Source organism: Plecotus auritus, assembly GCF_963455305.1.
Source record: "Plecotus auritus genome assembly, chromosome: 13".
Classification (NCBI taxonomy): domain Eukaryota; kingdom Metazoa; phylum Chordata; class Mammalia; order Chiroptera; family Vespertilionidae; genus Plecotus; species Plecotus auritus.
The window spans coordinates 27,858,573-27,926,548 of record NC_137779.1 but is presented as its reverse complement, the minus strand read 5'-3'; the positions used below and the strand labels follow the sequence as shown (position 1 = coordinate 27,926,548).

The 67,976-nt window shown below is 55.8% G+C and overlaps 4 protein-coding genes across 11 annotated transcripts; 2 read left to right on the top strand and 2 right to left on the bottom strand.

Moving 5' to 3' along the window:
* The first annotated feature begins 4,023 nt into the window (after positions 1 to 4,023).
* LOC308238087 (SEC14-like protein 4) lies at positions 4,024 to 16,215 on the top strand. The gene is made up of 12 exons (XM_080649682.1): positions 4,024 to 4,118; positions 5,800 to 5,875; positions 9,263 to 9,306; positions 9,597 to 9,656; positions 9,804 to 9,992; positions 10,807 to 10,902; positions 11,208 to 11,268; positions 12,746 to 12,829; positions 13,357 to 13,463; positions 13,538 to 13,677; positions 13,771 to 13,940; positions 14,929 to 16,215. The coding sequence occupies exons 1-12, from the start codon at positions 4,065 to 4,067 to the stop codon at positions 15,066 to 15,068; spliced, it is 1,221 nt and encodes a 406-aa protein (XP_080505808.1). The 5' UTR covers positions 4,024 to 4,064; the 3' UTR covers positions 15,069 to 16,215.
* A 5,963-nt stretch (positions 16,216 to 22,178) lies between these two features.
* LOC308238090 (SEC14-like protein 3) lies at positions 22,179 to 31,975 on the top strand (the record flags this gene model as incomplete). The annotated part of the gene is made up of 12 exons (XM_080649686.1): positions 22,179 to 22,232; positions 24,267 to 24,342; positions 24,609 to 24,652; positions 24,775 to 24,834; positions 25,786 to 25,974; positions 27,174 to 27,269; positions 27,864 to 27,924; positions 28,807 to 28,890; positions 29,648 to 29,754; positions 30,128 to 30,267; positions 30,368 to 30,537; positions 31,854 to 31,975. The coding sequence occupies 12 exons, from the start codon at positions 22,179 to 22,181 to the stop codon at positions 31,973 to 31,975; spliced, it is 1,203 nt and encodes a 400-aa protein (XP_080505812.1).
* A 5,204-nt stretch (positions 31,976 to 37,179) lies between these two features.
* MTFP1 (mitochondrial fission process 1) lies at positions 37,180 to 40,693 on the bottom strand. Of its 3 annotated transcripts, none has more exons than XM_080649689.1 (4): positions 40,277 to 40,693; positions 39,357 to 39,484; positions 38,726 to 38,958; positions 37,180 to 37,795 (listed from the first exon to the last, which is right to left on the bottom strand). In XM_080649689.1, the coding sequence occupies exons 1-4, from the start codon at positions 40,341 to 40,343 to the stop codon at positions 37,723 to 37,725; spliced, it is 501 nt and encodes a 166-aa protein (XP_080505815.1). In that variant the 5' UTR covers positions 40,344 to 40,693; the 3' UTR covers positions 37,180 to 37,722. The 3 variants fall into 3 exon arrangements, with proteins under 3 accessions (XP_080505815.1, XP_080505814.1, XP_080505816.1); XM_080649688.1 differs by having other exon boundaries at positions 39,357 to 39,619; positions 40,277 to 40,605; XM_080649690.1 differs by having other exon boundaries at positions 40,322 to 40,496.
* Positions 40,694 to 42,467: 1,774 nt separating this feature from the next.
* SEC14L2 (SEC14 like lipid binding 2) lies at positions 42,468 to 65,816 on the bottom strand. 6 transcript variants are annotated; one of them, XR_013959520.1, is made up of 13 exons: positions 65,615 to 65,816; positions 62,947 to 63,022; positions 57,232 to 57,275; positions 56,553 to 56,612; positions 56,100 to 56,288; positions 54,398 to 54,493; positions 54,151 to 54,211; positions 53,704 to 53,787; positions 50,190 to 50,296; positions 49,967 to 50,106; positions 49,646 to 49,815; positions 43,472 to 44,032; positions 42,470 to 43,296 (listed from the first exon to the last, which is right to left on the bottom strand). XR_013959520.1 is itself a non-coding variant. In XM_080649677.1 (12 exons), the coding sequence occupies exons 1-12, from the start codon at positions 65,666 to 65,668 to the stop codon at positions 43,902 to 43,904; spliced, it is 1,212 nt and encodes a 403-aa protein (XP_080505803.1). In that variant the 5' UTR covers positions 65,669 to 65,816; the 3' UTR covers positions 42,468 to 43,901. The 6 variants fall into 6 exon arrangements, 5 of the variants coding, with proteins under 5 accessions (XP_080505803.1, XP_080505806.1, XP_080505805.1 ...); XM_080649677.1 differs by having other exon boundaries at positions 42,468 to 44,032; XM_080649679.1 differs by lacking the exons at positions 42,470 to 43,296; positions 43,472 to 44,032 and adding an exon at positions 48,973 to 49,225 and having other exon boundaries at positions 65,615 to 65,790.
* Positions 65,817 to 67,976: the final 2,160 nt, after the last annotated feature.

Sequence of the window (67,976 nt, the reverse complement as noted above, 5' to 3'; positions counted from 1 at the left end):
CTGCCACTGTCGTCCCACTCAGAGCATCCGCGCCGGGCTCACCCTCCCCTCCCCCAAACAGAGGCGCAGCACAGGGGGAGAGAGCGTCCCCCACACGGCCCGCCTGTGGTTCCGTGGCTTGGGAAGGCCGGGGGCCTCCTGGATTTTGTAGGGAAAGAAACCCAAGGTGGCCCCAGATCCCTAACCCACCTTCCCCTCTTGTGCATCAGGTGTTTGGGTCAAGCTCCCCTAGCCCCTCCCTCTCTCTCTCCCAGGCCCTTGTGGGAGCAAAGGGTATGGGGGATGTGGCCATATCAGACCCCGTCTTTCCCTGGAGTCACCCTGAGTTGGTGGGGAGCCAAGGAAACCCTCCCGCAGCTGCCCTGGGGCCTAATCTCCACCTCCCAGGCGGGCCCAGGCAGGAGACCACCGCTGCCCCGGCAACTGGGTCAGGCAGACACTCCCTCCCAAGGTCACCCAGGCCTACGTACTCGGAGGAGCATCCAGGGGCATCTGTCCAGGTGGATGTCCACAGGGTGGGCGCCATTTAGCCATGATGTGGGGCAGAGCGGGCAGGACTCCTGCCAAGCCTGATTGCACCCCAAAAATGGAGATGCCCTTCACCCAGCAGGCTTTCCTTCCGTTGGCAGGTTACATACAGGCTTCCATGAGGACTGCAATTAGGGCATCTGTGGCCAGCGAGAGATGCCAGCTGTTTTCCGAGCCTCCGGAAGGTGGGAGGAGGAGGGACTGCCGTGAGGGGGCAGGTGTGATGTCAGCGTTACATCCCATGACAACACCCTCATTGCAGTCCAACTTCTCAGCCCACACACCACGGAAGATGGGGAGTTGTCCGTCTCCCAAGACACGGGCACCCAGATGGTGAGAGCAAAAGTCCTCCACGCCCAGCACGATCTGTGTTAGGAAAACAGGGACTGGAGGGTGGAGCCGAGCAGACGGAGGCACGTGGCATGGTCCCAGTCCTGGCTTTGCTGCTGGCTGGTGTGACACCTGGGGAGACGCCTTCAATGGCGCTTCCCTCGCCCGGCCAGCGTGGCTCAGTGGTTGAGCATCGACCCATGAACCAGGTTCGATTCACAGTCAGGGCACATGCCCGGGTTGCGGGCTCAATCCTCAGTGTGGGGGCGTACAGAAGGCAGCAGATCCTTGATTCTCTCTCATCATTGAGGTTTCTCTCTCTCCCCCCCCCCTCTTCCTCTCTAAAATCAATAAAAATATAACAAAAAAGATGAAGGGATTAAGAAGTACAAATTGGCAGTTGCAAAATAGTCACGGGGGATGTCAATAAAGTATAGCGTAGGAAATTGAGACAAGAATGTGGTAGAAACCGCCCTAACTGGTTTGGCTCAGTGGATAGAGCGTCGGCCTGCGGACTGAAAGGTCCCAGGTTCGATTCTGGTCAAGGGCAGGTACCTTGGTTGCGGGCACATCCCCAGTGGGAGGTGTGTAGGAGGCAGCTGATCGATGTTTCTCTCTCATCGATGTTTCTAACTCTCTATCCCTCTCCCTTCCTCTCTGTAAAAAAATCAATAAAATATATTAAAAAAAAAAAAAGAATGTGGTAGAAACTATATATGGAACCAGGTACCGGAGATATCGGGGGCGGGGGGGGGGGGGGGACACACACACCTTGTAAAGTGTGTGATTGTCTAACCACGAGGCCGTACTCCTGAAACTAATTCACAATGATGTTGCACGTAGACGGCAATGGAAAAAGAAAATTGTGAAAACATAGCTAAGTGACCTGTGTGACTCCCACTACCTGAGCTAATATTTACAAAGCCCTTAGAACAGGGCCTGGCCAATAAGGACTGCTCTTTGGAGGTGACCTGTTACCTGTGGCATTTTAGAAATATGGCTTCCTACTCCTCAGGAACTGGGGAACGTTGGGGAGATATTTCTTTTCTTGTCTGGCCCTCCTTCAATCAGCGGACTTTTGTTTTACATGCCAAAAGCATTCGGCATATACACTGAGTGGCCAGATGATGATGATCTCTGAATGCATAATAATCTGGCCACTGTGTGTGTGTGTGTGTGTGTGTGTGTGTGTGTGTGTATATATATATATATATATATATATATATATATATATATATACACATATATATATATTAGAGGCCCCGGTGTGTGAATTTGTGCATGGGTGGGGTCCGGCCACCCTGGCCAGGGGGAGGGGACACGGGCGGTTGGCCGGCCTGCCTGCTGGTCGAACTCCTGGTCGAGGGGACAATTTGCATATTAGCCTTTTATTATATAGGATAGACACTGAGTGGCCAGATTATTATGCATTCAGAAATCATCATCATCTGGCCACTCGGTGTATAATGTGATCCTGTCTCTTCCCAATTGTTCTGTGGGTTGTTTTTTTTTTTCTATGTCGTTATAAACTTTCCGTCAGCCACATTAAGCACCAGGCTCGTCTGAGAAATTGTTTCTACTAACAAGGCACAAACAACTTTAAACTGAAGATATTTTCCGTTACTGAGGGCTATTCGTCGGCAAACTATCGAAGGACCCTAATGCGTATTGTCAAGTGGCTATCTAGAAAAGCGGAACCGATTTCCAGTCCTGCCAGCAACGTATGGATGTCTCCTCTTCACCAACGTGGTTGCTGTGAATCCTCACCAGAGGATATCTTTCCCATCGCTTTTCAGAGAGGAAGGGAGAGGGAGAGAGAGAGAGAGAAGCATCCATGATGAGAGAGAATCATGGATCAGTGGCCTCCTGCACGCCCCCTACTGGGGACCGAGCACACAACCTGGGCACGTGCCCTCGACCAGAATCGAACCCAGGACCCTTCAGTCCACAGGCCCACGCACTATCCACGGAGCCAAACTGGCTAGGGCAAAATAAAAGTTTATTAATTTATAAACTTCTAAATTACAAAAAGGTAAAAGAAACAGGTAAAACTCATTTTTAACAATATATCATATTGACCCAATATATCAGGCTATATGGTCATTTCCACATGTAATCAATATAAGAAATCAAATAAGGAAATATTAAATTTTTTGGATACCAGGTCTCCAAAGTGGGGTGTCTGTTTCACACGGACATCTCCATCCCCACTAGTGGCAAGCCACACTCCCCAACCTCAACTGCCGCCCGTGGCTTGAAAGCCCAGATTGGTGGACGAAAGCCTAAGACGCGGTTTGACCCCAAGGGAGAGCAGAGGGCAAAGGTCTGGTAGCCTGGTTCCCCACCCCTTTACCTCCACCTCCCACCTGCTCCTCTCCCTGGGAAATGTCTGCTCAGCCAACTTGAACTTCTCACCTTCCCCAGTGACCTTTGTTTGCCTCTCAGGTGCCATCCCGGACACCTGTGTCAACAGCCTCCCACCCTCTGGCCTCCCAACCCCTCTATCACCCGCCTCTGCCGCCCCCCCCCCCCCCGCAGGCTTTTATCTGATCACAGCCACCCCTCCCCCCACCCCCCACCCCTGGCCTTGGGCTACAGATCCTCCCCAGGAGCTCACGTGGGATCCATCCCCAGATCTCACCCCAGCAGCTCGCGGCTCTGCTGACAGAGGAAACAATGCTCCTGCCAGCCAACATGTACTGGATGCCAGGCAAGCCCCTGGCGGGCCATCTTGGTTAATCCTCCAGGCCATCTTGAAGGCTGCAACCATTTGCACACAAGGGCTCTCCTATCAGCTGGTGAGCACTGCCAGGGTGTAGCCTGTCAGGGGAAGGGGGTGGGGGGCCCCTTGGGAAGAAAGGCCTGGGGGCCACCTCGAGGGTTGAACCACATTCATAAAAGCGCCCCGTTTTGCTGGAAGGGGATCCCTAAAACTGGCTCGTGTCCTTGGTGCCCTCCCCCTTCCCTGCCCTGTGGGAACCTGTGGGAGCTCCTGGGAAGAGGAGGCCTGGAGGTGGGGGGTTATCTCCTGGCCCCGCTAGGGTGCATCTTGGGGACAGATGATGGCAAACACCCCAGAGGGGAGGAGAAACCAGCGGCGGGACGGGCTGGGCCGGGGCAAGACGGGGCGGGGCGGGGCCAGCTCTCCCGTCGGGGGCGGGACCAGGATCTGACCTGAGGGGCAAAAGCAGGCGTCCTCAGGCACCATGAGCGGCCGAGTCGGGGACCTGAGCCCCCAGCAGCAGGAGGCCCTGGCCAGGGTGAGGTTCTTCGGGGGCCCAGGGCCGGGAGGCTGGCCCCTCCCCCCCAGCAGCATGTGCCCCTATTGTACGGAGGGGAAAGGGGACCCTGGAGAGCGCCCCTGTCCAGCCCTGGGCACCTGTGCCCCGTTGCTCGGGCCGCTGTGGACAGGACATGGGACAGGAGCCCTTCTCTGGGCGACACTGGGGCCGGATCCAGCTCCCCACTCCTGCCGCTCCGGGCCACAGAGCCCCCTGGCGCCTGTTCCCTGCTGGGGGTGGGGAGTGGGAAGGGGTGGGAGGGGAAGGGGCCCCCTCCCTCCTCTCCCCCCTCTGCCGTCCTGCTTCTGGACAGTTTAGGGCAGACAGACTCCCAGATCTCCCGCCCAGATAGCAACCTGTGTTTGGTTTCTCTGGGTGGCATTCTGACTCACCAGGGAGGTTGCCAATGTTTTCATTAAAGGGGAATGGAGGAGTTGGGGTGATCTCAAGAGAGTCCGTGGGGCGGCCACACCTGGGAGTGTCCTGGCCGTGGGGAAGGGAGAGCTCGTCCAGGTCTTAGGTGCCACAGCAGGAATGGGGTTTGCAGGTGACCAGGGACTGGAAGCTGTGCCCCAGGGTGGGGGGAGGGGGGAGGGGGAAGGGGAGAGGGGGAGGGGGAGGGCCCAGCCCTGGCTGGCACTTGGGCAGTGAAGGGCAGCCTCGGGCTTGTGGGGAAGGATTTCCGTTGCGGCTCCTCCCCTCCCCGCAGAGCCGCATGAGGGCCTCTGGTGAAGGAGGGGCCTGAGTGAATTCCTACTAGAGGAGAGATGGGTCGGGGGGGGGGGGGGGGGGTGAACGATGGGGGCCCTGGGGGAGTCCCCAGGTGAGTGAGGAGGTTCCAGGAGCAGAGGGTCCCAGATGAAGGCAGGGTCCTCACGTGAAAGAAAGCGGGTCCCCCGGTGAACCCTCTCCCGCCCCCATTGGCCATGGCCTCAGAGAAGCTAGGCACTAGGCCCCTAGGAGGGACTGGACACCGGCCTTTGGGGGTGAATCCGGTGGTGATGCTTTAAACAATGTCAGGAGAGTTTATTCTGAGTTTTATCGTTATTTAAAATTAGGGGAAAAGAACCCAGCTGGCAGGGCTCAGTGGTTGAGCATCGACCTGTGAACCAGGAGGTCACGGTTCAATTCCCGGTCAGGGCACATGCCTGGGTTGCGGACTCCATCCCCAGTAGGGGGCGTGCAGGAGGCAGCCTATCCATGGTTCTCTCTCATCATCGATAAGTCTCTCTCTCTCTCTCCCTCTCCCTTCCTCTCTGAAATCGATGAAAACGTATTTCAAATCATAGATGCAGTATCAGGGGCAACGTTCCTAAAATGTTCTGGGTGGCCTGCATCACAGTCACCAGGGATCTTTGCAGAAATAGGGATGGCAGGGCCCCACCTCAGACTTATAGAGTGAGGGTCTTGGGGGACAGAGATCCCCCAAGTTTGAGAAGGACACAAGTCTTCCTGCCACGTGGGGCTGGAGGGGTGGGTGTGCTCCATTCCCAGGTGGCGAAATGATATAGGTAGCTGCTGCGGACTGAGCAGTCCCTGGGCAGGGTCCCTGGGCAGGGCTGACTGGCTGACTGAGGGTGGGCAGGGTCGGGGATGGGGACGGGGTTGGGGGGCCCTGGGGATCATGGCAGTCCCTCTGACAATCATATCCCCCCCTCAGTTCCGGGACAACCTCCAGGACCTGCTGCCCACCATGCCCAAGGCTGATGACCACTTCCTTCTGCGCTGGCTGCGAGGTGAGGGCCTCAGGAGAGGGTGTGTGAGACTTTGGGGGACAGAGCGGTAAAGAACACGGGCTCTGAGTCCGGCCGGCGTGGCTCTGTGGTTGAGCATCGGCCTATGAACCAGGAGGTGAGGGTGTCATTCCCGGTCAGGGCACATGCCCGGGTTACGGGCTCAATCCCCAGTAGGGGATGTGCAGGAGGCAGCCGATCCATGATTCTCTCTCATCATTGATGTTTCTCTCTCTCTCCCCCTCTCCCTTCTTCTCTGAAATCAATAAAAATATACACTGAGTGGCCTGATTATTATGATCTCTGAACACATAATAATCTGGCCACTCAGTGTGTGTGTGTGTGTGTGTGTGTGTGTGTGTGTGTGTGTGTGTATATATGTTAGAGGCCTGGTGCACCCTGGCGCATGGGTGGGGTCTGGCCAGCCTGGCCAGGGGGAGGGGACATAGGTGGTTGGCCGGCCTGCCTGCTGGTCGAACTCCTGGTCGAGGGGACAATTTGCATATTAGCCTTTTATTATATAGAATATACACTGAATGGCCAGATTATTATGCGTTCAGAGATCATCATCATCTGGCCACTCAGTGTATTTATTTATTTATTCATTTATTTATTTATTTATTTTTAATATATTTTAATTGATTTTTTTTACAGACAGGAAGGGAGAGGGATAGAGAGTTAGAAACATCGATGGGAGAGAAACATTGATCAGCTGCCTCCTGCACACCCCCTACTGGGGTTGTGCCCGTAACCAAGGTACATGCCCTTGACTGGAATTGAACCTGGGATGAGTCCGCAGGCCGATGCTCTATTGAACCAGGGGTCCTCAAACTACGGCCCGCGGGCCACATGCGGCCCGCCGAGGACTTTTATCCTGCCCGCCGGGTGCCGCTGCTTGTCCTGCTTAGCAGCCGACTCGTCCCGGGCCCGCAGTGCGCCTAGGAATTTGTTCATAGTTTTTTTTTTAAACTATAGTCCGGCCTTCCAACGGTCTGAGGGACAGTGAACTGGCCCCCTGTTTAAAAAGTTTGAGGACTGCGCCAAACCGGTCAGGGCCACTCAGTGTATTTAAAAAAGAAAAAAAGAACCCGGGCTCTGGAACCAGCCCACTTTGGGCTAGAATCTGAGCTCCCCTTCCGCCTGGCATGGCACACAAAACCCCACAGAGCCTCAGTTTCTTCATCTGCAAATTTGGGGTGAGGCCACCTCCCATGGGCGGTGGTGAGTGTTAAATAAATGAGAGGGTGTAGAGCCTGGCACCGGGTGGGCACGGGGTCGAGGTGAGGTCACAGTTAGCACCTCCCTCGGAAGTTCTCGGGATGACAGGCCTGGTCAGGCCTGGAGTCAGATGTCGCTGAACATGGTCTCGGGGAGCTGAACACGGTCTCGGGGCGCTGAACACGGTCTCGGGGTACCTGCGTTTGGGCCTGTCTCCAGGTCCCTGAAGACAAGGCTATGTGTCCCCGTAGGGAACCTGGCACCAAGCAGACGCCCCGCACACACGCCAGGACGTGGATGTAATGAAAGGTGGGGGAGTTTCTTCCAGGAATGGCTGAGCCAGTGTAAAATGATTAGAATAACAGAAACAGTGATTTCGACTCAGCACAGCCCAGGGGACGGATTTTGAACTTGATCATCAAGACAGAGCTGGTGGCCTTGGTGGGTTTTCTCTGGAGGTGGGTCCTGGTCAGGGCAGAGGAGGCCTCGTGGTATCTCAGGCCCCTGCCACTGGAAAACCTCTGTGTCTCCCTGAAGGCCCATCACAGGGCGAATTCCCCCATGAACCAGTGGTCTCAGAGCAACAGGCACGGCCTTTTCAAAACAGAGCAAGCGTTAGGTTTTCAGTTGAGGTGCATTTATTCAAAACCAGTAACCACAACAATATCTGCCGGGTAGTGAGAACTAACTGTGAGCCAGGTCACGTGGCAAGCACTTTGTCTCTTGCCACCCCTTGAATAACTCTGAAAAAGATATTATTCCCGCCCTGGTCGGTGGCTCAGTGGTCAGAGCGTCGGCCTGCGCATCAGAGGTTGTGGGTTCGATTCCTGGTCAAGGGCATGTACCTAGCCCTAACCGGTTTGGCTCAGTGGATAGAGCGTCGGCCTGCAGACTGAAGGGTCCCAGGTTCGATTCCGGTCAAGGGCATGTACCTTGGTTGCAGGCACATCCCCAGTAGGGGGCGTGCAGGAGGCAGCTGATCGATGTTTCTCTCTCATTGATGTTTCTAACTCTCTATCCCTCTCCATTCCTCTCTGTAAAAATCAATAAAATATATTTTTTTAAAAAAAAGGGCATGTACCTAGGTTGCAGATTTGATTATTGGCCCTGATCAGGGTGCGTGTGGTAGGCAACCAATCAATGCATCTCTCTCACATCCATGTTTCTCTCTCTTTCTCTCTCTCTCTCCCCCGCTTCCCTTCCTGCCTTCCATTCTCTAAAAAAGCAATGGGAAAAATATCCTTGGGTGAGGATTAACAACAACAAAGATATTATTCCCATTTAACAGATTAAAAAACTAAGGCTCAGAGAAGTTAAGCGATTTGCTTAAGGTTGCACAGCAAATAAAAGGACAAAACTAGCCCTAACCGGTTTGGCTCAGTGGATAGAGTGTCGGCCTGGGGACTCAAGGGTCTCAGGTTCAATTCCCGTCAAGGGCACGTACCTTGGTTGTGGGCACATCCCCAGTAGGGAGTGTGCAGGAGGCAGCTGGTCGATGTTTCTCCCTCATCGATGTTCCTAACTCTATCCCTCTCCCTTCCTCTCTGTAAAAAAATCAATAAAAAATATATATTTTTTAAAAAAGAACAAAACTAGACTTCTAGCCCAAATCATCCTGACTCCAAAACCCAAGCTCTTCACCAGGGGATCGAACCCACAGCCCTGGCATATCGGAACGATGCTCTAACCCCCGTGGTCGGCAAATTGCGGCTCGCGAGCCACATGCGGCTCTTTGGCCCCTTGAGTGTGGCTCTTCCACAAAATACCACGGCCTGGGCGAGTCTATTTTGAAGAAGTGGCGTTAGAAGAAGTTTAAGTTTAAAAAATGTGGCTCTCAAAAGAAATTTCAATCGTTGTACTGTTGATATTTGGCTCTGTTGACTAATGAGTTTGCTGACCACTGCTCTAACCAACTGAGCTACCGGTTCAGGGCGAGGCCAACCTTTAGAACGAAGAGTTTAAAAAGTCCTGCAAACCAAAATCAAGACTTTCTCCAAAGCCCTCTAGAGAATTAAAGATCCTCCCATTTTCACAGACTTTCCAGACCCCCCGTGTATCCTTGGGGTGTCAGGAACAGACAGGGGGCCCCCCACATTGTCCTCATGAGTTTTCAGAGAAAAGTTTGTTCTAGATCCGGCCCCAAGCGTCCTCTGACCTCGACTCTTCCCACAGCTCAGAACTTTGACCTGAAGAAATCCGAGGACATGCTCCGGAAGGTAGGGCCCCGTTCTCACATGCTTGCCGCCTCCCGCACGCTGCACCCCAGGGATCGGCCACAAAGGGTGGGGACCCTCGCCCTGTCCTGTTGTCACGTTTCTTCTACCCCCCTCCTTGGATCCCTTTTGGCATCGGACCCAGGCCCCCCACGGTCCTGCTCCTGGTGTCCCCGCCCCCCATTCAGTGTCAGTGTCGGCAGAGCCCGGGGACCCTGTGGCAGGGCCTTGGTGGCTTCGAGCGGAGGGACCTTTGGGGCACGCAGCCTCCAGGTCCTGCCCTGTCTCCACAGCACATCGAGTTCCGGAAGCATCAGGACCTGGACCACATCCTCACGTGGCAGCCCTCAGAGGTGAGCCCCACCCCATCCCCAGGCCATGTGGTCACCCCACCTCACTCTCCCCCTCTCCCCCGCCCTGCCCATGTCCAGCTACCTGATGGAACAGGGACATGGCCGGCGGGGGAAAGGGGGCTGATCTGAGCGAGGACCTCACCCCAGGTGATCCAGCGGTATGACTCGGGCGGTCTGTGTGGCTACGACTACGAAGGCTGCCCCGTGTGGTTCGACATCATCGGGAACCTGGACCCCAAGGGTCTCCTCCTGTCCGCCTCCAAGCAGGAGCTGATCCGGAAACGCATCAAGGTCTGTGAGCGGCTTTTGCAGGAGTGTGAGCTGCAGAGTCAGAAGGTGAGGGACCGGGGCCGGGGGTTGGGGAGCGTTGTGGGGGGAAGGGGTGGGGAAGGGGGTCATGTTAGGCCCACTCTGTCTAAAAGGTGGCACCAGGCCCAGCTGGTGTGGCTCAGTGGTTGAGGGTCGACCTGTGAACTCAAGGCCACACAGCCTGCCAACAGCATAGCGCTGGCTTGGACACAGCTGTGGGACTGCAGACACTGGTCAACGCAGTATATGCTGTTATCTCTAAAGGTGCCCGATGAATAAGGAGCGATGATTTTTAATTCCACGGCTAACTCATTGCAGGGCTTAAATGCAGCTTCAATCTTCTCAGAGCCCAGGCAGGTGCATCTGCTTGGAAAACACTGCAGGCAGCCAGGGGTGGGGGTGGCAGGAAGGTAGGAGCCGGCCCAGGTCTCTGTGGCCTGCATCTCCTGTCCGACCTATACTGAGTGGCCAGATGATGGTGATCTCTGAACGCATAGTAATCTGGCCACTCAGTGTCTATCCTATAGAATAAAAGGCTAATATGCAAATTGTCCCCTCGACCAGGAGTTCGACCAGCAGGCAGGCCGGCCAATTGCCCATGTCCCCTCCCCCTGGCCAGGCTGGCTGGACCCCACCCATGCACGAATTCATGCACTGGGCCTCTAATATATATATATATATATATATATATATATATATATATATATATATACACACACACACACACACACACATATATATATATATATGTATGTATATGTATTGAGTGGCCAGATTATTATGCATTCAGAGATCATCATCATCTGGCCACTCAGTGTATATACCTGCTCCGTCCATGCAGCTGGGCAGGAAGATCGAGACGGTGCTGATGGTGTTTGACATGGAGGGGCTGAGCCTGAAACACCTGTGGAAGCCAGCTGTGGAGGTCTACCAGCAGGTAAGGTAAGCAGCTGGCTCGAGGCCCATAGGGAGCCACTGCCCACACCCGCTTCAGTCCATGGAGGAGGGGACCCCCGCCCCCGAGGGGTCCCACAGAGCAGTCAGTGACGCCGACCTGAGGCACCTCCTGCAAGGAGAAAGGGGAGCAGGAGTAGCACAGAGGATGGAGTGGATGCTCATGGGAAGGCGGGGTGGGCCAGGGACTAGGGGGGTGGGGGCTCTTGTCTCCTCAGCCTTGGAGGCCACCCATCCAGGCAGGAATGTTGGGGTGTGGCCTCAACCAGACTCTTCTGGACTTCACAGTTTTTCTCCATCATGGAAGCAAATTATCCTGAGACACTGAAGAATTTAATTATTGTTCGAGGTGAGGGTTAATGGGGCAGCGGGGAAGGAGTGGAGCATGGGGGGTGAGCTGTGGGTACACCACCACGTTCAGGGCTTCTGAAACCACCCTTTGGGAAGCACGGTTTGTTGTTGCTGCTGTTGGTTTGTTTTGTTGGTGTGTGGGTGTTTCAGCTCAGCGCTTCCCCGACTGATGGTTTGGGGATGTACAAAAGCCTGTGCGGCAATGTCAAATAGGTTGTAAGTTTCTAAATGTTTGCTGTTGTTTTCTTTTTTTTTTTTTTTTAATATATTTTATTGATTTTTTACAGAGAGGAGGAGAGAGGGATAGAGAGTTAGAAACATCGATGAGAGAGAGACATCGATCAGCTGCCTCCTGCACGCCCCCTACTGGGGATGTGCCCGCAACCCAGGTACATGCCCTTGACCGGAATCGAACCTGGGACCCTTGAGTCCGCAGGCCGACGCTCTATCCACTGAGCCAAACCGGTTAGGGCTGCTGTTGTTTTCTTTACTTACCTGGGTGTGCGCCGGTAACAGATGGTCTATGGGCCACACGGGTTGGTGGACACACTTTGGGTGGGAATGGTCCCTGTCTGTGACAACCGTATAGAGAGGGGGTGGGGGGGTCACCGTATGGGCTCTGGGTCAGATGATTTGGCTTCCAATCTAGCTAGCTCTGTGGCTTTGAGCAAGCCTGGTGAACCTCATGAGCCTCAGTTTTCCCATTCTGTAAAATGGGGATGCGATGGCACCTTCCCCACGAGACAGCTGTGAGGTTAAATGAGTCAGTCTGTGGAGAAGGCGTAGTACAGAGCCTGACCCACAGAAAGGTCCTAGTAAGTGTGAGTGATGCAGGTGGGACATGAGGCCTAAGGCAGATGCCCCGCCTACTTGCACCCAAGAGGATCCCCAAGGCAACCTGGGAACCCCTTGGGTGTGAAAAAGAAGAGGCGACCGCTGGGGAATCAACCCTCCTGAAGCCCTGCAGCTGAACAGGGAAGCCAGCCATTGACTGAGAGCCAGGCACTGTGCCAAGGGTTATGCACACACTCTTTTTTTTTTTTTTTTAATATATTTTATTGATATTTTTACAGAGAGGGAGGGAGAGGGATAGAGAGCCAGAAACATCGATGAGAGAGAAACATCGATCAGCTGCCTCCCGCACACCTCCTACTGGGGATGTGCCCGCAACCAAGGTACATGCCCTAGACCGGAACCGAACCTGGGACCCTTCAGTCCGCAGGCCGACTCTATCCACTGAGCCAAACCGGTTTCGGCTACGCACACACTCTTAAGCGGAATCTCCGTTTTATGTAGCTACAGTTAACAGCACTAACACTCAGAGAGGGTGGGTAACCCGCTGAAGGTCACACAGCACAAAGAGTCAGAACCTAGATCAGTCTAATTCCTGTCCGGCCCACGCCCTCACGTGGGACTTTACATCTATCCCAAGTCCTCTCTGGGTCAGTGTCCCAAGGGAGTGCCCTGTGTTTCAGCCCCCAAGCTGTTCCCTGTGGCCTTCAACTTGGTCAAGTCGTTCATGAGTGAGGAGACTCGAAGGAAGATAGTGATTCTGGGAGGTGAGTGACGTGGCCCCCATCTCCCCATCTGCCCAGGAAGCAGAGGTCAGTGCTGGGTTCTCCATCCCCCTCAGCACCCCATTTCTCTCTGGCTCATCCTCTTTTTTTTTTTTTTTTAAATATATTTTATTGATATTTCACAGAGAGGAAGGGAGAGGGATAGAGAGCTAGAAACATCGATGAGAGAGAAACATCGATCAGCTGCCTCCTGCACACCTCCCACTGGGGATGTGCCCGCAACCAAGGTACATGCCCTTGACCGGAATCGAACCCGGGACCCTTCAGTCCGCAGGCCGACGCTCTATCCACTGAGCCAAACCGGTTTTGGCTCTGGCTCATCCTCTTAACCCAGGCATTCACCTGGGCCTGACTCCAGTGGCCTTTGCACACTCAGACAAGGCGTTGGGTCACGCTCTCGGGTGCTCTCATGAGTAGGCACCCAGGGGAGCAAGCCAAGGGCACATCAGGGTCCCTCCCAGGGCTTGGCCCCCTCTGCCTTCTGTCAAGCCCCCCTCTTGCTCCCTCAGGCAACTGGAAGCAAGAGCTGCCAAAGTTCATCAGCCCCGACCAGCTACCTGTGGAATTTGGGGGGACACTGACCGACCCCGATGGCAACCCCAAGTGCCTGACCAAGGTCTGGGGGTGCCCAGAGGATGGGGAGGAGTGAGGGTAAGGGTTGCGATCCCCCTCACCCACCCTCACCCTCAGATCAACTACGGAGGCGAAGTGCCCAAGAGCTACTACCTGCACAACCAGGTGAGGGTGCAGTACGAGCACACGGCGACCGTGGGCCGCGGCTCCTCCCTGCAGGTGGAGCTGGAGATTCTGTTCCCGGGCTGCGTGCTCAGGTAGGGACGGTGGCCGCTCACACCTGGGCACGGCTGGGAGGAACCTGGAGCCCTGGCATCCGGTGGCCAGCAGCGGGGCCCTGTCCCCTGCAGGTGGCAGTTTGAATCAGACGGGGCGGACATCGGCTTCGGAGTTTTCCTGAAGACCAAGATGGGGGAGCGGCAGCGGGCAGGGGAGATGGAGGAGGTGCTCCCCACCCAGCGCTACAACGCCCACATGGTGCCCGAGGACGGGAGTCTCACCTGCCTCCAGGCCGGCGTCTGTAAGAGCCGTGGGGGTCACCAGGGTGGTTTCCTTCCTCCTGGCGAAGGGCTGGGCTGACATGTGTGGCCAGTCTGGCTTCTCTCTTTGCCTTTTTTTTTTTTTTTAAATATTTTTATTGATTTCAGAGAGGAAAGGAGAGGGAGAGAGAGATGGAAACATGGAAACATCAATGAGGAGCGAATCATGGATCAGCCACCTCTTGCACACCCCCCACTGGGGATCGAGCCTGCAACCCGGGCCTGTGCCCTGACGGGGAATTGAACCGTGACCTCCTGGTTCATAGGTCGCCACTCAACCACTGAGCCACACCGGCCGGGCGGCTCTTAATTCTTTTTTTTTTTTTTTTTTAAACATATTTTATTGATATTTTACAGAGAGGAAGGGAGAGGGATAGAGAGCTAGAAACATCGATGAGAGAGAAACATCGATCAGCTGCCTCCTGCACACCCCCCACTGGGGATGTGCCCGCAACCCAGGTACATGCCCTTGACCGGAATCGAACCCGGGACCCCTCAGTCCGCAGGCCGACGCTCTATCCACTGAGCCAAACCGGTTTTGGCTTAATTCTTTTTTTTTTTTTTAAATATATTTTATTGATTTTTCACAGAGAGGAAGGGAGAGGGATAGAGAGTTAGAAACATCGATGAGAGAGAGACATCGATCAGCTGCCTCCTGCACACCCCCGACTGGGGATGTGCCCGCAACCAAGGTACATGCCCTTGACTGGAATCGAACCCGGGACCCCTCAGTCCCCAGGCCGACGCTCTAGCCACTGAGCCAAACCGGTTAGGGCGGCTCTTAATTCTTTAATGAGCACAAGCATCATCCAAAGAGATGGATGGCTCTGAGCAAGGGGGCGGGGGGCTGGGCAGTGGCTGACCCGCCAGCCCCATCCATAGTCCTGGGCGGCCAGTTCCCCAGGGCAGCGGGTCTGCACCCTAACCCTAACCCTAGCCCTGACCCTGATGACTTCTCTGTCCTTGCAGATGTCCTGCGCTTTGACAACACCTACAGCCTGGTGCATGCCAAGAAGGTCAGCTACACGGTGGAGGTTCTGCTCCCAGACAGGGCCTCCCAGGAGAAAATCCAGGGTCTCGAGGCGACAAAACCATCCCCGGCACAATGAAGACCCTGCCGCCTCTGCGCCTGGGTTCTCCATCCCCTTCAGCACCCCACGCCCTGTCCCCTGCCCCCCCAGGCAGGGTGGTGCTGGAGGTGACCCAGAGGGTACTCACCTCACCTCACCTCTCCTCACCCTCTCCCCTCCTCCTGGCACCGCTGGCACCATGGCCAAGCAGAAAGGGGACACCCAGTGTGGAGACCACCCTGAGGATTCCGACGGGCGTCTTATCTCCTGTCTGCAAAGGATGGGCATGAGAACCCGAGGATGAACCAGCATCCACTGAGGAAGGATTTGCCCGCAGAGCTGCCCCGAGGCCCTCCTGACAACGCCCACCTGGCCCGGGATCACGCACACCTGGCGCCCGGGCTGGGCGGCCTGCGCCCCAGGCCTCGCAGGGAGCACAGCTTCAGGCCCTAAGAGCAGGGAGGCCGCGTTCTCTGCAGGAAGGGGCTCCGCGGGGACGGGCAGGGCCAGCTGGAGGCTTGGGAGTCTGCACAGGAGCTCTGACGCTCTGAGAAGCAAACCGGCTAAAAGAAACCAAATGCCAGCGCCGGTGCGTGAGGCGCTCCCCGTCTGCCAGGGCGTGTGAGTAGTTTGGTGAGAAAAGTGACTGCTGTGCCAGCGTCGGGGAGATGGCCCGGGGCTGGCTGTCGGGCGGAAACCACAGGGCAGCGTGTCCCGGGGCTGCTCCCACATCTCAGAGCAGGCTTTCCCACCCCCTGGTGGCCCTGCGGGGTCACCCTCCTTACAGCCTCCCAGATGCAGCCACATCTGGAGAACCCCGGGCCCTCGGGCATCCCAGAGCCATTCCCACTGCCCCTGGCAGGCTAGGGAGGGCCCCCTGACAGGGGTTGGAGGGACCCTTTGCCAGGTTTTGCTGGGCCCACCTGTTGCTATGACAGAGGCTCACAATAGGTGACTTCCACCTTCACAATCCCCCGCCTAAAAGCAAGGGGTTTAGCCTTAAGCGGTGTGGCTCAGTGGATAGAGCGTCGGCCTGCGGACTCAAGGGTCTCGGGTTCGATTCCGGTCAAGGGCATGTACCTTGGTTGCGGGCACATCCCCAGTGGGGAGTGTGCAGAAGGCAGCTGGTCAATGTTTCTCTCTCATCGATGTTTCTAACTCTCTATCCCTCTCCCTTCCTCTCTGTAAAAAATTAATAAAATATATAAAAAATAAAAAATAAAATAAATAAAAGTAAGGGGTTTAGCCCGGCTGCGGTGGCTCAGTGGTTGAGCGTTGACTTATGAACCAGGAGGTCACGGTTCGATTCCCGGTCAGGGCACATGCCTGGGTTGGGGGCTCGATCCCCAGTGTGGGGCATGCAGGAGGCAGCCCATCGATGATTCTCATCATTGATGTTTCTGTCCCTCTCCCTTCTTCTTGGAAATCAATTAAAAATATATGTTTTTTCAAAAAATTAAGTAGCTCTGAGAGGCACTGGCTGGCCCAAGTTTGTTTCCTTGTTCATCCGTTTATTCATCAACGTTTATTGAGCGTCTGTCCAGCGCCAGGCACTGCAGGCCCCGGGGGCACCAGGCTACTGGGCTGGCCGGAGCCCACTGGCAGGAAAGGTGCCTGTGTTCAAAGAGGAAGAAGTGACTGACGATCCGTCCCCGAGTGAGCATGTCATCCCAGGTGTGCAGGGAGGGGCAGGAGCCAAATTCTGGGGGAGCATCCAGCAAAGAAACCCAATGGGGGATCGGATGTGCTTTGCCCACGGGAGGGACCCCCGAAGGGAGAGCTGAAGCATGTGAGCTGTGTGGGGGGGGCCTCTCAGACAGGAATGGGGTGGGGGAGGCTGTGGGGTCTGGGGCTGGAGGAAAGCCAGGCGGGCTCTTGGGCGACACTGGTAACCGTTGACCGGTGTGTGTTATTTGCGAGCGACTGGGGATCCTTAGTCGTTAATGAAACCCTGTCAATGATGCAGGTTATGCAACAGAGTCTGTTGTTTGTCAGGAAAGAATGGCAAGATCTTGGCAAGAGGCCACGGGTCAAAACTCTTACTCAAGATGAGGTGTTTGGAAATAGTTGGCCTCACCTGTCAAGAAAACAGACAAGCCCTGGTTGGTGTGGCTCAGTGGATAGAGTGTCAGCCTGCAGACTGAAGGGTCCCAGGTTCGATTCCGGTCAAGGGCATATGCCCGGTTGCGGGCTTGATCCCCAGTAGGGGACGTGCAGGAGGCAGCCGATCCATGATTCTCTCTCATCATTGATGTTTCTCTCTCTCTTTCCCTCTCCCTTCCTCTCTGAAATCAACAAGGATTTATTTGAAAAAGAAAACAACAGACAATAAATGCAGGAGGCAGCTGATCCATAATTCTCTCTCATCATTGACGTTTCTCTCTCTCTTTCCCTCTCCCTTCCTCTCTGAAATCAATAAGGATTTATTTGAACAAGAAAACAGACGATAAATGTAGGTGAGGGCGTGAAGAAATCAGATCCCTCCCCCACTGCTAGCGGGGGTGTAAAATGGCGCGGCCGCTTTGGGAAACAGCTTGGCTGCTCCTCAAAAGGATTCACGTGGGGTGACTATACGATCTAGCAAGGCCGCTCTTAAGGGTGTGTGCACAAGAGAACAGAAAGCACGTGTCCACAGAAACTGGCACAGCAATGTTCATCACAGCCTTCTTCATGACGGCCCCAAAGTGGCAACGACCCAAATGCCCATCAAATGATGAATGGGTAAACAAAATGTGGAGATTCCCTACAAAAGAATATTCAGCCGGCCCTCGCTGGTGTGGCTCAGTGGTGGAGCGTCCACCTATGAACCAGGAGGTCACCGTTTGATTCCCGGTCAGGACACATGCCTGGCTTGCAGGCTCGAACCCTGGTGGGAGGTGAGCAGGAGGCAGCCGGTCAATGATTTTCTCTTATCATTGATGTTCCTCTCTCTCTCTCTCCCTCTCCCTTCCTCTCTGAGATCAATAAAAATATATATATACTAGAGGCCTGGTGCACGGATTCGTGCACCGGTGGGGTCTCTCGGCCTGGCCTGCGGGGATCCGGCCGAATCCGGCTCTCCGACATCCCCTGAGGGGTCCCAGATTGCGAGAGGGCGGTTCTCAGGTGACACACCCTGGAATCAGGCTCCCTTCTCTCTGGTTCCAGGTGTGTCACCCGAAAACCACAGCTGCCAAGTCACCGAAGCTCGGCAGCTCCTGTGTTGAGCGCCTGCCCCTTGGTGGTCAGTGTGTGTCATAGCTGCTGGTCGAAAGGTTGGCCTGTCACTTAGGCCTTTATATAGATAGATAAATAAATAAACAAGGGAAATGAAAAAGGTAAAAGATGGAACACAGACTGTCCCCCCTGGTGCTACCCAGAGCATCACTGGGACTCTGGTGAGGTGCCCCCCCCCCACTTCCCTTTCCATCCCCCCTTCTTAGGCCACCCCCTGCCTCACCTTACTGCGGTCTGAGCCCCCATTTCCCCCCCCCACACACACACACTTGCCTCTTCCCAGCCATGCTCAGACCTCTGGCTATGCTTGAGCTCCCCCCCCCCCCCCCGGGGCCTTCTCTGTGCTCGCCCGACTGGTTCTGGTGCGACCCGGCTAGGGGAAGGCAGACAGGAATGTCTGAGCGGCAGCCTCTCACATTTCCGCCCAGGAAGAGCTGCTCCAGGGTGCGGCGTGGGCAGCCCTGTCTACCTCCTGCAGTTGTTTGCTTATGTCCTGGTTGTCGCCATGGCCCCCTGAGAGCCTGGCCAACGAGGAGCTAAACACAATCTGGGGACTTACTTGAGAAGATGTCTTCCATGGGTGGGGGTGGGGGTGGGGATGGGGGTTCTCCTCTGCCAGGGTCTTTGCTTCCAGGGAGGGAGATTAATTCTGCGGCCTCGAGACACCCTGCAGCTTGGGGGCCCCACCGTGATGGTTTAGACCAGTGGTCGGCAAACTCCTTAGTCAACGGAGCCAAATATCAACAGGACGACGACGGAAATTTCTTTGGAGAGCCAAATTTTTTAAACTTCAACTTCTTCTAATGCCACTTCTTCAAAATAGACTCGCCCAGGCCGTGGTGTTTTGTGGAAGAGCCACACTCAAGGGGCCAAAGAGCCGCATGTGGCTTGCGAACTGCAGTTTACTGACCACCGATTTAGACCCAGCATGTCAAACTCGTGGCCCACGGGCCACATGCCTTGTTTATTTGGCCCGTGCTGAGTTTGACATGCTTGCTGTAGACCCTTTATTGAGCACTAGGTTTCACTCCCAGGGAAGGCAGGGCTTGGCTATGGGTCCAGAGGCAGATGGTCGAAGAAGTGGAAGGTTCGAGAGAGGGAGAAACTTTTCTCAGCCCCTCGCCCCCCCACACCCACCGCCCCGCGTCCCGGCTTGGCTCAGTGGTTGAGCATCAACCTATGAACCTGGGAAAGCACTTTGTAGGGGTGTCTCTGAGAGGACCCCCAAACCCTCCCCCTGGCTCTCCCTGCCCAGCCTCTGAGGTCCCCAGAAGTAGCTGGGGCACCTCCCATGAGAGGGATTAGGGCGAGAAAGGAGACCGGTGAGAAAGGGCAGGATTAGGGCTGGGAGCCGGCAGCGGGAACCCAATCTCTGCTGCCTCCGCCCGCAGGAAGTGGGTGGGGAGGGCAGCCGCGGCCGTGCAGAAAGAGGCTGGAATGTGAAGTGGGGAGGGCCGGGGTGTGGAGGGTTAGCTAACCGCCCCTGAGTGTGTGCGGCAGGCACCCCACTCAGGTGGAGATGCCACCGCTGGCCCCTCCTCCTCTGGACCCACCTCTATCAGGGCCCAGAGCAAGGGAGGTGTCCAGCACTACCCCACACCCGCCAGCCTAAAGGGCCTGAGAGAGCCCAGAGGTGGGGGGGGGGGGGGGCAGGATGCCCGAGGGGTAGGGGGCCTGGGCGAGCCCAGCTCCTGGGGCCGAGGCCAGCCCAGGGTGCTTTCAGCCCATGTGGAACCCTCAAGGCCTGGAGATGTGGCCACATGGACGTCCTGTGGTCTCAAGCTGATGCATTCCTTCATTTTATTTTATTTTATTTTTTATATATATTTTATTGATTTTTTACAGAGAGGAAGGGAGAGGGATAGAGAGCTAGAAACATCGATGAGAGAGAAACATCGATCAGCTGCCTCCTGCACACCTCCCACTGGGGATGTGCCCGCAACCCAGGTACATGCCCCTGACCGGAATCGAACCTGGGACCCCTCAGTCCACAGGCCGACGCTCTATCCACTGAGCCAAACCGGTTACGGCTAAATATATTTTTATTGCTCTCAGAGAGGAAGGGAGAGGGAGAGAGCGATAGAAACATCAATGATGAGGGAGAATCATGGATCGGCTGTTTCCTACAGGTCCTCCCCTGTGGATGGAGCCCGCAACCCGGGCATGTGCCCTGACCCGGAATCGAACCTGGGACCCTTCAGTCCACAAGCCGACGCTCTATCCACTGAGCCACACCAGCCAGGGCTCAAGCGGATGCGTTCCTGATGGGCAGTCGTTGACAATGTGGCCTCTGCTTCTTGCGGCTGAAGGAGAATGATCCCTTAGACGTGTACAACCCTGGACAGTCTACACGGATCTTCCCTCCAACCCCGTAAGGAGTTCAGGGCAAGCGTTGACCGCCCCCCTCCACCCCCCACCCTATAAATGAGGCAGTGACCCTCTAAGATGCCATCGTAGAAGGGAGGTCTCTAGCCTGGCCGGCGGGGCTCAGCGGATTGAGCGTCACCTCATGCACCAGGAAGGTTCCTGGTTCGATTCCCCGTCGGGGCATCCACCCAGGTTGTGGGCTCCATCCCCAGGAGGGGGCATGCAGGAGGCAGCTGATTACTGCTTCTCTCTCACTGATGTTTCTATCTCCTCTCCCTCTCTCTCTAAAAAAATCAATACAAACATGTTTTTGTGTGTTTTTTTTTGTTTGTTTTTTTTTTTTTTTTTTTAAATATATTTTATTGATATTTTACAGAGAGGAAGGGAGAGGGATAGAGAGCTAGAAACATCGATGAGAGAGAAACATCGATCAGCTGCCTCCTGCACACTCCCCACTGGGCATGTGCCCGCAACCAAGGTACACGCCCCTGTCCAGAATCGAACCCGGGACCCTTGAGTCCGCAGGCCAATGCTCTATCCACTGAGCCAAACCGGTTAGGGCTTTTTGTGTGTGTTTTTTTTAAAAAGGAACGTCTTATGGGGAGTGGGGAGCTGGGCCAGGCCTTGCAGGCACGTGTGATGGTAGAAGATCAGGCAGTGTGACAGAAATCCGAGGGCAGGGGACCTTCTGGGCTTTTCCATCACCTCGCACCGATGGTGGACACCCTCACCGGTCAGGGAGAGCGGGAACTGCACCCTCGGTTTAAAATCCCAAGAAACACCTCCCCGCCCCAAGGCCAACCTCTGCGTTAGGGGCCAGGGATGCGGGATTGTGGACGAGACCTCAGGGAAGGGAAGAGAGGGCTGCAGGGTGGGGAGCGCTCAGCCCCTCCCCACGTCGAGGCGCAGGGCCAGCACGGCATGATGGGATTTGAAAGACATCAGGAACCGTAGCATCGGCCCTTCAGCCCTTTGGAGAGAACAAGCCGTCAGCAAGGACCCTCGGATTCTGTCTTTCTGCCCCAGCCTGTCTCTCCTTGTCGCAAAAGGACATGCGCTTCCTACCCAGACAAAAGGGAACGAACTGTCCACTAAACTGACCACGTCCCTGACTCCTCCCTGTCAGAGCTGGGCTGGTGGTGACCTGCAGGACCCTGCGTGTGGAGTCTCTTCATCAGGGACATGGGGAAACTGAGGCTGGAAGAGAAAGGGTGCGGGTCCCACTCTCCCTGAAGTCCCCCTCTTTCTCCGGGACAGTGGTCCCTGCAGGCCTGGGAACACGGATGGGGGTTCTGTAGGGCCCGGGCCTCGATTCCCATGCCCCAGGAGGCCAGCCTCGTTCCCTCCCGGCCTCCGTGCCTGCCTGCCCCTCAGACCTGGCCCCGAGCCAAACACCGGACCTCACCTAATCCCAATTATGTAAGGTGCCACTCGACAGTTGTCCGAGGAGGAGGAGCCTGGAGCCACACCCAGGAAAGGGGGCAAAAGGCCCGCTGGCTCAGGGCCCCAGACCAGGCTTGGCTGCTGCCTGCAGTGGTCCCTCCTCCTCCAGCCTCACCCAGCACCATGAGCGGCCGAGTCGGAGACCTGAGCCCCAAGCAGGCAGAGACCCTGGCCAAGGTGAGAGTCCCTGGCCCTGCAGCCCCAAGGGAGAAGGGCTGGGGGGCAGAGGAGGGGCGGTGGCTCCACCCTGCCTTACTCTGTTGGCTCAGCATGTCCTTGACATGGTCTCTCTGCTGTCACTCTCCCAAGGTCAGGTCCACGGTGACATCATCAGCCCTTTCCAGGGAAGGGGGTGAGGGACCAGCCCCACGTCTGGTCGGTAGTGTGGGGACCGGCTCAAGCCTGACCTCTTCTTGGTCAGGAGCGAGACCCACAGCTTTCTCTGAAAGCTACCCCGCCCTCCACCCTCCCAGGCCTCTCAGGTGGGAGCTGAAGGGTGCTGGTGGTCTGCCCTCCGACGGTTCTCACCCCTCCCAGGACCCTGAGAGGTGACCTGTGTGTGAGAGCCAGGGGCACGGAGCAGGGCGTGTCACTCCCACGCTCAGGGGGGAGGAGGATACATGATCCTTAACCATGGTTTGGTAGAAGACGGGACTTTTTAAAAAGGAGCCCTAGCCAGTTTGGCTCAGTGGACAGGGCATTGGCCTTTGGACTGAAGGGTCCCAGGTTCGATTCCGGTCAAGGGCACATACCTCAGTTGCAGGCTCAATCCTCGTGTGGGAGGCAGCCAATCAATGTATCTCTCTCACATCGATGTTTCTCTCTGTCTCTCCCTTCCACTCTCTCTAAAAATCAATGGAAATATATCCTCTGGTGAGGATTAACAAACGACCTTATCCACCGTATTGCTTTCCACGTTTCCAGTTACCCACTGTCAATTGCAGTCTGAAAATATTAAATGGAAATTTTCAGAAATAAACAATTTGTAAGTTTTAAATTCCGCAGTGTCCTGAGCAGTGTGATGAAATCTGCCTTCCAGGTCCGTCCCAACCAAGACGTGAATCGCCTTTGTCCCAGCGTATCTGTCCTCCCCACCTGTTAGTCACTAGTAGCTGTACCTCAGTTATCAGGTTAGCTATGAGAGAGAGAGAGAGAGAGACCGCTTCACATAACTTTCATTGCAGGATCTATATATATAAAAGCCTAAGTTACTGAACGACCAAACGACCAGTTGACCGGTCACTATGACGCCCACTGACCACCAGGAGGGGCAATGCAGGAGCTTCCCCCTGGTGGTCAGTGTGCTCCCACAGCCAACCTCCTGCGGTTCCTCCCCCCTCACCCCGCCGCGAGACGGCCCTGATCAGCCCTAATCACCAGCCAGGCCGAGTGACCCCACCTGTGCACAAATTCGTGTGCCGGCCTCTAGTATTGTTATAATTGTTCTGTTTCCTTGTTATTGTTGGTAGTCTCTTACTGTGCCTAATTTATAAGTTACACTTTTATCATAGGTATGTATGACTAGGAAAAAACATAGCACATATAGTGCTTAGGACTATCTATGGCTTCAGGTGTCCACTGAGGGTCTTAGAACATATCCCCCGTGGGTAAGGGGTGACTGCTGTATATCCATACTCGAATCCACTTACCCACCCATTTATCCTTCCATCCATCCTCCCACCCCACCACCCATTTGTCCATCCCTCCTTCCATCCATTCACCCACCAAATTCTCCTTCCTTCTACTCACCCACCCATCTCTCCTTTTCTCTACCCACTCAGTCACTGATTCTCCATCTCTCCTTTTTTCCACCTACTCATTCACTGATTCTCCTTCCTTTTTTTCCATTCACCCATCCACTCTTCATCCATCCATCCATTCATCCATCCATCCATCCTTCTTTCTATCCATTCATCCATCCATCCTTCTTTCTTCCATCCATCCATCCATCCATCCATCCATCCATCCATCCATCCATCCATCCTTCTTTCTATCCATTTACCCACCCATAAAGCCTTCCTTCCATTCACCTACCTACCCATCCAACCACCCATCCAGTGATCTATGTCCCTTCTATTCCTCTGCCTGCCCACCCTTCCATCATCGTGGGCCGGAAGCACGTGGAAGAGACGGGTTGAGGAAACCCACCGCTGAGTCCGGGGGGCCAATGCTCAGCGTGAAAACCACCTTAACTCTCATCTCCCTTCCCAGTTCCGAGAAAACGTCCAGGATGTGTTGCCTGCCCTGCCCAACCCTGATGACTATTTCCTTCTGCGCTGGCTCCGAGGTGAGGGCAGAGGCGGGAAAGCGCGAGGTGAGGGGCGGCAAGGAGGACCTAGTCCCAACAGCTCCAGGACGGTGGGGGCACGGCCCTCGGGCTCCAAGCACATTCATCCCCTGCTCCACACGTCCAGGTTGGGGAGAGGGCGGGGGGCAGGGAAGAAGGTCCCACCCAGGCCCCAGTGCCCTCTGCAGCTGCCACTGGCCAGGCCCAGGACGGGGCACCTGCAAGGCAGTCTTTTGCCCACTCACTCCTTCCTCATCTCCCCACAGCTCGGAACTTCGACCTGGAGAAAGCAGAGGCCATGCTCCGCAAGGTGGGACCCATGCCCTCCCCTGGACATTTGGGGAGGGGCTTCGTGGGAGGCCACGCATGCCTCCAGCCCCTGCCCCCACTCCCGCGGGGTGCTGGGAGCCTTACCACTGCTCTCCCTTTCAGCACATGGAGTTCCGGAAGGCCATGGACATTGACCACATCCTCGACTGGCAGCCTCCAGAGGTGAGCCGGCACCTCCCTCTCACACCCCAGTCTCTCCCAAACATACGACCAAGCCGCCTCGGGGGTCACTGGGGACATGACTGAAGGGCAGGGAGCCTGAGGAGCCTCCTGTAACAATTTTGAAGAGGCTCCGGGGGCTTATGAGGTCCAGACCTGGGTGTAAGACTTTACCTGCGTGAGTTCCTTGGATCATCACAACCCTATGGGGCGGGTCCTATGGTCCCATTTTACAGACGAGCACACTGAGGCCCAGCCAAGATTAAGCAGCTTACCCAAAGGCCCACCACCCCGAGGTGGGGCTGGGATTTGAGCTCAGGCCTGTGAGTCCCTGGACCACCACAGTGAGCCTGTGCCCCTGCGCCCTCACTCCGGGGGCCTTGCTCAGAGCACCCTGTCCGGGTGGGAAGGACATTGAGCTCACCAAGGTATTGGGAGGACAGCCCCACCGCTGACATCCTAGTAAAGCAATGGCTATAGCTTCATGGATGGAGTAAGAGCTCTAGACCAGCCGCTGCGCTTTGCCGACATGAAATGGGGACTGTCCCCAACAATCCCACGAGGGAGGAACTATCCAAACCATTTGACAGCAGAGGAGGTGGAATGGTGCTCAGAGGGGGCAGGGCACTTGCTCAGGGACCCACAGCAGGGCAGCAGCAGTGTCTGTATTTGAAGCAGGTCGGTTGACCTTCAGAATCCATGTTTCCCATGACTCGTTTCTCCATGAGAAGGGACGTGGGAGATGTCAGGGGCAGAACTAAGGAGCCCCGAGGCCTCGGGCCAGGCCCTGGGTTTGCTGTGTACCTGCTGAGCAAGGCCCTCCCCTGCAGGCCCTCGGTTTTCTCACCTGGACACAAGTGTGTCTAGGCTTGGGGCACGCAGGTCCACCTAGCCCGGGGGTCTCCGGGGAGGTGTATCGTGCCAAGTTTCGTGTATCTCTCCATGTGGTCCCAGGTGGTCCAGAAATACATGCCCGGGGGCTTGTGTGGCTATGACCGTGACGGCTGCCCCGTGTGGTACGACATTGTTGGGCCTCTGGACCCCAAAGGCCTGCTGTTCTCAGTCACCAAGCAGGACCTGCTCAAGGCCAAGATGAGGGATCGAGAGCGCATCCTGCATGAGTGTGACCTGCAGACGGAGCGGGTGAGGCCTGGGCTGGGCGGGGCGGGCAGCTGGGGCAGGTGAGGCTGCCAGGACACATGGTCCCAGGAGTAGCACCTCCCTGTTCTACTATTATGGTCAGAGGGCTCTGGGGTCATTCTCTTTTTCCTCTTCTGTACCCTGAGCTCTGCTCCTTCCCAGCTGTGCAGCCTCGAATAGTCACTTCACCTCTCTGAGTCGGTTTCCTCACCTAGAAAACGGTTCATCATAAGTAATGGTTGCAAAGATCCAGTGAGATGATGCGAGTATATGGCCTAGCACACAGGGCCTCCATCTTTCTCCACCATGCCACTTACTGTCACTCCTGCTGACTCTCGGCCCCTGCTGTTTCGTCTGTCGGGATCAGACCAACCCCAGCGCACACACCTGCCTGCCACGCTGCCCCTGGCTCTCTCCTTTCTAAGCTTCAGGTCTCAACCTTAGATGTCACCTTCTCTGAGGCCCTCGTCTGGGCTAACATGTGTTCCAACAGCTCCCACGCTGCCCCACCCCAGCACGCATCTCAGGACCATGGTGACCTGGTGGCTTGTCCATCTCCCCAACCAGACTGTGAACTCTTTGAAGACAGCAGTGTGGGTTACTGAGCATTTTGTGTTATGCTCTCAGTATCTGGCACAAAATAGGTGCTTAGTAAATATCATGGACAAATGGAGGAATGAATGAATGAATGAATGAATGAATGAATGAATAGCAGTATGAATGGATGGGTGAATGAGTGAATGGATGGGTCAGTTAATGGATGAATGGGTGGATGGATGGATGGATAGATGGATCAGTTAATGGATGAATGGGTGGATGGATGGATGGATGGATCAGTTAATGGATGGATGGATGGATGGATGGATGGATGGATGGATGGATGGATGGATGGGTCGATGGATGGATGGATGGATGGATCAGTTAATGGATGGATGGATGGATGGATGGATGGATGGATGGATGGATGGATGGATGGATCAGTTAATGGATGGATGGATGGATGGATGGATGGATGGATGGATGGATGGGTAGGTGGATAGATGGATGGATAAATGTATGCACTGTCTCGTTCATTCATTCATCTGAGCTCAGAGTAGGGGGCTGGGAGAAACCCCGAGGTGTCATATGCTAGCGTCACTGTGCCCCAAGTCCTGAGCCTGCACCCTGCACCTGGGAACTGGTCCTTGCTCTTATCCTTGCAGCTTGGGAAGAGGATTGATACCATTGTGATGATATTTGACTGCGAGGGCCTGGGACTGAAGCACTTCTGGAAACCTCTGGTGGATGTGTATCAGGAGGTGAGGAAGCGAAAGTCCCATGGCACCCCCTGCGTGGTTTAATGACCAGCTCGGCTTGCTGTGACCTGGCTGCTCACTCACAGCCGAGATTTGGTAAAAGTGGTAGCCTTCCGGGGGCCCCATCACGTGACTCAGGACCCAGAGACATGCTTCCTAGGAGGCCCCACAGAACAGGCCTCGGGGACAACACTGTATTGAGACCATAGGGGCCAGTTTCCTCCAAGGCCTTCCCAGCCCCGTCACCCCCAGCTCTGTGAATTGAGCACGTTATTGGGGATAACGATAGTCTGTATTTTGGAGGGATACGCGGATACTCCGGCGAGTTAATATGTAAAGTGTATACACTGTGCTTGCAAATACTGAACATTTAATAAGTAGTAGTCATGATTATTACGATACTATCATTACTGTAATCTTACTTTAAGTGATTATTATTATATGGTTGCCATAGTCTGAGGTGAGACGTTGCCCTCCAGGGGCCCGTAGAGGTGATGGAAAGAAGGGGAACCCTCCACAGCTCTCTGGATTGCAAAGGCGACGGGGGTCGGGAAAGATGAGGTGAGGGCTCTGAGGGGGTCTTTCTTGGTTCCACAGTTCTTTAGCCTCCTTGAAGAGAATTATCCGGAGACGCTGAAGTCCCTGTTCATTTTGAAAGGTGTGTGGCCAGTGACTTCTCTTTTTCCTCTTCTGTACCCTGGGCATGAGAACAGCACCTTCTTCGCTGGGTTGCAGGGAGACAGGTTGGTTGCTGGGCTGCATGCAAATCACTTAGAGTGCCGGGCACAGAGGAAGGGCTCCCTACATGGAAGCTTCTGTGGTTGGCCTTACTGCACAAGGAGGCAGCTCCAGACCCAGCTCTTTCAGGAACACGCTCCTCCCCCGGACCCCCCCCCCCCCCAGCTCTCCTGCCTCATTGATCGCTCCCTTCTTAAACTGCCTCTGGCCTTTCTTATCTGCTGCCTTCTGGGACCACCAGTTGTCTTGTGTGTATTCATCCTGTTTTCCTTGCCTGGGTTTTCCACTCCTTGAAGCCTGAGGCCATGTGGATGACCCTTGGGTATTTGGGTGGTTGTCATTAGAGCGGGTGAAGGGAAGGGTGCATGCATGTTTGATGGTTGGCTGGTTGATTGGTTAATTGGCTGGTTGATGGGTTAGTTGGCTAGACAGTTAACTGGTGTTTAATTGGCTTGTTGGTTTGCTGGGCAGCTGGTGTGTTAAAATTGGTTGTTCGACTATTAGACAGGTTGGCTGATGGGTTGGTGGGCGATTGGTGGGCTGGTCAGACAGTGAATTTATTGGACATTTGTTGACTGGTTGGTTGATTGGTTGGTTGATAGACTGGATGATTGATTGAATGGTCGGTTAGTTGTTGCTTGTTGGTTGGTGGACCAGTCGGCTGGATGGTTTTTCAGGTGCAGGGCATTGAAGTTTGCCAAGGTAATTCATGATTCCCCCATACTGTTGGCTATGACTGTTACGGAGGCTGTGGGTCAATGGAACTCTTTTCTCCCCATTGTCTTTGCTTGTATCTCTCCAGCCACCAAACTGTTCCCTGTGGGCTACAACCTCATGAAGCCCTTCCTAAGTGAAGACACTCGCAGAAAAATTATAGTGTTGGGAAGTAAGTAGTTCTAGTTGCATCCCCTGAGCTTTGTGCATGAGCTTTGGAGTGAGGTGGGTCCATCACTCCACCCAGAGATCCATACATCACCTAGAGGCAGAGACTTCTCTTTCTCAAGGGTGAGGTGGGTCTTACACTGTAGCGTCTACCCAGTTACCTCTGCCTTATTCCCTGTGACTGGTGACTAAGGCTTTCACGCCTTCCTCCTTATTGGTTTCAGTTGGTTGCTAGTCAACCTCTGGGCTACGGGCCTCACTGTCCTTTCAACTCTCATCATCTCAGTACTTCTAAAGGCAATTTGGGTTTAGGAAGATGAGGAAAAGGAGACGTGATTCAGAGAAGGGAGGCTCCATAAGAAGGAACTGGATAAGCAAACAATGCATGCATTTGATAAATTACTGGGCAGCCATGAAAAATGATGTGATGTCATGGGAAATGTCATTAAACTTTTAAAAAAGTTGATTATAAAGCGGTGTGAATAGTAAAAACAAGGTACATTTCTAGAAGATACATTTCTGTGAAACAATTAAACAACTCTTATTCAATGACTGGGAGACTCTCAAAAATGTGCAAACCTGTCAGCCAAGGGGAAACATGTTTCCATAGCAACATGATGCTGGAAGACTCTTCCAGCTGGGGAACTGGCCCTGGCAGCCTAGCTTCTGTGTGGTTTCTCCCTAAGCTCAGGTCCTCCTGGGGGTGGGGGGGCAGACTCCCTTCATGCCCAATAACTATCCTTCAACGCCTCTGACCCCAGACAACTGGAAAGAAGGTTTGCTGAAATGCATCAGTCCTGAGGAACTGCCTGTCCATTTTGGGGGAACCATGACTGACCCAGATGGGAACCCCAAATGTTTAACTAAGGTACAGAGAGCCCTGGGCCAGGGAGGGGAGGGGAGTAGAGCTGGGTTGCTTTCTCACCCACTCATTCATTCCACAAATGTTTATGGAGAGACCCCTGTGAGCGAGGTGTGGAGCTGCACAGGCCCAGCCCTGCCTTTCAGCAGCTGTGCAGGCGAACAAGGAACGAGGACCTTTTGGCCCAAAGGGATGAGTTGGAACAGGAAGTTCCCAGAGGAGGCCCTGACCCAGCCTGGAGGGTCACGGGTGGGGCGGGGGAGGACAGGATGAGCAGAATATTCCAGGAAATGGTGACAGCATCTCAGGCAGATGCACCAGCATGAACCATGCAACTGGTGGAAGCTGGGAGCCAGCCCATCCCATCCCATGTCTGCAGATCAACTACGGTGGGGAGATCCCCAAGTCCATGTACGTGAGGGACCAGGTAAAGACTCAATACGAGCACTCGGTGCAGATCAGCCGCGGCTCCTCGCACCAGGTGGAGTATGAGATCCTGTTCCCGGGCTGTGTCCTCAGGTAGGGACAGGCCACTGACCCACCCCTGGCTGGGTACTAGCCCCTCGGGGACCCCCCAGACTGATCGGTGACGTGTCCCTCGTCCCCCACCCATATCCAGGTGGCAGTTCTATTCGGACGGGGCGGACATCGGCTTCGGGATTTTCCTGAAGACCAAGATGGGGGAGCGGCAGCGGGCAGGGGAGATGGAGGAGGTGCTCCCCACCCAGCGCTACAACGCCCACATGGTGCCCGAGGACGGGAGCCTCACCTGCCTCCAGGCCGGCGTCTGTAAGTGCGCCCCCGCCGGGACCCAGCTCCTGAAAGCTGAAGTCCCCTGTCCCAGGGTGTAGAGAAGGAAACGGGGCCGCTGCCCCCTGCCCCAGGCACACCCAGTCTAGGTTAGTGCCATTCATTCACAAAGCTGTTCATTCGGTGAATCCTCACCCGAGGATATTTTTCCATTGATTTTTTTTTTTTTATAAGAGAATGTTTTTTGTTTTTTTTTTAAATATATTTTATTGATTTTTTACAGAGAGGAAGGAAGAGGGATAGAGAGTTAGAAACATCGATGAGAGAGAAACATCGATCAGCTGCCTCCTGCACACCTCCCACTGGGGATGTGCCCGCAACCAAGTTACGTGCCCTTGACCGGAATCGAACCCGGGACCCCTCGGTCCACAGGCTGACGCTCTATCCACTGAGCCAAACCGGTTTTGGCCATTGATTTTTTTTTTAAGAGAGAAACATGGATGTGAGAGAAACACATCGATGGGTTGATTGGTTGCCTCCTGCACGGGCCCCTACCAGGGCCCAGGCCTGGGAGGAGCCTGCAGCCAAGGTACGCACCCTTGACCAGAATCGAACCCAGGACCCTTCGGTCCGCAGGCTGATGCTCTATCCACTGAGCCAAACTGGCCAGGGTTGAAAGCTGCTCATGTGGTCCACACTTGTGTGCACCAAGAGCCAAGAGACCCGCAGACCCTACAGGGGTTGAGGAACCTTGGTGCAAGGGATGATGGGACAGGTGCAACTCTCCCAGGAGGAAGCTGGGCTCAGCGAAGTAAGTCAGCCTGTCCAGAGCCACACAGCTGCGCGTGGGGCCAGGAGGCCACCTCAGCCTCGTGCTAGCCGTGTAGCCTTGGGCGAAAGTTTCCTGTCTGGACCCTTGGTTTGCTCACCTGGGAAGCAGAGATTACAAGCCCTGCTTCTTGGGGTGCCTGTGGGGAGGCAGAGGGCATGTGCAGGCCTGTCCCAGAACCCCAGGGGCTGGGAGGCCGCTGACACTCCCCGGTGGCCCCCCGCCGGCCCCCATGACGCAAGCGTCCAGGTGTGAAGACAATGGGATGTGGTGGTCATTGTTCCCATTGCCAGTTTGTGCAACTAAAGCCAGGCTGGACACAGGCCAGGAGGCGGTCCGTGTCTGTTTACAGACCCTGCTCAGGGGTGGCAGTTCCCATGGGGAAGGAAACAGGAGTGGTGGGAACATGGCTCGGCTTGGCAAACACAGGAAGGGGAAACACAGCCAGTCCTCCCCCAGGGCTGGGGCAGGGACACAGGAGTGTAAAGCCAGGCCCAACCACCTGTCTGTCCCTCTGTCCCCCCAGACGTCCTGCGCTTCGACAACACCTATAGCTTTGTCCACACCAAGAAGATCAGCTTCACGGTGGAGGTCCTTCTCCCAGACAAGGGCATGCAGAAATACGACGAGGAGCTCACCCCTGTGTAGGTGCTGCGTCACTGCTCGGAGACCTCTGACCCTCTGCTTTTTCTATGTCTATCCTGTCCTCCTGCCAGACACTGATCATTAGTTCCCCTGACTCTGACAGTAGTGAGTAGAGAAGGAGCCACTTTGGGGAAGATTCAGATGCTGTGGTCACATCAGGAAAGATATGAGAGACACAGCCTTGGAGGAGACCTATGTTGCAGAAGAGAAAGAAGCAAGGGTCAAGCAAGAGGTAGAGGTCACTGAAACCCCAAGAGTAGGAAAAGAAATCTCCAACCCTTTGCCCTCACATCTCCTAAGATGCTTGAATTCCTTCCCTAAGAACTATGAGCCTGGCCGGCGTGGCTCAGTGGTTGAGCGTCGACCTATGAACCAGGAGGTCACGGTTCAATTCCGGGTCAGGGCACATGGCTAGGTTGTAGACTCGATCCCCAGTGGGGGACGTGCAGGAGGCAGCCAATCAATGATTCTCTTTCATCATTGATATTTTTCTCTCTCTCTCCCTCTCCCTTCTTCTCTGAAATCAATAAAAATATATTAAATGGAAAAGAACTATGAGCAATTTGGGTTGGAGATGTATCTAATTTTGTTTTACTTCTACTCCCTCTATAGCATATACACTGAGTGGCCACATTATTATGATCTCTGAATGCATAATAATCTGGCCACTCAGTAAATATATATATAATACACACACACACACACACACACATATATATATACATACACACACACACACATATATATATATATTAGAGGCCCGGTGCATGAATTTGTGCATGGGTGGGGTCCGGCCTGCCTGCTGGTTGAACTCCTGGTCGAGGGGACAATTTGCCTATTAGCCTTTTATTATATAGGATATACATTGAGTGGCCAGATTATTATGCGTTCAGAGATCATCATCATCTGGCCACTCAGTGTATATGTAAGGAGTACAACTTCACAGTGTATCCTTGTGAAGCCGAATGGAGATAGGGAGCCGGTGATCACGGACGGGCATGACAGGAAGGAGCCTGCCTACCCGGGCAGATTTCAGCACCTTGGACAGGAACAGAGTCCTGGAGGGGGATGGGCTATCCTGGAGACTCAGGCAATCAGCCCACAGATGTCTGGCAGTGGCTGCCCCTTGGGTGGGTAGGAGATGCTCCCATGAAGACTCTACCTGATTCAGGGTGCAGAGCTTCCCCCGTCCATCACTCCCACCCTCGTGTCTTTCTCTTGGAACTTACAACTTGTGTTTTAAAGAAAGGAACTATCCTGGAAACAAAGGAAGTCATATCTGACTCTAGCAGCTGTCTGGCAATGATGATGATGATGATGATGATGATGATGATGATGATGATGATGATGATGATAATATCAGAGCTACCATTCAGCGAGTGCTCTCTATGTACCACACAGAGTGCCAAGTGCTTTATGAGTTTAGCTCATTTCCTTCTCATGCCTCCCCGGGCTGTTCATCGTGGTCACCTGATGGACAAAGGAACGAAGGCTCTGAGAGGTGAAGTCACTCCCCCAACATCACACAGCTGTTCAGGAGTGGGTCCAAAACCCACGGTGTTTTGTTGTTTTTTTAAAAATATATTTTATTGATTTTTTACAGAGAGGAAGGGAGAGGGATAGAGAGTTAGAAACATTGATGAGAGAGAAACATCGATCAGCTGCCTCCTGCACACCCCCTACTGGGAATGTGCCCGCAACCTAGGTACATGCCCTTGACTGGAATCGAACCTGGGACCCTTCAGTCCACAGGCCGACACTCTATCCACTGAGCCAAACCTGCTAGGGCCCCATGGTGGTTTTTTTTGTTTGCTTTTTCTTTACTCCAGAGACATTGCTCTGAATTGCCCCATAACACCACTTCTCTAAGGTCCTGCTTGTACAAAGAAGGAGAGAAGGAGTGACTTGTCTGTTCTAGAGCTTCTAGTAGAAGAGGCCTGGGTGTCTCCGTCTCCAGTCCACGTCTGCGGGTAGAGGAGGGGTTATGCCCATCGGGCAGCCGGAGCAAGGGGGGACACACAATGCTTAAGCCACTGTCCAAGGAAACTCACGGAAGGCCGGGCAGGGCTGGTGCCGCGAAGCCCAGCGTCCTGCCCCGCCTGGCTCGGCCTCTGGGAAGCACAGCCCCTGACACCCACCTGAACTCTGTGCTGCGAGCTGGGACACAGACATGCTGGCTTGAGCCCCAGGTCCTGGCACAGCTGCCGCCAGGGGAGCAAGTTACCCAGACGTGGGCAGATGGGAACCAAAGGGCGTGGCTGGTGCCACCAGAGGCTCCTTGGGAAGAGCTGAGGGCGGGCCTGCTAGGCATGTGCCCTGACCGGGAATTGAACCGTGACCTCCTGGTTCATAGGTCGATGCTCAACCACTGAGGCATGCCGGCTGGGCAGGAGGTAATGTCCACCTGTAGGATGATGATGGCGGCATTATCATAGGCTCGTATGGAGGTTGCACAACACGATGCTGATCAGAGTACCTGGCACCTTGTCAGAGCTCCACTCATGTGCTCTGTGGGTGTCGTTTCATAACACTTGTGACGATGGAGGGTGATGCACAGCAAGATGGTCCTGTCTGGGGAAGGGCGCCGAAAAGGGTTCATGGAGCAGGTACCACGAGAGCTGACCTTGAAGGCTGGGAACAGAGGGAAGAGGGTGTGGAGAGGGCATTCCTGGCGGAAGGCACAGCCCGAGTGAAGACACGGAGGCCAGGTGTGCAGGGCATATCCTGGGAACGGCGAGGGGTCAGCGGAGGCAAGAACGTAGGTGCAGGGAGGTGTCGTGGTGAGAGGTGAGCCTGCCAAGGCCTGGAGGCTCTGAATGCCAGGCCGCCGTGCTCAGCCTGGATCCTGGGGCATCAGGACAGAGGAGGCGCTTGGGGAGATTCCGCCACCAGCATGGTCAGACCAGGAGAATGTCCCTTCATGCCCTGGGCATTTCAGAGGATCCCCCAAGAGTTTAGTTCGTACAAACAAGACCAGGATGGTCACCCTCAGGTGCACATCTAATGACCATCCGATTGTTTCCCTGAGTACATTATCAGGAGTGGAATCCCTGAACCAGACCGTTGGCATGCTTTATATCTGGGTTATCATCCGATGGAACGATTCAATCATCCACCCTGGAAGTGATGTCTCTTGCTACATTAAGAACAGCCAATGTTGCCTGGCTGGCGTGGCGCAGTGGTTGAGCGTCGACCTATGAACCAGGAGGTCACGGTTCGATTCCCCGTCAGGACACATGCCCGGGTTGCGGGCTTGATCCCTAGTAGGGGGTGTGCAGGAGGCAGCCAATCAGTGACTCCTCTCTCATCACTGATGTTTCTCTCTCTCTCTTCCTGTCCCTTCCTCTCTGAAATCAATAAAAATAAATTAAGAGAAAGAAAGAAAGAAAAAAAAAGGGACAGCCAGTGTTTGTGGAGCTCGCCCGTGAGCCCCTGCCCTGGCTGAATGCCTTCGTGAGCCATTTCTCCCATAATCCTCATGGCAGCTCCGGGAGGTCATTACGTAGAGTTGTACGTGAGGAGACCAAAGCTCAGAGAGGTTGGGTAAGTCGTCTTTGGTCACACAGCCTGTGAGTCGGCTCTGCCCCCGACGCTGACGTAGAGAGCTGTGGGCTGGAAGACAATCGTCAGGGAATCAGTACTGGGCTGGGGGAAAGGTGAGGCGAGGCAGTGGGAAGGTCAAGGGCAATGGCACGTTCTGTGTGAGTTTGGGCCAGTGACTCCTGACTCCAGGAAACAAGGACCTAACCAGGATGTGGTTGTCAGGAGTAAATGAGCCACACCCATCACAGGAAGCACTTCGCACGGGGCCTGGCACATTCTAGGAGCAGTTCACTCATACTAGTAGGTGCTGCCCTCAGTAACCCTGGGAGCAGTTTGAACCAGCAGACATGGGCGCCTTGGGAGATGCTGCCTCCTTGTGGCGATGCTGAGCATTGCCTGGAAGTGGACACGTAGGGACCTGACTAGGCCAAAGACCTGGGGGAGGGGAAAGACACCTCCCCCCCCCAACCCCCCCCCCCCATCCCAGCAGCGGTCTGCTGCAGCCTCCCAGGCCATGCAGGAAGTGTTGAGCTGATGGGACCCCAGAGGAGGCTTCCAAGCCAGCCCTAGGGGTCAGAAGCCACCTAAGGGGGTAAACTGAGGAAAGAGTGGGCTGTAGTCAGGAGAGAGGGTGCACCTGTAGAAGGGGGTGGGGGATGGATGGAAGGGAGTGTCCCAATTGGAGGGAACAGGGTATGAGAAAGCCCAGTCAAGAGAACCTCCAGCCCGGCCAGCGTGGCTCAGTGGTTGGGCATCGACCTATGAACCAGGAGGTCAGGGATCGATTCCCAGATGGGGCACATGCCTGGGTTGTGAGCTTGATACCTAGTGAGTGTGTGTGTGTGTGGGGGGGGGGGGGGGCGGGGCGCGGGGGGAACATGCAGGAGGCAGCTGATCAATGGTTTTTGCTCATCATTGGTGTTTCTATCTATCTCTCTCTCTGAAATCAATACAAATATATTTTTAAAAAAGAGAGAGAAAGAACCTCCAGATCCAAGGGAGCAAAAAGGACAGAATAGCTGAAGTAAACATTGGGGGTGAGGTTGTCCAGATCATGACGCAGGGCCTCTGAGAGCCACCACCAGGAGCCTGGGCTCGGGTCTGGACATTTTCAGAAGTAGTTGGCCAGATAAAGAAGCTGGGAGGGAGGCAAGCCCGAGGCCACTGCCCTCACGCTGGCCTGGAGGGGAGAGAGAGGAGATGCGGGAGTAGAGAACTGGGGACAGAAGTGACCGGAGTGAGAGGGAGCAGCCAGGGAAGAGAGACAAGGGCCTGAGCCCGAGCCTCAGGTGCCGGGGCAGCAGCCACAGGTGGGCGGAAACCTGACGCAAGGGTTCGGACAAGCAGGGGCTGCAGCCCAGGCCCTTGCCTTCTCCCTCTGCGGCTGCCTCTGGAGAAGGGACAGCAGACCAGGGCTGGGTCTGAGCTGTGACCCTACAGGCTGAGAGGCCTCCCCTCCCAGAGGCGTGGGTTGCAGCACCGAGGTGGACGCCCAGGCACCTGCAGGGGGCGCTGGTGGGCGGGCAGGGACCAGAAAGGCCCAGCGCTGGCCGTGGTGTGTGACACCTGGCCCCAGCAGTCAGCCTCCGCCTCGGAGGGCCCCCGGCCCTGCTCTCCGCCAACCACCACATCCCTGCTCATCCCCAGCAGAAAAGAAGAAAACTACACTTCCTGAGGATTTATTAGACCAGGGCTGTCCTGCCTTCCAGCCAGGCCCCAGCAGGCCCTGCCCCGGGGATGGGCTGGCCAGAGGCTCCGGCCTCAGGGTCCCCGCCGCCGCACGCCCGTGTTTCTCCCAGTGCCTGCTGCTCCTCTGTCCAGCCACGCTGCCACGGGCTGCCTTGGCTGAGCCGCTGGGAGTCCTGGGTCCCCAGCCTGCCAAGTGATCTTGGCCATGTTCCTTGCCCTCTCCGGGCTCAGTCCGCTTATCCTCCATGGGAGGATGTTACTTTCCTGTCAGAAAGACAAGGCTGGGCCCACCCGGTCCCACGGCCACTCGGTATCACCAATTCCGGGGTTCAGGGCTTGCCCCTGAGTCGCTGCGGCTGCTGCTCCTTGAGGCCTTTGTCGTTGTTTTCATCCGGTTCACACCCACTCAGGTGCCAGGGTCTCGGACCCCAGGGAGCCAAGCACCGACTCCCCTGGCAGGAGGAGGAGGTTGGGAAGCAGGGAGTGGGCCAACCCCCGGGCCAGGTGGCAGGCTGTGGTCAGGAGGAGCTGGGCTTCTCCACTGAGGGGTAGAGCTTGCGCAGGCTGGAGTCCAGGAGGAAGTCCACTGACCTGTGGGGCGAGGGAGGGGGATGAGCAAGTGACCAATGGGGGAATGGGAGGCAGGAGGTCAGGGCTAGGGGGAGGGACTCTCTGGATGCAGGGCACAAGTGCCATCCAAGTGGCAGCCATCCATCACCCTCTTCTTTATTCAGTCAGGACAACTGAGGCACAGAGAGCCTAAAAGACTCCCTCGTGGCCTCAGGGCCAGCTATGTTCCATTGGAGAAAGACTCCTCCCACCCCATGTTGGTCTGGTCCCATCTCTGGTTCTAAGTGCAAGCACATGACCCAAGCCTGGCCAATCAGAAAAGGGCAACTGGCTCAGGGGTGGATACCCAGTTTACAATGGACCAATGACAGCCTTCCTTGGGATTTTTGCTGTCACTACTAAGATTCCTATGGGGCTTGCTAAGCTGGTGGGATGGAAGCTGGGAGCTGCTGGGAGCCATCTCTGCTCCCAAACAGGGAAAAGTGAGTGAAGCCAACATGGGGGGGGGGGGAAGGGCAGCAAGGTGGGGAGACCCAGACCCCTAATGACATCATTTGGGTGCCTAGATCCAGCCATGCCTGAAAGCAGGTTAATGAATTTTCAGTTTCACAAAACAATTCCTATTTCTGTTACTAAAACCCTCCAGGGTGCACCTGCTCCCGCCTGCCTCTGGTTGTTTTGTAACACTTCGTGTTTGTTTGTGTGTTTTTTCTGGGAATTTGCTTGTCCTGTGTCCTATATCCTCCAGGCACCTCCGGCCCCTGCCTTCACTGCCAAAATACCTGCCAGATCATATGCCAAGGGCAAAGCCTGACCTTTCTACCTCTGGAGCCCCGCGTGCCAGCCCTGCCTTTGCTGCGATTGTTCTGTGCAAAGTGGGTCCACCCCTGCCTCCCAGGGCTTCTCTCCATCTGCAGAGAGAATGACCCTGAGGCCGGGAGCAGTGCCCACCTGTCGATGGGGTGGATGATGACGGGGATGACCAGCAGTCCCAGGGCCGTGGTGGTCCACTTGCGGGCAGCCAGAGGCCAGCGGGTGGCAGTGCCCAGGACGTAGAGAGAGGCCGCACACACACGGTTGATGGTGAAGCCTGGGATGGCCACAGAGGCCAGAGCCTGCCACACGAAGGTGTCCACCACAGCCACCGTCACCCTGGTGCTGCGGCTGGCTTCAGGGCTTGGCACCTGGTGGGCACAAGAGAAACTGAATTCGGCAGCGGCAGAGCCAGGGCACCCTGTGGCATGAGGCTGAACCAGGGAGAGGGAAGTAGGGGGAGGTGGAGTGCAGGGGGGGAGAGGGGGGAGGGGGAGCTGGGACAAACCCTGCTGGTATTGAGTATTGGGTTCTGGACTATACCATATACCACATTTTGTGCTGGGGGTAGACTTGCCCACATGCAGGACTTGGGTATAAACAAATGTCACATGCAGGGCTGGGGGGCGCGGTACACTATCCTACAAACAGGACTGCGTAGGGACTGTCCACATGCTTTACCACAGTGAGGGTATCCCAGGCAAGGCTGTGGACTAACGCTCCAGGGGAATGGCCTGGGAGGGGTGTCGAGGGGCAGGCTCGCACTCACCTCTCCTGCCTTTTTGCCCTTGTCAATGGCATCAGCCAGCACGTAGGAGCTGGACACCCCATAGCTCAGCCACACCACCGCCGCGGGCACCATGGAGCGGAAGGCCTCCCCCACCTCATTGGCGTAGCCTGGGCGGAAGGGGACATTTAATTCCGGGGAGCAGCGATGGTTCCACCAGGGGGCACTCCGGCCGGCTGGTTCTAGCCCCAGCCTGCACCACAGAAGCTGGATGACCTTGGACAAGGGATCGGGTCTCTCCGAACCTAGAAAACGGCCACCCAGGATGCCTACCTCAACGCTAGGGCCACCGTGGGAGAGCTGAGTGCAGTCACCATGATCACTCGCTCGCCTTCCTTCCCAGTCGGGATTCTGGAAGCTTCTGCGCGAATGGGGGAACAGGCAGCCACAGACTGACCAAGGGCACTCACCAGGTGCCAGGCCTTTCTGTGCTGTACGGCATTCTACCCTCACAACTACCACCGGGTGGGAGAGGCCCTGTGTCCATCCCTTTTTCCCAGGAGGAAGCTGAGCTCGGACAGAGCCAGGGAGAAGCTGGGATGGGGGTCCAGGTACTCGGGCTCCAGTGCCCCGGCATGTCAGAGAAGGCAACCGGCTCACCCCATTTCTCCAAGTAGGGCCTGAGCTTCAATCTGGGAGACAGGACCAGTAGAGACCCACTGCGCCCCCCCCACCCCAACCCCCAAAGGCAGGGCTGGGCCAACCAGAGCTGTGTGACCTTGGGCAAGTACCTAACCCTCTCTGAGCCCAATCTCTGGTCTGGGCAGCATGAGAACTAAGATCCTCCCGCCTTCTCCGGGACCCAGAACTGGCATATGAACTGGCAAACAGTGAGCCCTGCTTCCCCAGCTACAGGGTGGGGGAGTCGCCGTGCCCCTGGTGACCCCTGCCCCCGCTCTCACCCAGGTATCGCACCCACGTGTCCCGGAAAAGGTCGCGCTCAGCACCCTGCGGGGACGACTCCGACATGGCCCTTCCGCGGAGGCGCCGGCCACGGCAGCCGGTCCGGCCACCACTGCCGCTTCAGCTTCCCCAAACCCTCCGGTCCAAGGTGGAGGGACGGACTGAAGGTCCCCGACTGAAGGACAGGTGGTGCCGTCACCAAAAGCAGGGAGCGTCTGTAAATTCCCCCGCGCACCAAAGCCCCTCTCCCAGGCTTGGATTTTACAGGTTTCGTCACGTTTTCTAGGGGTTTAGAGGGCTGGCACGATCCTCTCCCAGGACTGAATGTAGTTTGGGAGCCAAAGAGGCCGGCGTTCAAATGGAAGATCCTGTCCTTCCCAGCTACACGTCATCGCCGTGTGACCTCAAGCTTCTGTACTTCTTGGAGCCTCACTTGATTCATTTCTTTTTTTTTTTTTAAATATATTTTATTGATTTTTTACAGAGAGGAAGGGAGAGGGATAGAGAGTTAGAAACATCTATGAGAGAGAAACATCGATCAGCTGCCTCCTGCACACCCCCCACTGGGGATGTGCCTGCAACCAAGGTACATGCCCTTGACAGAATTGAACCTGGGACCCTTGAGTCCGCAGGCCGACGCTCTATCCATTGAGCCAAACCGGTTAGGGCTCACTTGATTCATTTCTTAATCAGGGTATACCCCGGCGTTCGCTCCGGGGACGACGACGAATAACAGGTCATCTTTGGCTGTGTTTACTACTGGCCAGACTGTTGGCCAAAGACTAACAGCTAAAGACTTTACTGGGAAAAGACTGTAGACAGATTGCTTCCTTAAACCCTCCCCTCAACCTGTGACCCCCACTTTACAGATGAGGAAACAGAGGCTCAGAAAAGATGGGGCGCTTTTCCCGGGTCATACAGCTGCTACGCTGCGAAGCCGGGATTGGCTTCAGATCCTGTGCTCTTAAGACCTCAGTCCGTGAGCCTGGGAGAGTGAGTGGGGGGCACCCTGGCGAGATGGATACTTGGGCTCCGAAGTCCCTTCCCGACACGTTGCCATGATCATCTGTCAGCACTGACATCTAAACTGGATCAGTATGAAAACTAGACAGAACCTCTTGGGGGCAGGATCTTGAATGAATGAATGAATGAATGAATGAATGAATCATGAGGCCAGGGAACCAGAATTGTGGTGCAAGACTTCAGGGAAATGAGCAGAATAGAATGAGGGGGCTGGGGGGGGGTAGTGATGACTAAGGAGGAACTCTTCCCCTGAGGAACCTCAGTTTACCCATGTAAGCAATCAGAGCAGCTTCCTGAATCTTTTGGGGGGGGGGTGGGAGGGGAGGGGGGGGGAGTAGAGCAAGCAAAGACACAGCCATTAAAGACAGGCAGTCCTGGATTCCAGTCCCAGTTGTGTCACCTATTACCTGTTAGCTACTGCTATTAAAAAAAAAAAAAAAAAAAAAAAAGACTAATGTTTACTGTGTGCTCACGTGTACCAGGCTCTCTTCCAAGCGCTTTGCACAGATTATTTCTTTGTAAGTAGAGGTGTGTGGTACCCAGTAGACATTCTTTAAAGCATTAGCTTTTATTATCACTAAATAATATTGGGGAAAATGAAGACTACTGACTCCCTACTGAGGGTCCCATTTTCTGCCCTGGGCGTCGCTGTCTCGGTGGGGTCGTGTTCGGCAGCCTGGTCAGCGGTGACCTCTCGGGAAGCCGGGCTCAGCGCTCAAAGGGATACCCAGGCCCCTGAATCACTAGCAGTGCAGGCGCAGAATTAGGAGACGGTCCCTAATACCACGTGACCGTTCCTCCCCCGCCTCCCTCCCTACTCGGGCCCACCGCGGGCACCGCGCGCTCGCCAGACCCACGTGTGTCGGCGCGCAAGAACCGCCTGGCGCCCTGCGCACACTTTGAAACCGGAGTGGGGCGGGGCTTCCGCCCTGACCGTGAAGGCGACCAGAGCACTCTTAGTGCCCTTAGCAAAGATGGCGGAAGACAGCCCACCGGGTAGGCCAATCAGGAGGCGAGTTGGCCGCTGGGCGCCAGAAAGCGCACGCCAGAGAAGAGCCGAGGGTGGTTTCTGCGCATGCGCCCTGCCTACTGGCGGATAGATGTCGCTAAGCTCAGGGCTCTGGGTGGTGAGTGAGCAGCGAAGAACGAGGCGGTAGGCATTGACTTCCACTTTCTGTGCATTGAACGTTGCTTTATTCATTGGTTAATTTTCCTAACAGAGCGTTGTAAACCAAGGTCGGGATGTCCTCCTGAAGGTTCTGGCTGGGACCCATGCGGGCTCAGGGCCCCCCCGCCTCCTGCTCCCTCCCGCTTCGCCAGACCAGCTCCCCAGGTTGGGCTGCCTTCTCGTGTTCTGTGCCTCTCTGCAGCCCAGGACCTGGTTTGCGTTTGCAGGACGTGGGATTGGGATAAGTGCTATGGTTGCTCGAAGGGTCCTTGCCCTTCAGCTCCTGGTCGCTGAGCGGCCCCATGGCCATCCCTGCTTGTCGCCGTGGGTGGAGAGGCCCAGGGCCTGCGAGGCTGTTTGTGGTGGGGCAGCCCCCAGCCCCTGGCTCTCCCAGATGCTGGCCCTGCCTTTGGCCACCTGCCCGGGCAGCCTCTCCGTCAGGCACTAGGAACCCATGGCACCCACCATATGCCTCTCCCAGAGATGGGAACTGCCAAGGCTTTGTTCAGGTCCGTCAGGGAGCGGATCGGCGGGCACCGTGGAAGGCCCAGACTGGCAATGCCCTCACTGAGTTCTACTGTCTGGATCCCACCTGCCATTTTTGTGTGGGGTGCCCACATGAAGGGTTACTCAATGGGAGGCTCTCACCCATCCCGAGCCTCCCTTCCCTCCCCAGAGCTGGGATCCTTGGAGGTAATTCCCTGTGCTTTGTTTGCATTGGAGGACAGTGGCTGGGTCCCAAAGCTCACTGTCCCGGGAAGCTCTGAATCAATGACAATCATTAGTAATTAAATCGGCAGCTGTAGGGACTCCGGAGTTGCTGAAGTTCTCAAGGTGAGGGGAAGACCCGCTGTGTACCCCTGAGTGAGAAGCTCTATGCCGACTGTGGGCCACCAAATAAGATGGGGTGGGGGGGGGGAGCCCCAAGACCCCAGCCTCAGTGATAGAGAGTTTAGAAGCGCCTCTGACCCCCGGCGTAACTCCAGCAACTCCTTGCTGCTGCTCATTATGATCTTCTAGGCTTACGGATTCATTTGGTTGCAAGTTCCTCTCCCCTGCTGCTGGCCTCGCCGAAATGTTACGTTTCAGTCTCTCCCCTCTTCCAGTTTCTTCCCTGCTGCCACCCCATGGGACCCCCTTCCTTGTCTCAGCTGTCACAGGTGGGTGCTATAGGCACATTTTTCAGGACAAACAGATCTCATCACAGTGCCCAGCCCCTGGGGACTCCTTAGTAATTTGAAAGGCCAGGAGACCCCCCTCCTGCTCTGCTCCCTCTTTCTAATCCTGAAATGAAAACTCCCCAGATTCAAGCGGAGGTCTTTCTTCTAGCCCCAGTTCCTTTGGGCATCAGGGTGCTGGAAAAATGACTGCGACAGGGGATAGAAACTGACAGGGAGACACTGAGGGAGCCAGGCCTGCTGTGGGAGGAGGCATTACATTGAGGTGACCGCCCCCATCTGTTTGATCTTCTCTTCTGAAGCTTTGTCTGGAAGCAGGACCTCCACGGTGAAACTGACCTTCTTGGCATGAATGAAGCTGTAGGTGTTGTCAAACCGCAGGACATCTGAGGGGAGGCAGAAAACAGGACATTGAGGCGATCCTGGCCAAGGGCGTGGGGACAGCGAGCTTTGTTGACTGAGCAAGGCCGTGTGGTAGTAGGTACTGAGGATGATGGTAGCATAAGAAGTGGCCCTTCACCTTCTGCAAATGCGTCTAGCTGGATGGACAAAGTGTTCCATAGAACATGCCAAGTGCCAGATGAGTGAGCGAGAACCACTTCTGTAAAGCTTGGAAAGAGAGCGCCCTGTAGAGTGAAGTTATGTGAAAGGCCTTTTAGAGGAGTTAAGAGCTTAAACTGGGCCTTGAATGTGAGGAGAAGAGCCCAGTTGGCACGGCCCCGCGGTTTGAGCATCGACCTATGAACCTGGAGGTCTGGGTTCGATTCCCGGACAGGGCACATGCCCGGGTTGCGGGCTAGATCCCCAATGGGGGTTGTGCAGGAGGCAGCCTATCGATGATTCTCTCTCATTATTGATGTTTCTCTCTCTGTCTCCCTCTCCCTTCCTCTCTGACATCAATAAAGGTGAGGAGCAGCGTTCATAGCAGCAGTTGTTGTTACATTAATCAGAGTAATGGTAAGGATTGCTCTTTATGTGAGTCAGCACTGGGTTGGTGATCTATCTGTGTTATTTCACTATTTCTCAAAATAACTATGAGTTCAGCATGAGTCCTGTCTTACATCCTATAAAAAAGGAGGTCACTGTGTCACACGGTGAGGAAGTGATCGAACTGGAATTTCCCTCTGGTCCGAATGGCTGCCTGACTTGGGCCCTGGAAGGCCCTGCCCTGTCCCGTTTCTGACAAAAGGTAAAGTGTGCAAACGCTTTGAAGCAGGAATGTATCCCACGGGAATATCCATGGGCAAAGATGCGCATTGCACCCCTGTTTGGGAGACGAAACGCTTGGGAAAGCTCCGGTGTTCTAAGGAGAATTGCTTAAAAAGTTTATATTGCAATCCATATGATGAAATACTGTTCTGATGGTAAAAGAAAGAAGTTAGCCTCCTAAGAAGTGCCTGGGGGGGAAATGTCCACAGTTTATCCTTTGGCCAGAATAGATAAATAAGTAAAATGTTGCGGAACATGACGAATAGTTGGTAACATTTGGGTTCATATAGATATGAAAATAAGTTTGGGCTTTGCTTCTGTCTACCTGCCCTCCCAAGGCTCCTGGGTGATATTACTCGGGTGCCTGTTCCGAAAGGGAGGCTTTTGCATGGGGCCATACCACCCGGAACACGCCTGCTCTTGTCTGCAAGGAATGTTTCTCAAACCCTGTGACAAGTGTTACAATTTCAAAGATTCCTCCCCACGTACACTGAATGACAGACGTGAATGGATACGTGTGTGTGCATGTCCTGCGTCTTAGGGCGACATTTGATGCTTCTCAAGGGACAGGGCTCTTCGATAAGGGGATAGAGAAGACCTGTTAGGAGTGGTTTCCTCTGGGGAGAGGAAATGGGGCAGACCGCTTTTAACCCAACCCCCTTTTCTGGGGAGTCTGTTCCATTTCGGTCAAATACCCCTTCGAGAGAACAGAGTATGAAAACAAAACATCTAGCCCTGCCCCTTCCCTACCCTGGCCTTCTCTCACTTTTCCCAGCGCAAACAAACAACAGACAGACAGACAGACTGTGCATTCCATCCCGACACCTAACCTGGCCCCTTCCCGGCCCCTAGATCGGATGCGTGGTTTAGACTGAGGGTAGATACACCACCCTCCATCTCCCTGGTGTGAAGTGAAGATTAGTCACTGGTTCTCTTTGCCAGAGGTCTCTCAGGACCCATAATCCCTCGGGAAAGAGGGGTGCTTCCTCTCTGCCGTGGATGACAAAGCCTTAGCAACCAGGCTCCGTTGTACTAGAGGAGGCTTCGCGCTCTCGGACCAAGCACCATCGCGATGGCCCTGCCTCGCGTGATATTCTGCCTCGGAAGCAAGGGAGGGGCTGTTCTGCGGCCCAGGCCCAAGGGAAGCGGAGTTCCTGAATTGCATGGTTCATCTGGACGCTAATCTTGTAGTCACAGACTCGGAGAGCCCCCAGAGATCCTCCAGGCGAGGGCTCCTTAACGTTTGCTGGGGGCTGACCCCCTTGAGAATCTGATGCTTTCATCAGGAGGTGAAATTTTCACACAGTCTCAGATCCTCTGGGGCCCATCATGGACCCTCCTGGGCAGAGTTCCCACTGGGAAAGGTGCCAATCTGAAGAGATTGGCTATAATCATGCCCTCTCATTTATGTACTGAGAAATAGATACAGGGTATCCCCCTGCAAACGTGTACACACTTAGCCACCGACAGACAGTTCAGTGGCTGTTTCTTTACAGATTTAACCCATTGGAATTAATAATTACTCCAAGTGTGTGTATACATTTTGGGGGACACCCTGTATTCTAAATTAGCTTCCTTTAATTTCTCCAAATAAGGAGATGATATTGATTTTTTAAAAAATTATCTGTGTGAGTTATTATATTTCAGGATAGTCAAAGGGACAGTAAGATACTATTGTTATAAAGGGGGAGGTGTTGGTTCTTTAAGATTTATCATGACTGCTCTGGGGAGCCCCTAAACCCCAGATTAAGATTTCTTGCTCGGGCTCACTCCCCGAGTTTTAAGAAGAGGAAAACCTAACTATTTAGGGGCACTTGCTCAAAACATTCAGAGAGCCCACCTGGCGTGGCTTGGTGGTTGAGCGTCAATCTATGAACCAGGAGGCAGCCCACTGATGTTTGTCTCTCTCATCAATGTTTCTCTCCCTCTCCCTCTCCCTTCCTCTCTCTCTAAAATCAATAAAAACAGCCTGGCCGGTGTGGCTCCGTGGTTGAGCACTGGCCTATGAACCAGAAGGTCACGGTTTGATTCCCGGTCAGGGCACATGCCCTGGTTGCAGGCTCGATCCCCAGTAGGGGGTGTGCAGGAGGCAGCCGGTCAGTGATTCTCTCTCCTCATTCATGTTTCTGTCTCTCTCCCCCTCTCCCTTCCTCTCTGAAATCAATAAAAATATTTAAAAAACAAAATAAAATCAATAAAAACGTGTTTTTTTTTTGTTTGTTTGTTTTTTTAAGAAAGAAAGTCAAGCGTATATGTACACAATGACATATGCTCTGCGGATGGCCGTAACCGGGCCGATGCTGAGCCTGTTCTTGCTGAAGCGCATGTACAGTCTATGCCTTCTCCCGGGACCCAGCTGCTCACTGACAAGAACACTCTCCTCCCTGGGGAGCCGTATCACAGAGCATCTGTGAGGAGGTGGCGGCAGAGACTGGAGTTGCCCAGGATGTGGGCGAGGATACAGAATCCGAGGTTGGGGTGCTGGTGTAGACAAGCACAGAGGCCAGGAGAGCTGCAGGGCGGAGACCCTGGTGGCGCTGCTATGGAGATGGAGCCCAGGGCTCCTCCCACCGGCGGCTCTGTCTCCAGGACGGCCCTTCTCCCCCAGGTCTTGCCCTGATGCCGACAACGGTGGCTGAGGTGTGTGGAGGGCCTGCTGTGTGCCAGGCATCACGCTAAGTGCTACCGAGACCTCATCACATGTAACCATCATGGGCCCCTCTGAGGTAGGGAACCGGATCCCCACCGTGGCCGTCAGGAAACTGAAGCCCGGGAAGGTTGAGTCACTTGCTTGAGGACTAGTTAGCTGTCAGGTTTAACTCATTGGTTTTCCACGCCTAACCCCTGAGCTCTGACACAACGTATAAGGAAACCAGTTCTACCATAGGCATGTTGATATACACTGAGTGGCCAGATTATTATGATCTCTGAACGCATAATAATCTGGCCACTCAGTGTTTATATATATATATATTAGAGCCCCAGTGCATGAATTCGTGCATGGGTGGGGTCCGGCCAGCCTGGCCAGGGGGAGGGGACGTGGGCGGTTGGCCGGCCTGCCTGCTGGTCGAACTCCTGGTCGAGGGGACAATTTGCATATTAGCCTTTTATTATATAGGATATACACTGAGTGGCCAGATTATTTTGCGTTCAGAGATCATAATAAGCTGGCCATTCAGTGTAGTTTGTACAGCATGTTTCTGTTCACAAAAAAAATATCACCAACATTCTAAATTAAATACCCCAGCCACTTCTAATATTAAATAAACATTGAAATAAATGTGAGCTATACACACATTTAAGAAAGATTAATAGCCTGATGGGCGGTGGCTCAGTGGTTGAGCATCAACTTATGAACCAGGAGGTCACGGTTCGATTCCCCATCAGGGCACGTGCCCGGGTTGCAGGCCTGATCCCCAGTAGGGGGCTTGCAGGAGGCAGCCCATCAGTGATTCTCTCTCATCATTGATGTTTGTATTCCTCTCTCCCTCTCCCTTCTGTGAAATCAATAAAATATATATACATGTATATATTTTTAATAGATTAATAAAAATAAAGTAAGATAATGATCTTCCAACTAGCTCATTTCAGTCCAGGTTCACTGGAGACCAGAGCCTCTCCCCAGCCCAGGGCACATGGTGTGAGCCAACTCCATTCCAGTGAAGGGCACATTCACACACACTCGTTCTCCTGGCACAATTGAGACACACCACCGGCCTCACGTATCCACCTTTGCAATGTGGGAAAATCCCGAGTCCCCGGAGAAACCCACATAGACGGGGACAGCATGCAAACACCACACAGACAGTGGTCCCGGCTGGGAATTTTTTTTTCTTACCAACATTATCATGAAACAACATTGAACAAAACATTGTTATTTGAGGACCTGCCATGGTGGTAAAAAATGAACGATTCTCTAAGCTTCCTACCAGGCCAAAGAGAACTACCGTGAGCGGCCGCATAGATTCCCCAGAATTCTTTCCTACGTACACACTTTTCAGTAACCAACGTGAGTGTGTACTGTGTATGCTATGCTTCACGCTTTATTTTTTTTAACATGTATGAGTCATCTTACACGTCAACTTATTCTCATTAATGGGTATATTATACTCCACTGTGTGGATGGACCATAATTTATTTAACAAGACCTCAGGCCATTAGAGGTATTGCCAGTTTCCAGGTTGCTAAGCACATCCTACACCTTTGTGTCGATGGTTCTGTAGGCTTAAATTTCTAGACGTAGAATTGCCGAGTCCAAGGGAATTTTAATCGATATTGCCAAGCTGAGCGAGGTGCAAGACCTTTTCAAATGCCCCTCGGCCATTCTCACGCCTCTTGGCGTTAAACTTCCTGTTCACATGCTGTGCGACCTGGAGGCGAGTGAACGCTCCGAGGGGTCAAGGCTGGGCTTTCCCGGACCCTGCTCACCCTGTGACCCCTACACCCCCGCCAGCCAGTCCTGCCTCTCTGACGTGTGGGGAAGAATTCCCAAGCGATGTCTGATCGCAGTCACAAACTCAGACCTGGACCAGACGGGAGACGGTCCCTGTCATCACCCAGCCCTGTGACTCACGGCTACCCGGTAGGACCAGGCGGGAGTCCCACCCTGCTATTAACCAGCTACTAACCCCGCTATTGAGCAAGTCGTGAGCCCGCGCAGGGGAGGGTCGCGCGGATGGGAGTTGCGCTTGCAGTTCTAACAGCCTGAGAGCCTCCGTTTCTGGAGAGAGCGGGGCCTCCCAGGCAGGCGCCAAGGGGCAGGAGCTTCAAGTCAAGACAGGGACACTTACAGATGCCAGGGGTGCTGCAGGTGAGGCTCCCGTCCTCGGGCACCAGGTGGGCATTGTACCTCTGGTTGGGCAGCACCTCCGTCATCTCGCCCGCCTTCTGCCGCTCCCCCGACTTGGTCTTCAGGAAAATGCCAAAACCGATGTCCGAGCCTTCCGACGTGAACTGCCACCTGCGCGGGACAGCCGCCCTGTCTGACGCGAGTAGGGAATCTCCGGGGTCCCAGGGCCGCCCTGGGGCTGCTCCCCACCCGAGCCGGGCCACCCGCGCCTGTGGCTGCCGGGCGGGCTCGGGCCTCCTGGAAGGATCCGGAACCTGCCTACCTGAGGACGCAGCCCGGGAAGAGGATCTCGTACTCCACTTGGTGGGACGAGGCGCGGGAGATCTGCACGCTGTGTTCGTACTGCTGCTTCAGCTGGTCTCGCACGTAATAGGTCTTGGGGATGTCGCCCCCCCAGTTAATCTAGAGACGGGGCGTGCCGTGAGCCGGGGTGTGCCTCGGGGGGCCCGCCTCCCCGGTCACCTCCAGCCCCCTGGGGCCTGCACCTTGGATTTGCACTTGGGGTTTCCATCGGGGTCGGTCATGGTGCCCCCATACTCCACAGGCACCTGGTCGGCGCTGATATATTTCAGCAAAACTTCCTTCCAGTTTGCTGGCAGGGGAGGGAAGGAAGGAGAAAGAAGGGTCACCACAGTCCACACCGAAGAGGCAGGAAAAAGTCAACAACCATCCGCCCCCTCCAACCCCCCCCCCAAAAAAACACAGGCATTCGGAGCACCCACGTGCCCACAGCACATTCCCCTGTTCAGGGGCAGCCCTGGCCCTGAGGATTGCCCTGCCCAGGAGTCAGGGGACCTGGGTCCATGGCCTCTGGCCAGGTTCTGGTGGGAGTGACGTGACCTTGAGAGGGTACTTAAAGGGCCCTGCACGTGCGAGAGTGGATCATCCCTCCCAGGGAGGGGATGCACACCTTTGCAGTGCGACAGGGAGAGAACAAAGCAAGGAGGGAAGGGCACGCCCTGCAGAGGGAACAGCATGTGCAGGCACACCATGCACCTCGCCCCCCCTCCTCCCCACTTTCGCTACACACAGCGTGCTCAGTTGTGACTGAATGAATGCACGCATCACTGTAGGGCGATCCCTTAACATGGGTTCTCTTGGCTCAACCCCGGCCAGGATTTCACATCAGCTCCTGATTTTTTTTTTTTTTTTTTTTAGATCATTTAGCTGCCAATGATTTGGCTCTTTTTTTTTTTTTTTTTTTTTTTTTTTTGTAACCAAGCCCTTTCCTGACTAGGAGAGTTTGACTCTAGTGCAACCGATGCTGCGAACCACGTCTCTGCCATCCCAAAGTCCGCGACGAATACCAGCCAAGAACAATATTTTGACAGTGGAGACCTTTCCATGCTGACGCCAGAAGCCATAGAAAGGCAGCACCTCCAAGTCACGGGGTACCAGCCCGGAGGACTCCGCCACCGACGCCTGCTGGAACCCGCAGAGGCCGTCCGGGGCCTCGCAGCCGGGGGGTGGCAGGGGCCCGAGTCCGCGCAACCCCTGTGGTCTCCGGGCGGTGTCACCTGTGCCGCCGAGCTCTAGCAAGAGGCCCGAGTGGCTGTCTTCCCTCCCCTGGCGAAGAGCCTGTGCCTTGGCCCGCAGGCGGGTTGGGCTGAGAGGGTTTTAGGTGTGGGTGGGAGAACAGACTGCACCTCCTCCACGCCCGTGCTGCCAGGAAACCTAACTGTCTCATGCTCTCGGTGGGAGGCGGCAGCCCAGATGCCCAAACCACCCGAGCCTTGGCGGGATTTTCTAGGTCTTCCCCCAGCTCAGGGCAGAGGTGGGATCAGAGAGGGGGAATTCTTCCCATCTCACAGGGAGAGGCACTGAGGCGCCAAGGGGCAGAGCCGAGACCAGAACCTAGAAGCCCCGGGCTTTCCTGACTGCCTCACTCCACCCCCAGGCCTCGCCGGCACACACTTGGAAATTCTCCACTTGCAACGTGTTGCCGAAAGGTGAACATTGAGAAACCGCCCGAATCCCCATTCCCCACGCCCACGCTCACGTCCAGAGGTGGCCTTGAGTCTCCCATGATGGACCGAGTCCCAGAGCTACCCTCCTGGCCCCTTCCCCCACCGCGCCACTTCCCGCTCCAGCGAAACGGGCTCCCGGCTGGGCCCTGGCTGCTGTTTTCCCGTGCGCCCTGCCCTGCCGTGCGCCCTGCCTCCTTACGAACCCAACCTCTGCCCACCTATTTCTCTGCCCACCTCCACGATCGATCGCGTCTCCGTCTCCCTGCTGGACTCCTCTCCCTCTGCCCGCCCTCGAGCTTGGCTGCCCCCAGTGCTCAGCCTCTGTTCTCCTGGGGGGCAGTCTTCTGTTCTCAAGGTCTTCGCTGCTGCCTGCATTTGATGGCTCCCACATCTCCAGGCTGGAGTTCTCGCCTCAGCTTCAGGCTCAAGTATCCCCAATGTCTGTATATCTCACACTCTTTTTGTGTTGTTTTTTTTTTAATGTTTTTTTAATTGATTTCAGAGAGGAAGGGAGAGGGAAAGAGAGATAGAAACATCAATGATGAGAAAGAATCATTGACAGGCTGCCTCCTGCATGCCCCCGACTGGGGATCGAGCCCACAACCCGGGCAGGTGCCCTTGACCGGGATTCGAACCGTGACCTCCTGGCTCCTAGGTTAACGCTCACCCACTGAGCCACACCGGCCGGGCTCTCACACTCTCTTGAAATTCAGCCTCGAGCTCATTCTTCCCCTGTCTCCCTCCATTGGCCTCATTGCGTCAGAGCGACCGCACTAGGCAGACAACTCATGCCAGACACGAGGACGTCATTCTCGGTTTCTCTTCCTCCTTTCCTACATCCCATTGTTTGAGGGCTGCTGTTTTACTTCCCAGAGAAGTCCTTGGTCCGTCCTCCGCTCCTCGCAGTCTCCACTGCCCCCGCCCCCGCACCGGCTTGCAACACCTGCTGCCTGGGTTGTGGCCACAGAGGCCAGCCGGTATCTGCCCTTCACCATCTCCCCAGTGAGACGTGTCTCCATGGAAGATCTGACCCGGTGCTCCCCTGCTCAGAACTCCGCGCTGGCTCCGTGGCCTGCAGAGTCACGGCCCAGCCGCTCAGACCGGGTTCTCCGTGACCTGCTCCCGGCTCCCTCTTCAGCCTCATCCCCTGCCCTGCACTCTACAGGCTGCCGGTGCCATGGGCGCGAGGCCTTTGCTCAATGCTGTTGCCTCTGCCGGGAAGCACGCTGCCTTGCTTCATCCGTCCACTCTTTCCCACGGCGCTCGCTCGGCCGAGGGAGGCCTCACCTCCTCCCTAGATCAAGTGGGCTTGGTGACTCCCTGCCCCAAGAGGCCTAGAGCGCTGCAAGGGACCGGGTCCAATGCACCTTTGTAGCCTTGGCACCTCGTCTGGTGCCTGGCACCTGGTAAGGGCTTTCAGCGAGTGGCCCCCCAGCTAAAGGCAACCTCTGCTCCCGTGACCTGTGGCACCTTCTCCGCGCCATCGCTAGCACCTTCTCTAGTTTGTATCATCGCTTCCTCTCCAAGGTCTTCTCTCTCCTGCTGCACTGTTAGCTCCTTGATGGCAATGCCTTTGAATCTACGATGCTGGGCTCAGCACCTCCTCCTAGACTGCCTGAGAGAAAGGCTCTTCTGGAAGCAGATAGGAAGCCCTAGCCGGTTTGGCCCAGTGGATAGAGTGTCTGCCCACGGACTCAAGGGTCCCGGGTTCGATTCCGGTCAAGGGCATGTCCCACGGCTCTGGTTGGGGCCTGTGCTGGAGGCAGCAGACCGATGTTTCTCTCTCTCTTTCTCTCCCCGTCTCTTCCCCTTTCTCTCAAAGTCAATGGGAAAATATCCTCGGGTGAGGATTAACAATACTAAATAAAATACACTTAAAAGAAAGAAAACAGATATGGAGACCCTAGCCCAGCCCCAGCCTGCTCCCAGGCCCCGCTGCCACCAGAGCAGCAGAGGGACTGTCCACCCTGGTGGCTGTGGCCCTCCCTCTAAAGCTATCCCAGGCAGAGCCGAGAGCGTCCAGGCCACTCACCTCCCAGGACCATGATCTTCTTGCGCGTTTCCTCGCTCAGGAAAGGTTTGACCAGATTGAAGGCCACAGGAAACAGCTTGGGGGCTGGAACAGAGGCGGACAGCGTGAGGCTGAAAGCAGCACCCGCTCTGTCCCCAACAGCGTCGCCCTGAGCGCCCTGTGTCAGCCTGCACGTGCCCTAGCGCCCTGGAGCCCACGTGGCAGCCCAGGGCGTGAAGCTCCGCACAGGCACCTCTTTCATTTCCAGCTTCGCCCTCTGCACGGCGGGCAGAGTCGCGTGGGTCTCCCCCGGCTGGCTGGCCGGGGGGCACCGGTGCATCCTAAACGCTGTGTGGACCGGAAAGCCGCCTGCGCACGTCAAGGGCCCTCAGCTTCCCTGCTCCGGCTCCCTGCGTGTCACTCTCCCGAATCTGCCTGCGACTTCCTCACGCGGAGGTCCCCACTTACCTTTAATGACAAAGAGGCGCTTCAGTGTTTCGGGATAATTGTCCTCAACCATGCACAGAAACTGTGGGAACAAAGCAGCGAGTCTGTGGGGCGCAGACCTCCGGGCCAGTGTGAGAGGCCCCGCCTCCTCCAGGCCAGCCTGTGCCCCCATCGCCTCGCCCACCCACAGAGCATCCCAGCAGAGGGGCCCACTCCCCTACTCTCTGCCCGCCCCCCCCCCCATCGCCTCCCCAGTCCTGCCCCTCACCTCTCCGTAGGTCTCCACAGCCGGCTTCCAGAGATGCTTGAGGCCAAGGCCCTCGCAGTCATAAATCATGGTGATGCTATCTATCTTCTTCCCCAACTGCAGGGCACAGGGAGCAGAAAGTCACCGGCAGGCACCCACCGCAGGAGCCCACCCAGTTCAGGGCAAACGCTGATTGCATCACGTGCTCCTGTTGCAGCCGGATATGGGGATATGGGCAGGGCCCTAGCGAGCTGCTCCCCGCTCCCCCTTCAGCCTCACCCCCTGCCGTCCCCTGCCGCGCACTCTACAGCTGCCTGGGCCATGGCGTGCAAGGCCTTTGCTCAACGCGGTCCCTCCGGCCTGGAGCGGTGCTGCCTTGCTTCATCCGGCTACTCTTATCCACAGCGCTTGGCTGAGGGAGGCCTCACCTCTTCCCCAGATCAAGTGGGCTTGGTGTCTCCCTTCCCAAAAAGCCTAGAGCTCTCGCCGGGCCCGCGTGGCTCAGTGGTTGAGCGTCGACCTGTGAACCAGGAGGTCACGGTTCAATTCCCGACTCGGGGCACATGCCCAGGTTGCGGCTCGATCCCCAGTGTAGGGCGTTCAGGAGGCAACCGATCCGTGGTTCTCTCTCATCATTGCTGTGTCTCTCTCTCCCTCTCCCTACCTCTCTGCAATCGATAAAAAAAAAAATACGTTTAAAAACAAAACAAAACAAAAAAAAGGCCTAGAGCTCTTCCAGGGACTTGGTCGAATTCACCTTTGCAGCGTTGGCACCTGGCCCGGGTTTTCCCAATGGAGATAAGCATCCCAGGACCCCACTGTGACCCAGGCAGCCCCCCCCCCAGCCCCCCGCCGCCCCCGCCTGCTTGGTTGTCCGTGTTCTCAGCCAGTAAACCCCGAGAGGATCCAGATGGCATCTGAGGGCCCCCGTGCTCTGCAGTCTGACCTGGCGGCCTCCCTGTTCCTCCGTGGGCAGCACCACGGAGCGCTCGGCCCGTATGGCTTTGTGCGGCCGGCTCTCTCGTGCACAGAGGTGCTCTCTGTCCAACCTAAGCCCTCCAGGGTGCATTCCAATCTCGTGCCTCTTTGCCTCCCCAGCCCGCGGGGTGCCTGCACACACCAGCCTTCAGTGACTGTGTGGGGGGTGACAGTGGTGAAACGGCCGCACGCTGATTGCACCATGTCCTTGGATCTTTACAGCTGCCGAAGGGGAAGGAAGGAGGAGAGACCACAGTGGCAGCTCCAGCTTGCCCTCCAGCACTTTCCTCGGCGAGGAAATCAGATTTCCGTGCGTTTTTTAAAATGCAGAGTTAGGGCAACACGGAATCTTCCTTAGCTCATCTGCACCCGCGACACCCAAACACTTGTCTGAGGACAAAGATCTCAGTGGCGCCCAGGGAAATGAGAAGAACACCAGGAATGTCGTTAAGTTCTCTGGAAAGCTACATCTACCCCATTTAAAGGACTGCCCTTCATTCTGAGATTTTTGCCGTTCCTATGGTTTTGGGGATTAATGATGGTCATGGTAGCTGGCAAAAAAATATTTTTAAGTCCTTCCCGGGAAAAATAAAAATTTGGCAACATATGTCAGTCCCTAAGAGTTCGCAATGTCACTGGCCTATGCCATCCAGAGGCCAGGTCTCAGCCCTGAAGCTGTGGGTAAGTCCCCATGGGACGTCCCTGCTGCTGCGTGGCCGACCGCCTCTCCCGCGAATCTACTCGCCTTTTCCGTCTGGCTGTTACACTCCTGCACGAGCCGCTCGCAGTCCCGCATCTTGGTCTTCAGCAAGTCCTGTTTGGTGGCCGAGAGGAGCAGACCCCTGGCATCCAGGGGCCCAACGATGTCGTACCAGATGGGAGAGCCATCCTTGTCGTAGCCACACATGCCCCCGGACAGGTACAGCCGGACCACCTGGGCAAAGACACGGAGAAGGCGCCTGGTCAGCGGGCGGGGGCAGGCACCTTCCCCAAACCCCAGGGCCTCCTTCTGGGTTCCCCAGGCTCTCCCTCCACAGCCTGCCCCTGGGTGCCAATGGGCACCCATCCTGGGGACCATTGGGGCCCACGTGGCATGGTCAGAGCTTTCTTCTGGAGTTCCAGGCCCACAGACTCAGGACACAGGTTGTGGGCCTCTTATGACCTCACCGAGGGGTGGGCCAGGGTCCCCTGTCCTCACCTCTGGTGGCTGCCAGTTTAGGACGTTGTCGATGTCCTTCTGCTTTCGGAACTCCACGTGCTGCAAACACACAATCAGGGCTTTAAAAAAGGGAGCCCAGCCCGGCGTGGCTCAGCGGCGGCGCGTCGACCCAGCAAGCGAGAGGTCACCAGTTCGATTCCCGGTCAGGGCACATGCCCGGGTTGCGGGTTGCAGGCTCGATCCCCAGTATGGGATGTGCAGGAGGCAGCCGATCAGTGGTTCTCTCTCATCATTGATCTCTCTCTCTCCCTCTCCCTTTCTCTCTGAAATCAATAAAAATATTTCTTTTCTTTTTTTTTTTTTTTTTTTAAAAAAAGGGAAAGCAGGACAGGGGGACCTTTTAATAGATATCTAGGCGTGGGTGACAGCATGAAGGGGTGCGTCATGAGAAAGCAACGGGCAGGAACGCAAAGAAAGGCCCTGCCTCTTTTAGAGGTCTCGGCAGAACATCCTCGGCCAGCCCAGGCCCAGGAAGGCTCCGTGTTTCCAGGGAAGGGAATGCACTTTTCCCAGAGGTTGGCTAACACTCAGAGCTGTCACGCCACGCCACAGGCCGCGATGGAGGTGCGCGGGGCGGGCAAAAGACGTTCAAGCCCAGTGCGCTTCCGATGGGTAGAAACGGAGGCAGCCGCGGGATCCGGAGGCAAATGGACCTCACCTTCCGTAGCATGGCCTCGGACTTCTGCAGGTCGAAGCTTCTTGCTGTAACAGGGAAACGTGGTCAGGGTTAGGCCAGCAGGCTGGGTGTCGAGGGACACAGAGCTCGTCCCTGTTCCTATTCCAGGGCCAGCTCCTCTCTGTCCACACCCCAGCTGGCTCTCAGATCACCCCGCAGGTGGAAGCTCATGTGAGCACCTTCACTGGAGGCTTCTAGAGAACCACAGACCCTGGAGAGCAGGTCAAGGTTCGGGGCCCGTGGGAGCAGCATTGCAACTTCAGGGTCAAAAGAGGTGAGCCCCAGTGGGTGCAATCAGGTGGAGGGTCTTATCTCCTCTCGGGGAAAGTGGACCCTGGACTCCCTTATCAGGTAGCCTTCCCCTGACACAAAGTTAATCTCTCCCACAGTCTAACACCCAATCCTGAGAACTTGACACACAGTTCAAAGGTGAACTGGCTGGCCGGCGTGGCTCAGTGGTTGAGCGTTGACCTATGAACCGGGAGGTCACGGTTCGATTCCCGGTCAGGGCACATGCCCGGGTTGCAGGCTCGATCCCCAGTGTGGGGCGTGCAGGAGGCAGCTGATCCATGGTTCTCTTTTATCATTGATGTTTCATCTCTCTCTCTCCTGACTTCCTCTCTGAAACCAATAAAAAAATATATTTAAAAAAAAAGATGAACATAGCTGCCCCATCATCTGGGGTAGAGCTGGCAGAACATCCCAGTAGGATGGAGGGGTTAATGAGGTCCCCGTCAACCTGGCCATGTCTTCCAGGGACAGACACATCCCCCAGTGGGATACAGGAGGCCCTCCTGCCAGGGTTCCTGGAAAATTTCACATTAAAGTTCACCGAGGCCAACTTTATCTTATGCACGAACCCCCTCAAAGTTGTCCTGCTAAAGCTCGAACACAAAGACCTCACCGACCCCCACAGCCACCTGCTCCCGGACAGTCTGAGTTGCCATCTGCACTCAGTCCTCCCTGTGATACCGAGTGAAGATCCACGCAGCGATGCTTAGGGAGTGGCTGTCAGCCACGTGACAACCTTCCCGATACTGACAACGACTGTGCTGCCCCCCGAGTCCCCTCCTCTGCCCTCACGCTGCCCATCCGTGGGTCCTTCCGCCATTCCGCACAGCCCGGGCTCAAGTTCACCCACATAACTCAGAGCCCCTCGTCCACGGTGTTGTCCAGAGCTGAGCAGGGCGCCAGGTGCTGCCTGCCCTTCTCCAGTAAAGCCCAATGGTCACACCTTTCACTCAGGGGGAACTCAGAGTCAACAGAACCCCCAAATCCTCCTCAGCCGTCCTGCCGCTAAGACTTCACCCCCAAAGTGGCGAGGGGGTCTTCTGGCTCCACCCCGATCCGATTTCATCTTGTTGCCCGTCAGCTTAATTTCATCCTTCGTTTAAAGAGTCTGTGAGATTCTGTCCTCTGACCTATGAACGGTCCCTCCCAGCTGTGTGTCCTCTGTGGATCTGACCAACACCAAGATCTGCTGGACGGCCCTGGAGCCTGCGCCAGAGAGGCTGTCCTCTGGCCTTTGTTTTTTTTTTAAATATATTTTTATGGATTTCAGAGAAGAAGAGAGAGAGAGGGAAAGAGAGAGATAGAAACACCAATGATGAGAGAGAATCATTGATCGGCTGCCTCCTGCACGCCCCCCACTGGGGATCAAGCCTGCAACCCGGGCATGTGCCCTTGACCAGAATTGAACCCGGGACCCTTCAGTCTGCAGGCCGATGCTCTATCCACTGAGCAAAACTGACCAGGGCTGGTCCTTTTCTTTAAAAATAAATAAATATATATCTATATCTATATCTATATCTATATCTATATCTATATATATATATATATATATATATATATATATATATATATATATAAAGTGAGAGGGAGAGAGAGAAACTTCAATGATGAGAGAGAATCATTGACAGGCTGCCTCCTGCACGCCCCACACTGGGGATCGAGCCCACAAGCCGGGCATGTGCCCTGACCAGGAATCGACCATGACCTCCTGGTTCATAGGTCAACCCTCAACCACTGAGCCACACCAGCCCGGCTGCTCTCTGGTCCTTTAAGCGCTGCTCCCAGGGGTGCCCAAGCATGTTCCCTGACTGTCCTCGTGAAATTCCGGGCACTCAGAATGCCCCGCGAGGCCTGACCCGCACCCCGCCTTTCATCGGTGCTGGACACATGTGTGCAGAACTGCACAGTCCTCGCTCTGGACGGCCCATTATGTGCCAGCGTGGCAGCAGGGGGCAGCTCTTAGAGGAGCAGAATCCAGGTTTGCATCTCAGCCTCTCCCCATCCCTGCCTGACCTTGAACAAGATACTGCACTTCCCTGACGGAATCATCTAATGAGCTAGAAACACGTGGAAGATGCAAGGCAGCCTGCTATCAGGATGGGGAGCATGTGGAAGTGGGGATCCTCCGGAGGAGGGACACCCCTAACGGTGAGAAGAGACCTTATCTTCCCAGCGGACAGGAGTGGCGGTGGACTGTGAGCCCCCTTATCTCTCAGTTAACCCTTATCTGCCAGGTCCAACATCCAGGGGCTTCCAGGGCCCTCCCTCAGCTGCCACTTGCCTCCGGCAGCACCTGGCCTGGTCTCTCCCCACACCTGCTGAGTCAGGCCCCTCCGGGGCTCCTGCTGTCCTGGCCAGTGTGACTTGGGCCCTGGCCGGTGTGGCTCAGTGGATGGAGCGTCGGCCCGAGGACTGCAGGGTCCCGGGTTCGATTCCGGTCAAGGGCACGTACCTCGGTTGCCGGGCTCGATTCCCCGCCCTGGTCGGGGTGCATGTGGGAGGCAGCCAATCGATGCGTCTGTCTCACATCGATGTTTCTCTCTCTGTGTCTCTCCGTCTCCCTTCCACTCTCTCCAAAAAAAATCAATGGAAAAGTATATCCTTTGGTGAGGATTAACCAATACATAAATAAATAGATATAAACAAATTTTAAAAAGGTCATAAAAATAAAGGAAGAATTGTAAAAAAGTGTGGCTCAGGGCCCTGCCGGAGAAGCTCACCCAGGAGCCACCATCCCGGTTTCTCATGTGACCCCTCCCTAGGCCTGGAAAACGAGGCAACTCAGACCTGGCTCTGCCCCCTCCGAGGGTTCCACCACTTCCTTGTGTTTATCTGGCCACCTGACTCTCCTCGCTGGAGTGCCCGGAGCCCAGCCGCCCACAGGGAGAGGCCGTGGAGACTCGTGTGTCTGCTCTCAGGGCCCGCGGCCAGGAGGACACTGAGTCTGCCCGGTGGGGAGCGGGGGAGGATGGGGCTCCAGCTCACACCTGGGTTAGAAGCAGCCCTTCCACGGGCATGCACCTTGCAGAGGCTTCCTTTAGAACCAAAGGGGGGAAAGGAAAGGTTTCTAAAAAGAAAGAGAGAGAGAGAGAGGCAACAAAAACCCTAATTGAAATTCATAGCAGAGTCTGGCCAGCCTGAGCTCCTGCCCGGGAAATGCGAGGCACAAGTGAGCGCCGAGGAGGTGCCTCCTCTGTCCGCAGAGGCGCGGCTTGGCGTGCGGGGCAGCGTGGCTTCCTGCAGAGGACACTGGTTTCTGCCCTGATTCTGCTGCACATGAGCTGTGTGCCTTCAGGTGAGTGTCCTCCCCTCTCTGAGCCTCAGTGTTCTCACCTGGCACATGAGGGTGGCCACACGCTGCAAGGGTCCTGCAAAGAGAGAGGCGATCCCAGGCCTGGGTGGCTGGGGGTGCCTGGGAGACCAGCGGCAGGAACCCAGGTTGACCTCCTCTTAGATCAGAGAGAGCGCCCTAGCTGGTGTGGCTCAGTGGATAGAGCATCAAGACTGTGGACTGAAGGGCCCCGGGTTCGAATCCAGTCAAGGGCACCTGCCTGGGTTTCGGACTCGATCCCCAGGGGGGGAGTGTGCAGGAGGCAGCCGATCAATGATTCTCTCTCATCATTGATGTTTTTATCTCCCTCTCCTTTCCTCTCTCTGAAATCAATAAAAGTATATTTTAAAGAGAGAGCTGCCTTGCTGTTCACAGCTCTCTGAAACCACACTTCTCCACCTAACAACGGTTGGGTAGTTGGTTTGATGATCTGACAGCTGGCCCTTTAAGGCTCTGCTGGTTTCTCACTCTCTCCACCCACCCACCCACTTGTAGCTACAGCAGTCAGTAAACTGCTGGGCCAAAATACCCTCCAGCCCTCTGGCTGGGCGGGGGTTGTGGGTTTGTAGATTGTTTGGGGGGAAAGGGCAAGTGGCACTTCCAGAGGTGCAGAGCCCCATGTGGCTCTCCTGGCTGCACCTGCCTTGGGGCGCCTGCAAGTAGTTTCTCAGAACATATGCCAGTCTATTCCACGTCTGCACAGAAAAGGGAAACCCAGCTCCTCACCTGCCCCGAGACTCTGTGCATGTGTGTGCATGTGTGCGTGTGTGCGTGTGTACGTGTGTGTGTGTGTGTGTGTGTGTGTGCGTGTGAACTCTGCAGACACTGGCTGAGCATTTGGAGTGCATGGGGCACTCTGACTGTCATGTATCTATAGATAAATAATCAGGCATGATTTGTACTTTAATTTTTGAACTATGGTTCCACATCACTACTTAATCTCTGCTAATCTAAGAAAGTGGAATTTATTCTCTATTATTTTTATGTCTAGTAATAAAGTTTCCATAAAGAAGGAGAAGAAAAAAAAAAGTGCGCCAAGCCGGTGTGGCTCAGTGATAGAGCATTGACCTATGAACCAGGAGGTCCCGGTTCGATTCCTGGTCAGGGCACATGCCCAGGTTTCGGGCGAACAGGAGGCAGCCGATCCATGATTCTCTCTCATCAGTGATGTTTCTCTCTCTCTCTCCCTTTCCCTTCCTCTCTGAAGTCAATAAAATTATATTTTTAAAAACGGGAGGAAAGAAGTATCACAAGAACCAGAGAGAAAGGTTCATGACTGGAATCACAGGAGGGGAGAGGGTCGAGAACAGAAGGATGTCAGGCGTTAGGGGAGGGGCGGAGTCTGACCCCGATGCGAATAGAAACGTGGACGTGGCAACCCATGCTCAGAGCTCTGCCCCGTCACATCTTACAGTGGGCAGGGAGCCCTGTCTCATCCTGCTGTCCCGGAGAGGGGGCGAGGGCAGATGCTCACCCCGGCCCAGGTGCCACAGCCAGGCTGGAGCAGGAGTAGAATTAGAACTCAGGACTCTGGTGCCCGGCGGTGGCTTGAGGGAGGTCTTGTCCACCTAGTTCAGGCCGAGTCTCCCCAGGGTCCTCACCTTCAAGCTGCCTGCACTGCAGGTCGCAGCAGGAGGCCTGCCTCCCAACAGGCCACAGAGGGGCCCAGCCTCTCCCAGAAGCCGGGACCCTGGTTCTAAACCTGCCTCTGCCTCCGAGGACCCACATGCCTGGGGCCTTTCTCGGCGTTTTCCTCAGCCTGTTTCCCCGAGCTCATCAGCAGCGTGGATGGGGAGAGCACTGGGCTGGGACTCAGCCAACCCGGGCTCTCGCCCCCACTCTTTGCCTGCAGCTCAAGCACTGTGTGACTCGGGGCGAGTTACTTCACCTCTCTGAGCCTCAGTGTTATCTATCCAGTAGGAGGGTGAGGTTATGTAATTGCCATGGGGCCCTGTTGCCCCTAAGGGTTGACTACTCCAGGTTCTCAGATTGCCAGGCCCGGGGTTCCCAGAGGGTGCTATTGTGTGACCCAGAACGAGCCCTGGCCCAGCCTCCCGCAGCCCCTCTCCCCTCACCTCGGAGCCAGCGCAGCAGAAAATAGTCGTCTGGGTCCGGCAGGGTGGGCAGCACATCCCGGACATTCTCCCGAAACTGTAGAGAGAGAGAGAGAGGCAGCGGGGTGAGTGACAGGTCCCACCAGCTGCCCTCTGCCCAGGACTCTCCACCACCGGGGCTTTGCTGGCCTCCCCTTCACCACAAGTCAACTCTGCAGACGCTGGCTGAGCATGGGGGCTGCGCGGGGCGCTCTGTCTGTCATGCGAGTGGGAGCCGAGCAGCGGAGGGGGTGGGACGGGAGTAAGACACCGCGCCTGTCTGGCTGCATGCCCGCCCCACTCCATGTGGTGAGCCGGCGGGCGTCTTCTCGGCTAACCGAGATGGCAGACACCGTGGGACACGCCGCAGTCGTTGACCAGGTATTTCCCACGTGCCCAGCGCTGAACTCGGCACTTACCTTATTCCTGCCTCACTCAGAGTCCCTAGAGGCATTCCTGTCCCCGTTTTACAGGTGAGGGACTCAGAGCTCAGAGAGGCTAAGAAACATGCCCGAGGTTAAACAGCAGAGCTGGACGCAAACCCCGGTCTGTCGGAGGCCAGAGCATGCGCTCTTTCATGGTTTTCCACGCCACCCCCCTAAACCCCCCAAACCCCACTTAGTAATAGAGGAAGAGCAATGTTCTTGGCAGAGCAGAGGGAAGGAAGAGTTTGATTCTGACCGGGGCCAGGAACAGGGTGGTCTCACATGACTTCATTTTTTTAAAAAAATGGCATTTGAGCCCAGTTGGCGTGGCTCAGTGGTTGAGCGCTGACTTATGAACCAGGAGGTCGAGGTTCGAGTCCTGGTCAGGGTACATACATACCCGAGTTTCGGGCTTGATTCCCCATGGGGGTCGGGGGTGGGGGTGGGGGTGCATGCAGGTGGCAGCCGATCAGTGATTGTTTCTCAACATTGATGTTTCTGTCTCTCTCTCCCTCTCCCTTCCTCTCTGAAATCAATAAAAAAATATTTTTAAAAAATAGCATTTGAGCTGGTCTTGAAGGACATCAAAGGCTCTCCAGGTGGAGGGAACAGTCCAGTGGGAAGCCATGAAGGTGGGAAGGTGCAGGGAGTGTCACACAGGGAACGTGGACAGTGACCCCAAGGGCTAGCCACACCCACTTCCAACGGTTCACCACCCAGTATGTGAGCACACCTGCCAGGCCCTCCCCGGCCTAAGGCTCCCAGCCACTCACCTCTCCCTGTCCCTGACCCACAGAGCAGCCGCAGAGGGGCCAATGAGGACCAGCCACCTCTGTCCCTGGCCCAGGTCAGCCAAGGACTCAGACCATCCATCCCCCAACAACTGCCAGAAGTCCAGGCACACTGCTCAGCCAGGGCCCGGGCATGAAGCCACCACTGACCAAGGACCCTCCCTAGCCCCCGGGTTCCAGTGAAATCACCACCTAATCGAATCCCTTCTCTGCCTGGCTTCCCCTGCAGGTCAGCAGTACAACCCAGAACCTTCCTTTCCAGCCTTCCTGGGATGGGGCGGCCCGGCCTGCACAAAGCCTTCCTGGGCCCGTGCCTCGGCCTCTGTCCCCCTCACCGTTCCCAGCCACGGAGCCTGCAAACCTCGAGACCGGACCCAATCGGCCCTGGCTCCAAGAACAGCCAACCTCGCCCTAGCCTGTTTGGCTCAGTGGATAGAGAGTCAGCCTGTGGACTGAAGGGTCCCGGGTTCGATTCCGGTTAAGGGCACATGCCCAGGGGTTGCAGGCTTGATTCCCAGTGTGGTGCGTGCAGGAGGCAGCCGATCCATGATTCTCTATCATCACTGATGTTTCTATGTCTCTTTCCCTCTCCCTTCCTCTCTGAAATCAATAAAAACATATTTAAAAAAAAAGAAGAACAGCTAACCTCCCCTCTTCCCAAGGGCAACAGGGAAGTGGAGATTCAGGGGGTGGGGAGGGGGTGCTTCCTTCTCTGTCCAGGTGCCAAGGCAAAGCCAGGCTGACCTCCTCGCCAGGAGAGAGAGCCTCAGACCGAGTCCCAGGCGGGAGAGGGGCGGGATTGCCGCACAGCTCAGTGGGACTGGCCTCCGCTCCCACGAACCCCAACCCCTGAGTCACCGCGGGGATCCCAGACCTCCCTGCACAGCATCTGATCCAACCTCCTTTCCAGCTCATCAGTGGGCAGACCTACGCAGGACGGGCTGGCCCAAGGTCGCAGGGGGACGTGGACCCGGGGCAGGAGCCACCCTAGGAGCTGTCCAGGGCCCTTCCCATCGGTGCCCCTGCCCAGCCGCAGGAAATCCTCCCGGAAATGGAAGGAAACCTGGGGCCCTGCTCCCAGGGCCGGCTGCCAGTCCCGAGATGAATGTCGCCTTTGTGCCCCGAGCTGCCTCCCAGGGCTTCCAAGCCAGCACGTCTTCCCAGGTGGTACCTCGGAGGGCTCGCTCGGGGCTGGGACTGGCCAGGGTGCGCAAACTTCCCCCGTGTCCCTCGGCCGGCGGGCGCGCGCACACGGGGGGCGCGGTAGGGGGGCCGGCGGGCCCCAGGTGTCTGCAGCTGCTGCTCCTGCCGCTGCCTGCCCGCCTAGGACCGAGGACGGTCGCTCGCCCCGCGCCCAGACCTCCCAGGCTCACCGCCGCCGCCGGAGGGAAGGGGCCACCACCGGGGACGGGGCCGGGCGAGGATGGGGCTCACCTTGGCCAGAGCCTCCTCCTGCTTGGGGCTCAGGTCGCCGACTCTTCCGCTCATCTTGGTTCAGGCTCGGGCTCGGGCAGGCGGAGTCTGCTGCTGCTGCTGCTGCTGCTGCTGCTGCTGCTGTGGATGGAGCTCGGACTGGCTCTCTGCTGTCGGAGTCACTAACAACCCAGCCTTTAGCCGGGGCTGCTGGCCCGCAGCCAAGCCCCGCCTTTTAAAGGATCCCTAGGGGCGGAGTAGGGGGAGGATGCTCTGACTCCCCTTCGCCCTCCTGAGGTCGGAGACGTGGGCAGAAGGCCAGCGGGAGCGGGAGCGCCCCGGCCAAGCCCAGGCCAGAGGGCATCAGAAGAGCAGGAAGTCTGGATTCGAGTCCCAGATTTATCTTCAGCTCACAGCGTGGCCTTGGGCGAGACACCTGAGCTCCCTGGGCCTCAGTTTCCCCATCTAAGTTCTGTCTAATGGGCTCTTCTAGGATCAGACCTCCATAGCACAGAACTTCTCTCCCCCAAACGCAGGGAGCTTGCCTGGGGTGCCACTAGGGGAGGGGGCGGAGGGATCAGGTCCCCTAAGCCTAGCCATCACCCTGACTCTGGGAACGGTGGTATTCATGCGCCGTCTCTCTCTGGGGCCCTTGCCCTTCTGTTCTGCCCTGGGTTTTGGACAAGGACGACTGCCAACCCAGCGTAGGGCCTGTCGGTGTGGACAGCCTGACTCCTCCTCAACACTGGGACTGTCCTCCTTGGCTGACCTGGGCCAGGGGCCGAGGTGGCTGGTCCTCCTGCGGGTCAGGCAGGCCGAGGGGACGAGGAAGTCCCTGGTCTTGGTCGCTCTTCCCCCCGCCCCCCCCCCCCCCCCCCCCCGCCCCCCAGGATCTGACTTTCCCAGCACTTTGCGAGCTGTTCCTAAGTTGCTCACACCCTCCGCCAGCATGGGAGAACGCCGCCGCCAAGGCTGGGTTCGAGTTCTAAATCCTCCAGGTCGCTAAGCCTAGTCAGCTAGCCCCGTCACCTGTCTGAATCCAAGCTTCTCCATTCACTCAGTGGAGGCAGATGACCTGGACTTGCAGTCGGCAGGAGAGGATAAAGGGAGCTAAGGGCAGGGCCTGGCACAGGGCTCTCCCTGGGACCACTCCCTGGGCTGCCCTGCACAGCCTCCCCGCGCCTGCCTGGCTGGCCAGGCTTCCACCTCCGGCAGGGATGGGGTGGGGATAATGGGGGATGGGGAGGGTGCAGGGTGGACAAGAAGGAAGAAAGTCATGGACCACCCGGCCAGCCGTTGTGGCTCAGTGGTTGAGCGTTGACCTATGGCCCAGGAGGCCAGGGGCTCCATTCCCGGTGGGGGCACATGCCCAGGTTTTGGGCTCCATCTCCAGTGCGGGGTGTGCAGGAGGTGGCCGATCAATGATTCTCTCTCCTCATTGATGTTTCTGTCTCTCTCTCCCCGTCTCCCTTCCTCTCTGAAATCCATTTAAAATAAATTAAAAAGGCCAAAGCCGGTTTGGCTCAGTGGATAGAGCGTCGGCCTGCGGACTGAAGGGTCCCAGGTTCAGTTCCGGTCAAGGGCATGTACCTTGGTTGTGGGCACATCCCCAGTGGGGGCTGTGCAGGAGGCAGCTGATCGATGTTTCTCTCTCATCGATGTTTCTGACTATCTATCACTCTTCCTTCCTCTCTGTAAAAAATCAATAAAATATATTTAAAAAAAAATAAAATAAAATAAAATAAAAAGGATAAGTTATGGCGCAGTGAAATGAAGCTTGCTATCAGCTTATCTGCTTCCTCACCCCCTTTCCTCCTTACACCCAGGGGTCGGAGCTGGGGGTTCCCGTGGGTAGCTACAGGTCTGACTGTCCTGCCACACCCCAGTCACAGCCCCTTCCCCTGCAGAATGAGCCCGTTTCCTCTTCTCAGAGCCCCACAGCCCTCCCCTCCTACCTGCCTACGGCCACATGCCTCGGGCCATTCTTCCCTCCCACTGTGTACCAGGCCCTAGGCATTGTTCCGAGGACACTGAATGAATCAGAGACCACCCTGCCCTTCCAAAGATAAGACACACCAGCACTGTCGCTAGTACGGCTCAAGGAGAGGTGGCAAGGGACTGGGAAGTAGCCTCAAGGAGGGACCCTTCTTTGGGGAATGAAAGAATCCTCGGAAGCTTCAGGGAAGGCGTGGCATTGGAACTGGGACTGAAAATGTGGGGCGGGAAGAAAATAGAACGTTCCATTCATTCCACGGGGACACAAAGGCATGAGCAAAGTTGTGGTGGTTGGTGGGAAACGTGGCCAGAACCAGAGAGGTGGGGAGAGGAGTAGGCAGGGGGGACTGGCAGGGCCTCGATGTGGCCCTGCTTACGGCCTTTACCC

Coding starts and splice junctions, on each gene's coding strand:
- MTFP1 (XM_080649688.1), bottom strand. CDS start 40,343: ATGTCGGAGTCGTCCCCGCAGGGTGCTGAGCGCGACCTTTTCCGGGAC. Junction 39,620..40,276: donor CACGTGGGTGCGATACCTGG/GTGAGAGCGGGG, acceptor GCCGTTTTCTAG/GTTCGGAGAGACCCGATCCC. Junction 38,959..39,356: donor AGGGCAAAAAGGCAGGAGAG/GTGAGTGCGAGC, acceptor TGTGCCCACCAG/GTGCCAAGCCCTGAAGCCAG.
- SEC14L2 (XM_080649676.1), bottom strand. CDS start 65,668: ATGAGCGGAAGAGTCGGCGACCTGAGCCCCAAGCAGGAGGAGGCTCTG. Junction 63,023..65,614: donor AGGAGGAGGCTCTGGCCAAG/GTGAGCCCCATC, acceptor CTCTCTCTACAG/TTTCGGGAGAATGTCCGGGA. Junction 54,212..54,397: donor CTGTGGAGACCTACGGAGAG/GTGAGGGGCAGG, acceptor TTGTTCCCACAG/TTTCTGTGCATGGTTGAGGA.
- LOC308238087 (XM_080649682.1), top strand. CDS start 4,065: ATGAGCGGCCGAGTCGGGGACCTGAGCCCCCAGCAGCAGGAGGCCCTG. Junction 5,876..9,262: donor CCTTCTGCGCTGGCTGCGAG/GTGAGGGCCTCA, acceptor CTCTTCCCACAG/CTCAGAACTTTGACCTGAAG. Junction 12,830..13,356: donor GAAGATAGTGATTCTGGGAG/GTGAGTGACGTG, acceptor TTGCTCCCTCAG/GCAACTGGAAGCAAGAGCTG.